The 60,948-nt window shown below is 42.4% G+C and overlaps 2 protein-coding genes and 1 long non-coding RNA gene across 4 annotated transcripts; 2 read left to right on the forward strand and 1 right to left on the reverse strand.

Moving 5' to 3' along the window:
* The first annotated feature begins 30,387 nt into the window (after positions 1–30,387).
* Positions 30,388–36,737, forward strand: LOC133392113 (uncharacterized). 2 transcript variants are annotated; one of them, XM_061650807.1, is made up of 2 exons: positions 30,388–35,957; positions 36,036–36,737. In XM_061650807.1, exon 1 carries the CDS (start codon positions 32,115–32,117, stop codon positions 33,492–33,494), a length of 1,380 nt encoding a protein of 459 aa, XP_061506791.1. In that variant the 5' UTR covers positions 30,388–32,114; the 3' UTR covers positions 33,495–35,957; positions 36,036–36,737. Both variants share the same exon structure in this region, with proteins under 2 accessions (XP_061506791.1, XP_061506798.1).
* A 7,564-nt stretch (positions 36,738–44,301) lies between these two features.
* LOC133392128 (uncharacterized) lies at positions 44,302–59,908 on the forward strand. Its single transcript, XR_009765468.1, has 3 exons — positions 44,302–44,595; positions 58,447–58,671; positions 58,730–59,908. It is a non-coding gene; the product is annotated as an uncharacterized LOC133392128 (long non-coding RNA).
* Positions 45,900–52,488, reverse strand: LOC133392119 (uncharacterized). Its single transcript, XM_061650873.1, has 2 exons — positions 49,721–52,488; positions 45,900–46,740 (listed from the first exon to the last, which is right to left on the reverse strand). Exons 1-2 carry the CDS (start codon positions 51,617–51,619, stop codon positions 46,720–46,722), a joined length of 1,920 nt encoding a protein of 639 aa, XP_061506857.1. The 5' UTR covers positions 51,620–52,488; the 3' UTR covers positions 45,900–46,719.
* Positions 59,909–60,948: the final 1,040 nt, after the last annotated feature.

Raw genomic sequence — 60,948 nt, forward strand, 5'->3', positions numbered from 1 at the left:
AAACCCAATCCCGACAAAATTCAAAAAATTATTGAATGGAAGCTGCCATCTAATCCGAAAGAAATCAAATAGTTTCTTGGGCTTGCAGGCTATTACCGTAGATTTGTGAGGGATTATGCCAAAATAACAAGGCCTATTTCGAAATATTTAAAACAAGGAGCTATTTTCTCAAATGAAGATATCGAATTTAGAAAATCCTTCACAGAACTGAAACAAATTATTGCTTCAGATCAAGTACTAGCGTACCCTATTTTTGAGCTGCCCTTTATTTTAACAACAGATGCTAGTAATCATGCTTTAGGAGCGGTTCTATCTCAAATTCAGGATAGTTGTGAAAGGCCGATAGCGTTTGCAAGTAGGACTCTGAATAAAACAGAGATGAATTATCCTGCTACTGAAAAAGAAGCATTAGCAATCATCTGGGCAGTAAAAAAGTTTAAACCCTACTTGTACGGGCAAAAATTTACCTTGATTACTGATCATAAGCCGCTTACTTTTATAAAAACTTCATTTAAGAATTCAAAAATACTCAATTGGCGATTAGAATTGGAGAACTTTGAGTACGAAGTGAAATACAAAGAAGGAAAGACCAATGTGGTAGCGGATGCTTTAAGCAGGAGGCCTGAAACATTACCAGATATTAATATTTCTTCTATTTCAGATCCGGATACAAGTATAACGCATAACAATGACACAAGTGATTGTTCAAGTAATGGAACAACAATTCATTCGGCTGATAAATCGAACGATTATTATATTCATTACACGACGAGACCTGCAAATTTCTTCAGAAACCAACTCGTATTTAAAATGGGTTCCACAAACTCAATAATTCAAATATTACCGTTCAATAATTTTCGCAGAACAGAAATAACACGTAACAATTTTGACTCAGATAGTATTAGCCAATTCATAACCCAGTACCATAATGGAAAACAAACAGCGATTTTCGCACCAGAAGAAATTATGCACACTTTACAAGAGACTTTGAGTAATTATCAGTTTAGTAAAGGTCATTTTGTAATTACAACTAACATTGTAGAAGATGTTCTAGATCCAGACAGGCAACAATTTCTCGTAACATCCGAGCATGATAGGGCACATAGAGGTATAAGTGAAGTAGAACACCAATTACGAAGATCATATTTTTTTCCTTGCATGCTTAAAATGATTAGAAATTATATTAATAGCTGTGAAATTTGTAGTTGCCATAAATATGACAGGAAACCCTATAACATTAAAATTTCACCAAGACCAATTACGGAAAAGCCATTGGACCGCATTCATATGGATATTTATATAATTAATAAGTGTAGCTTTCTTTCCATAATCGATTCATTTACAAAACATTTACAAATGCTAAACTTAAAAAACAAAAACGTTGTACAAGTTCAAAGGAAAATTACAAAGTATTTCTCGTCATTTGGTTTACCCAAGGAAATCATAACAGATCATGAGACCACTTTTATGTCCATTCAACTAAAAAATTACCTATCGTCATTAGGAGTTTCGCTTAAATATGCCTCATGTTCCGAATCAAACGGACAAATCGAAAAGACACATTGCACATTAACTGAGATACTCAATACAAACAAGTATAAGTATGAGAGAGCAGACACAAGGACACTAGTAAGAATTGCTGTTACTCTTTATAATAATACTGTACATTCAGCGACAGGATATACACCAAATGAATTGCTATTTAACAATTCAGATAGCCGTAATTTGCAAGAGATATTAAGGAATGGGGAAACATTATTCTCTGCGGCACAAACAAATATGTTAAAAGCAGCCAAGCAGCAAACCAAACGAAATAATGTAAAATGTGACCCTCCTTCTCTTGAAGAAAATCAATTGGTGTATATCAAACCAAATATAAGAACGAAGATGCAACCAAGAGCATCAAAAGTGGTAGCGAAAAATGTTGCTGACAGAACTTTCGAAAATATCAGAGGTGTTAAAAGACATAAGCGCAAACTCAAAAGGTTGAAATAAGTGACATAATAGTTAGTAGAATGATTTGTTTTGGTTTTAAACAGTTATTTTTTCTTAAAATAGTACAGCATAGTAGTTCATATCTAATTTTGAATTTTCCCTTATTTAGTTTTTGTTAGCTAATGATTTTGAACTCTAAATATCATATGAATGCTTCTAAATGCTAAAGATAGGACTATTACTTAGTTAAGTTTCAAGATAGTTTTAAGTAACATAAATTTTACCGTGTTTGAATTTTTTTAATAATGTCAATCGGACGAGGACGCCCGAGTTTCACCCCCCGAAGAAGTTATGAGTGGTATAACTTAAACTGGTATACCAGTATAATATTATACAAGCACTGTATAAACCTTGCCCAACTGAATTGTCAAAAACGTCAGTTGGATAACACAGCCGAGCTCCTCACATGATCTCTTCTATTCCTCTATATATATATATATATATATATATATATATATATATATATATATATATATATATATGTATATATATATATATATATATATATATATATATATATATATATATATATATATATATATATATATATATATATATATATATATATATATATATATATATATATATATATATTTATATATATATATATGTATATATATATATATATATATATATATTATATACATATACATATATATATATATATATATATATATATATATATATATATATATATATATATATATATATATATATATATATATATATATATATATATATATATATATATATATATATATATATATATATATATATATATATATATATATATATATATATATATATATATATATATATATATATATATATATATATATATATATGTATATTTATGTATATTTTTATATATGTATGTATATATATACATATATATGTACATATATATGTATGTATATTTTTATTTCGATATATTTTATGTTTTTTATGTACATTTTCAAAACTGATGAAAATATATTTCATTGGAAATTGATCACAAAACATTTTCAAAATGTTACATACCTCTAAGTTCAATTCACTTCAATCATTTAAAGCAAAATTTAAAGCAAAACGTTACATTGAAAACAACATTCGTTCCAAATCCGCGGCGCAAAACGTCGCGGATTTCTCCCCATACAAACGGGAACGTTCGACCCCGGCAAGTAGAACTCATTCTTTCACGCGCTTCTTACAGGCTCTCAATGGTACGTTATTTTAAAATTGAGCGCCAATTGAGCGCCTTCTGACAACCGCGGCGAACGGATCTCGTCGTTCGAAGCCTATAGTCGCCCCGAATATATTTCAAAGAATTTTCGCACATTTTTTCTCTTGGTCAAACAATTTGGCTCCTTACGTGAAACTCTACGAATTATTTTTACAATTTGACTCTTCTAGTCGCAAAGTTTGCCAACCGCTGGTCTATACAATACCTATACAATTTTAAAGTACCAAATCGGCCACGCTCTGATTGACGGAAGGCACTTGTTTACACGATATCGACCACGTGTGGATTAGTCATACAAATAGCAAATCAAAACAGCAAACTGTCAAGGACTGCCCGAATAATTTTCAAAGGTAACCCCAGATGGTGCTGTCGAGAGAGAGAGATAAGGATAGAAAGATACGCCAAGATATGTGACAAGCAGCTGATCATAAATAGGGCAAATTAGGTAATAGTTAGGCTAAGTTCTCTAAGCGGGGTAAGGCAAGGCTGATCAGTTGATGAATCATAGGCGCTATCGAAAATCGCGGCAGGAGCAAAAGTTTAGCAAGAAAGACAGATTAATTTTTAAACTGAACGGCGATAAATAAATACTCGAGCGACAGTTATAGAAAAGTTTGTACAGTATCGGACAGAATGATAGGACCCTAGTGTTTTCAACGCAGCATGCACCCGTTGGGACAGGTTTATGTGTGGTTTGTGTGTTTGTGTTTGTGTGTGTGTGCATATGTGTATGTGTGTGTGTACATGTGTGTGTGTGTGTGTGTGTGTGTGTGTGTGTGTGTGTGTGTGTGTGTGTGCATGTGTGTGTGTGTGTATGTATGTTTGAATGTGTATTGGTGTGTGTGTTTGTTTCACAAGTAGGTCGTTTCGGATAGTTTTGTTAGTAGTTTTTTTGTGTTTTGGGTTAGGTTTTTGATGTAATAAGCAGGACCACTGCCCTCGCGATCAGTGTTTTTCGATATATTAACAATTTTACGGTCTTCTTTCGCCGTGGTCTTCTGAAGACGTCTGGTTGACTTGCGCGTTTCGGTTGTCCAAGCGCGTTTCGGTTGTCTAAGCACGTTTCGGTTGTCCGAAGCGCGTTTGCCACAAAAGTGCGCGATCGTTCCATTACGAACTCGATCGTTTTGCGCTTAATGCCAGCAGCCGCCATTCGCTTTATCATATGGCGCTGATAATCGGTACAACGTTTACCTCGACCCATTGTTACTAACATTGCTTCCTTAGACCGTCAAGAACGCGCTGGTTAAAAAGTTGGACACGGCTGATCCCGTGATCTGCCTGCGTTCTACTTCTATACGCGATGAATTACATCGTTGTCGAGCAGCGAAAACATCGCATGGATAAAAACTATCAACGAGTAAGCGAGTAAGCGTCTTCCCTTCAAAATCGAGAAAAGAATACGGCCGCGCTCATGAAACAAAACGCCCATTGAAAAGAATAACTGCGCGCCAGCTCAATGCACGCACAAAAGTTTCCCATGCGCACACAACGTGCAACGCAAAGATGCACGAAGGCCTTTCAATGGCGTGCACTGGAGAAACAATTGTGAGGGAATGCCGAGTTCATTGCTATTGTGCGCGTGTCCATTTTGCATCGCTGCGCATGCACATTCATCAATCAGCACACCTGCGTTGTCGTCCGAGGAACAAGAGCTACTGTCGATGCAAACTTTAGCTTTTATCCAAGTGTAAACGCACGATGTTTCACATGATAACACACATTATCAGAATACTTTCAACGCAATATGACATCATGGTAAGCTACGTTTTTTCAGACACAAACCCGAAAACTTGCAAATACACATTAAAAAGCATACACTCTTTCTAGTACACACACACACATACACACACACACACACACACACACACACACACACACACACACACACACACACACACACACACACACACACACACACACACACACACACACACACACACACACACACACACACACACACACACACACACACACACACACACACACACACACACACACACACACACACACACACACACACACACACACACACACACACACACACACACACACACACACACACACACACACACACACACACACACACACACACACACACACACACACACACACACACACACACACACACACACACACACACACACACACACACACACACACACACACACACACACACACACACACACACACACACACACACACACACACACACACACACACACACACACACACACACACACACACACACACACACACACACACACACACACACATACACACACACACCCAAACACAAGTAACGTGGCAAAACAAGTGCACGGTGCGTTGAAAAAACCAGGGTCCTATCTTAATGTCCGATACTGTACCTGTGTTTAGGATTTAAATGCGCCAAAATGTAGGCAATTTGTTGTATACGCGAAGTAAGCCGTAAAACCAAGATCAGCGCCATCTCGAGGCAATAACACAACTATTCCACACTTCACAGTAGCGCCATCTACATAGTTAATTATGCAAACTATGGGGTCAAAGGGTGGTGTATTGGCTAATAACTAGGAAACATTTGTATGTTAACGTAAAGAGGGGAAATTAAGCCAGCGTACAAACCCCAAAAAGTAAACATCGCTAACGGAACACAGCACTGTGTAATAAGTACCCGAAGAAATACATGCAGAATTCAGTTACCAGCACCAGCAGGAGTCAGAATTTATTGTTCTACATCTTCAAATCACCCAGCTGGCAAATCTTGTACAGAGTCCTTGGCGGGTAGCTCTTACATGACACTTGTCAGCGCTCTCAGGTGTATTTGGTATCGTGCTGATTTTTGCTCCCTATGAAACTCGAATCGCGAGTTTAAGGTTATCTAGTGTAGGGCGCAATCCTACACATTTTGGTCCGGTAAAGTAAGAGTGAACCAGTGAATTGAGGTGCGTTGTATTGGACAACGGCACACGGCGTGGCCAGCGACGGAATCTTCCACTGGACGCTAACTCATCCCAATAAGGTGCGTTGTATTGGACAACGGCACACGGCGTGGCCAGCGACGGAAACTTCCACTGGACGCCAACTCATCCCAATAAGGTGCGTTGTATTGGACAACGGCACACGGCGTGGCCAGCGACGGAAACTTCCACTGGACGCCAACTCATCCCAATAAGGTGCGTTGTATTGGACAACGGCACACGGCGTGGCCAGCGACGGAAACTTCCACTGGACGCCAACTCATCCCAATAAGGTGCGTTGTATTGGACAACGGCACACGGCGTGGTCAGCGACAGAAACTTCCACTGGACGCCATCTCATCCCTATAAACTGCGTTGTATTGGACAACGGCACACGGCGTGGCCCAGCGAGGTAGACATCCACTGGCGGCCATCTTATCCCTATAAACTGCGTTGAATTGGACAACGGCGTGGCCCAGCGAGGAAGACATCCACTGGCGGTCATCTCATCCCTATAAACTGCGTTGTATTGGACAACGGCATACGGCGTGGCCCAACGAGGAAGACATCCACTGTCGGCCAATTCATCCCTGAGAGTGCGTTGTATTGGACAACGGCACACGGCGTGGCCAGCGATGGAAACTTCCACTGGACGCCAACTCATCCCATTGAAGTGCGTTGTATTGGACAACGGCACACGGCGTGGCCAGCGACGGAAACTTCCACTGGACGCCAACTCATCCCAATAAGGTGCGTTGTATTGGACAACGGCACACGGCGTGGCCAGCGACGGAAACTTCCACTGGACTCCAACCCATCCCTTTGAGGTGCGTTGTATTGGACAACGGCACACGGCGTGGCCCAGCGAGGAAGACATCCACTGGCGGCCATCTCATCCCTATAAACTGCGTTGTATTGGACAACGGCATACGGCGTGGCCCAACAAGGAAGACATCCATTGTCGGCCAATTCATCCCTGAGAGTGCGTTGTATTGGACAACGGCACAAACCTTGGCCCAACGAGGGAGACATCCACTGTCGGCCAATTCATCCCTGAGAGTGCGTTGTATTGGACAACGGCACAAACCTTGGCCCAACGAGGAAGACATCCACAAACGAGCAACTCCTATCGTCAATTTTGCGGTGTATTAGACATCGCCTTGTGTGTTCATCACGACATCAGTAGGAAAAGCATCTACAAGTCATCATGTCGACAACTAGATCCACATCGCAGCGTATAGAAGACCCTGCATCACAAGAAGAAGCACAAGCTGCACCACCAGCGGCACCACAAGCTGCACCACTAGCTGCACCAACTGCACCACAAGCTGCATCACTAGCTTCACAACAATCTGCATCCCAAGCTGTCGTCGCTGAACAAATGTACCACTATGGGGACGATGAATCTTCGGCCACACAAAGATTGTTGGTACCAGCGATTTAATCATCACCCACATCTTGGCGTCGTGTTTCGATCCAGAAACAAGGAAGCTGTGGGAACGTATTATGATCCGAGGGCAGTTTCCCGAATTGAAGAGTACGTTCGAATTTTTGTGCAGGCAATGTGATGTACTAGACCAGTGTGCTCCAGACAAAGGCAAGGTGGCAGGTGCTAAAGCTTACACATCATCGGTACAAGTCTGTAAGCTTTGTCGTGGCGAACAACACACCATTGCACAGTGTCCAGATTTCCTGGCACTTTCCGTACGTGAGAAACAAACGAAGGCACAAACTCTTCATCTATGTTACAATTGCCTTGGTTCCGGACATTCATCATTGAGGTGTGAATCTAAGAGGAAATGTCGCCATTGCAACAGACGTCATCACACGTGTGATATCTCAGCGGATTTTCCTAACGCAATGTACTGAACACGGAAATCCTGTACGCACAACTTTTATTGGTTGCGACTTAACTCCTTCGCGATTTTCATCAGACTGACCCACTCCACTCGGTCACAAAATAAATTTCATAATTCCTCTCTTCTCTCACTCTCTCTTTATCTCTTCATTCCCTCTCTGTTCCCCCTTAACGTGGTCCGGCAAACAGCAGCAACTCGCTTGCCTCGCTTCTCTGGTCCGTCCGACCACACAAGCCGCCCGCTTGCATTCTACGGTGGGTTTCGCGGAATTCTGGCCGGTGTCGATGATCGAACAACAATTGCGGGTGCCGCCGTTCCAGACAATTGTCGCCAAACCAGATGCCACTCGAACAGCCTTCCGCTCGCTCCTCACCCCGCACCTCTCTCTCCTTCCTCAGCCCACCCTTCTCGCCCGTTCCTTAGACCGCGCACCTCGCTCGTTCCATCGAAATGGAACATCCTCCCGGCCAGGTTGATGCTACGGATCTATACCTGGAAGAAGAGCCAATTTATGAACAGGACGTTTAAACTCACCACTCCTTGTCTTCACATCCGCTACCCGGATCAATCCGTCCTCGCCCGGGTACACCCTTGTAATGCGTCCCAGCTTCCACAATTGCGGGGGCGTGTTATCCTCCTTTATTAGAACCAATGCTCCCTCCTTTACGTTGTCCTTTATTTTGGTCCACTTGTATCTAGTTTGCAGTTTGCACAAATACTCCCTTTGCCATCTATTCCAGAATTGTTGCCGTAGTTGTTGGATTCTCTGCTATTTATTCAAGCGACCTTCAGGCATATCTAAATATGATGGTTCTGCAACTCCAATCAAGGGACGATCAATTGTAAAGTGAGCTGGAGTAAGGCATTCCAAATCGTTAGGATCATTTGAGTGAGCATACAATGGCCTTGAGTTTACGATGGCTTCAATTTGGCATAGAAGCGTGCTAAAATCAGTTATTGTTAGAGATGCAGATTTATATATCTTCTTCAGTACACTCTTAACACTCTTGACCCCTGCCTCCCAGATTCCTCCAAAGTGAGGGGCACCAGGTGGTATCGTTTTCCATACGATCTCCTTTTCTTGGCAAAACTGGAAAATGCCTTGGCCTGTCGCCTCCTTCCTAAACATCTCATACAGCTCTCGTAGTTCATTTTTTGCTCCGACAAAATTTGTCGCATTATCACTGAAGATTTCTTCAGGTATTCCTCTTCTTGATACAAATCGTCTCAAAGCTGAGAGAAAGGCACCAGTTGATAAGTCCTCCACTGCTTCCAAATGGATCGCCTTTGTCACCATACTCACGAATACACATATGTATCCCTTTATTGCCGTAACACGACGTATACCGGATTTCAGCATAATTGGCCCAGCAAAGTCAAGCCCAACTCGTTGAAAAGTAGGAGCAGCTGTTACACGGTAGCTAGGAAGATCACCCATCTGTTGTTCCAAAGTAGTTGGCTTGCTTCGGAAACAAGTAATGCATTTATGCAGAACCATTCGAACCGTTGATCGCGCATTGACAACCCAAAATTGCTGACGAAGAATCGCAATCACTCCAGATGGCCCGACGTGCAAATTTTCACGATGAATTGTTGCAATTAAACGATGTGTAATCACATCTCGATTTGGAAGAAGAAGTTGATGCTTGTTTCCAAAAGCCAGATTTGCATTTCTTATACGACCTCCTACCCGCAGTAAATCATCATCCAAAAAAAGGTTAAGGTCTTGATAACGTTGCAACGGTTTGCTATTTTTTACGGCCGAAACTACTTCCGGTAGATCCTGATGCTGAATTGCTCTAATTATCCAACGCATCGATTCTCGCAATTCGGGAATAGTAGGGTTTGGATCATTAATGCGTTCGCCCTTGCGACGCTTTTTGTTTTGTTTGAACCGCACGATGTAAGCAAGTATTCTTTGTGTCTTTCTAAAGGATTCATATTTCTCCAAAATTGGAAGAACTTTCAGCGGTACGATAACATTGCAGATAACCTCGTTGCGCAATTCCGGAATTTCATCATCATTTAGTTCATCGATGCAAACATTTGGTATCTCACAAGTACGTAAAAACTCCGGACCATTCCACCACATCTCATTTGAAACCAGTAGCGACGCCGATTGACCCCTTGATATAACATCCGCAGGGTTTTGATGTGTCCGAACATAACGCCAAATGAATGCTCGGTTCTCGTTGATCTCGGCTACACGATTTCGTACAAATTATTCAGACGCTCCATCGGCCTTTTCAACCATGCCAGAACTATTTGGCTATCCGACCACAAGTCAATCGTTTCGAAATTAAAATCCTTTAATGCTTCCAGTACCTTTTTCACAAGACGACAAAGCAATAACGCTGCAAGCAGTTCCATTCTAGGAATTGTCACGTTCGATAAAGGGGCAACCCGAGATTTGCTGATCACTAATCTCAATTGCGCTTCACCATTCCTCTCTATTGATCTTATATAGACGCAGGCTCCATATGCCTTCAAAGAAGCATCCGCAAATCCATGGATCTCTAAGGAAACTGCATTTGTACTCACTACATGTCGAGGAATTCGAACTTGATTTTCTGTTGGCAATGCTTCCAAAAAATTATCCCATTCTTCTATCAACGGCTCAGAAATTTGATCATCCCAGTCCAACTTTGCTAACCATAGCTTTCAAAATCTTTGCCAACACAACCACTGGAGAAATAAGCCCCAATGGGTCAAATATTTTTGCAATGGCAGACAGAACCTCTCGTTTGGTAGGTGTTCTGCCCTTAGACGGTACCTTTGTCAAAAATATAAATTCATCATTCATCGGATTCCACATCAAACCTAACGTTTTGATGATTTCGTTAGCTTCACAATCGCTGATTTTTGTTAGAGCATCCCGATCTTCAAATGGTATCGATTCCAAAAGCCTTTCATCATTCGCTGACCATTTATGAAGTGTCATACCCGCCTTTCTAAACACCTCAATGAGTTGCACTTGTGCAGCATGGACAGTCTCGATATCATTTGCCCCAAACAATCCATCGTCGACATAAAAATTCTCTTCAATAATGCGACTGGCTAAGGGAAAACCTTCTCGTTCATCTCTCGCTAGCTGCAACAACGTTCGCGTTGCTAGAAAAGGTGCTGCTGCTGTTCCATAGGTCACCGTGGTAAGCTCAAGCACACGCAGGTGTTCATTCGGTGAAGCTCTCCAGAATACTCGTTGTAGCGGGCTGTCGCAGGGCACTTATCGAGGCAACTTATCGAAAACTTACCACATATCGAGGCATTCTAAAACGCAGCTTGATGGAAAGTAAGTCGTGTTGTACCTTAGGGCCGGTCATCATAACGTCGTTCAAAGACAAGCCGTTTACTTTCGCCGAAGCATCGAACACCACACGGCACTTGGTAGTGTTCTTGGCCGGGTTCAATACAGCATGATGCGGCAGATACCACCTTTTCACGGAACCATCGTCCTCACTTTCATCAACCACTCTACAATGCCCTAACTCCTCGTATTCACTCATAAATGCTTGATATTGTTCACGTAAGGATGGATTTTTCAACAGTTTTGTTTCCAACAAATAAAACCTACGCAGCGCTACACTTCGCGAACAACACAATTGGCTTATCGATTCCCTTAAAGGCAACTGCACAACGTACCTGCCACTGGAATCACGATAATGTGTCTTCACAAAATGTTCTTCACATATCTCGTCTTCCACCTTCACGGAACGCTCACTTGTCACATCTTCAACTTCCCAAAACCTTTGCACTATTGTGTCCAAATTTTCTTTTGTCACCACATTTTGTACACCTCACGCTCTTTGTGTATTTCCGCAACACGTCCACCTATCACCCATCCGAAATGAGTGTCCGTCATCATGGGAAGTGTTTTTGCCAATTTCACTGAACCAGATACCATTATTTCCGAAAGACAATCCATTCCCAATAAAATGTCCACACAACTTGGATTGTTGAAATATGGATTGGCCAACATCGATTTATCCGGAAAATTTCACTTCGACGTATCGAAATACACAGAGGGTATTCTACCTGTTATTTCACGATACACAAAACATGTCACGTCCATAGCAAAATCACTACACCGAGATTTCACTGTAAAAGTACACTTTTTCTTCACCGAAGATTCAACGTTGCCAATCTCCTTAACCGGTACGTTCACGTTTACCAAATTTACGCCTAATTTCGTTGCAAGCGCTTCAGTCACACAACTGATTTGCGATCCACTGTCCAACATCGCACGACAGAACAACACCTCTTTGTTCGGTAATTCCGCGTAAAGCAAGACGGTTTGCAAGAGAACTTCCCGCCGCATCGGTATTGTTCACATGCTGGCTCGCGCTCACTTGTTCGGGTTCCCTTGAAACCGGTTCCAAACCGTTGTCCCAATGCAATACCGTGTTGTGTGGTCCGTGGCACCTATTACATTTCAAATGCGATTTGCAACGATTTCGCCAATGTCCCGGTTTTAGGCAAATTAAGCAAAGACGCTTCGATCTAATAAAACTTTCCCGATCCTTTCCATGCAGTCGCATCAGCTCAGAGCACTTGAACGTTTCATGGGCACCCTTACACAATTCACACACAACTACACTGCACACAGTTGTAGCTGCATTCGATCTCATAGGCGTAACACCACTTGAGCTGGGCCCTTTCGAAACAAAACGTCCCCTTTGCCCCGCTGCAACATTTCCTTGGCACCTTTCTAGAACCGACACTCTTTCTTTTAGGAAGCACAAGGTTTTTTCATAACACGGAAGTTCGTTTCTAGGGACACTCGCTTCCCATAGTTTCTTTGTTTCAATATCTAACGCATTCGCTATCAAATGTATCACCATCGCACACGACAGACCGGTAAAGTTTTCACCTAAATACTTTAGATTTTCCACGTGACTTTCAACCGATTCAACCAAACCGCGCAAACCTACATAACTTTCCTCATTCACTTTTTTCAAATTCAAAAGTCCACTAATATGTAAGTCTACCATACGCCGTTTGTTATCATAACGTTCGGATAACAGTTGCCACGCACGCTCATAATTACCGTCGTTTATCGTTTTCTCATCTATTACCTTGGCAGCCTCACCACTCAAGGCCTTTTCAAGATGATACAACTTGATACGCGATTCTTCACTACTTTTGTCAACAATATCTTTGAATATTGTTTTAAACCGCGCCCACTCCTCATACTTGCCACTAAACGAAGGTATTGGCCGAGGAAGCGGAGCATTCACAATCACTGACGAAACGCTAGGAGCAGGTATCAATGCCTTTGGTGAAATGGACTGTGCCGCAAGGGCTTCAGATGCACTTTCTATTTCCATCATCACCTCCTCATGCAATTTCACTGTCTCCTTAAACTTGTCGTCATGCACTTCACTTTCGTCATGTTTTATGATCTCACCATAATGTTTGTTGTGTTCTTCTAAAGCACTATCTGCCTTCTTCCCGAACACTTTGCACTGTACCGCGGTCAGCGTCTTTCCCTCTTCCTTCGCCTGCACAATGTTGTCCCTTATGCGAATCAATTCGCCATTGGCAAGGTCACGCATGTGTACATGCGGCCTTACAGCAACAATTACATCCACCCAACCGAGTTGTGGCGCCGGCTTTACGGTTGGAGTGCGAGACGTCCGAGGCGTTCGAGTCATGATGACGCGATTTTTACCGATATCCAGAGCACAAAGGGTCAATATCCGAAGTTCGAAGGACCAATGTGATATCTCAGCGGATTTTCCTAACGCAATGTACTGAACACGGAAGTCCTGTACGCACAACTTTTATTGGTTGCGACTTAACTCCTTCGCGATTTTCATCAGACTGACCCACTCCACTCGGTCACAAAATAAATTTCATAATTCCTCTCTTCTCTCACTCTCTCTTTATCTCTTCATTCCCTCTCTGTTCCCCCTTAACGTGGTCCGGCAAACAGCAGCAACTCGCTTGCCTGGCTTCTCTGGTCCGTCCGACCACACAAGCCGCCCGCTTGCATTCTACGGTGGGTTTCGCGGAATTCTGGCCGGTGTCGATGAGATCGAACAACAATTGCGGGTGCCGCCGTTCCAGACAATTGTCGCCAAACCAGATGCCACTCGAACAGCCTTCCGCTCGCTCCTCACCCCGCACCTCTCTCTCCTTCCTCAGCCCACCCTTCTCGCCCGTTCCTTAGACCGCGCACCTCGCTTGTTCCATCGAAATGGAACAACACGCTTCTTCACATTGAGCTGAGCAACGATACGGCAGAGACGGAAAATGTGCCATCTACCTCCACGCAGTCATCTCAAGCTGGTTCAACTACATCACAACCGACCGGAAGCCAGTTTTCACCTCAGGTTGCCTTGAGTGTGAATGGAGAGGCTACCTCCACTGTCCTGTTATCTACAGTGATCATCAACATCATGGACGACCAAGGGATTGAGCATCATGCGCGAGCACTACTGGATAGTGGCTCGCAATCGAACTTCGTGTCTGGTTGATTGGCCCAACTACTACGGTTGCCAAGGAAACTTGTCAACATTCCTCTATCGGGCATCGGTGGCAGCTCAAACATCAACGTCCGACATGCTGTACGAGCCACAATTCGATCCCGCTGCTCCGACGATACGTTTTTCGTCGATTTACTGATTTTGCCCAATCCTACGGCAAATTTACCAACTCGGCCGGTAAACATCAGCAACTGGAACATCCCGGCTGAATACATTTTGGCAGATCCGACGTTTAATCAGCCTGGAAGTGTGGACATCATTCTTGGTGCCGAGATGTTCTACAAGTTCTTGAAGGAGCGTCGTGTATCTTTTGGTCAGCATCGTCCGATTCTTCAAGAATCGAAATTCGGCTGGATAGTGAGTGGAAATGCACCCGTTGAAACATTTGCCGATCCAGCAGTGTGCATGACGGCGATTGAAGACACGACTGATGAACCGAATTTGAGGTTGGAGGAACGTGAAACTACTACGAGTAAAGACATCGAGTCCCGATCCAATACGATGCAGTGGTTCCCAACTATTGAGCATCGTGTGCAGCAGAAACCAGAAACTCGACAGGTGAGCATCGAGTGTAACAACGCGTGTCAACATCTGAGGCCTACCAGCAAGGTGGCAGCAGTAAACCTGACGAAGGCGGATCTAGATCGAGTCTTCGGATCATCTACCGTGCCGACAACCTTGATGGCGACAAATGTGTGTCGTCTCAAACCTCGTTTCGTAGCTGCTATCACCGATGAACCTCCTGATGATGATGTGCTGAAGGGTGTTTCAGAACACAACCCAGCAGGATTTCCAAGAAACCGTCTCAACCCTTGGCGGCAAATCCAGCAACGAAAGATTTGGCATCGTTCTAACAGTGAGTTTGGCAAAGTATATCGTAATCGTAAAATGGGACATACAAAATCGACAGGGAATTTGAATTAGGCAAGAAATAATTTATCTTGTAAGTGTCCATTGGCAAGAGATTTCAATTTGTATCCCACGAGAGTATCTTCAATAGGATGTTTATTCAAGAGTAATTACAGTGAGTAACAGTTAGGGCACAACAATAACAAGACCAATAGATCATACGTGTTTCCTAAACTAGGTTAAATTGGTTCCAATTTAAGGTGGCAGAATTTTTAGGATTTAAATGCGCCAAAATGTAGGCAATTTGGTGTATACGCGAAGTAAGCCGTAAAACCAAGAGCAGCGCCATCTCGAGGCAATAACACAACTATTCCACACTTCACAGTAGCGCCATCTACATAGTTAATTATGCAAACTATGGGGTCAAAGGGTGGTGTATTGGCTAATAACTAGGAAACATTTGTATGTTAGCGGAAACAGGGGAAATTAAGCCTTAAGTACAAACCCCAAAAAGTAAACATCGCTAACGGAACACAGCACTGTGTAATAAGTACCCGAAGAAATACATGCAGAATTCAGTTACCAGCACCAGCAGGAGTCAGAATTTATTGTTCTACATCTTCCAATCACCCAGCTGGCAAATCTTGTACAGAGTCCTTGGCGGGTAGCTCTTACTTGACACTTGTCAGCGCTCTCAGGTGTATTTGGTATCGTGCTGATTTTTGCTCCCTATGAAACTCGAATCGCGAGTTTAAGGTTATCTAGTGTAGGGTGTAATCCTACACAACCTGTTTGTAAGCTACTCAAAATAAACAGAAAGTTACGTCCGTAGCAACATTTCAAAAATCGTGCGAAACTTTCTAACGCAAGTTATTTTCCGTAAAAAGTGTTCGCGATGACCAAGCATGGGTTTGATTGTGGTGGTTGCGAGCGGTATAACACCGTGGAAGATATGGTGCCTTGCGAAAAGTGCAGAATGTGGTACCATTACGGGTGTGTCGACGTCATTATGATGTCAAAATCATAGTGCAATTTATGTGCGATGAAGGTCGCAAACTGCAAAGCTAAGGAGATGGGCCATTTAAAATCCCCTTAGAAAGCCATCGCGATGACGGGAATGCCTGCTGAAAGCCAAAAAGGGAGACAAAAGAGCCAAAAGGGTAAAGCCTCGCTGAATAATCTGGCTACAGAGGAAAAGGAGTCCACTACATTCCATGCTGCATAAAGGCCTCCTACCACCAATGCAGTGACCACAGAGCTACGAAAAAGGTATAAGCAAGAGGCACTGCTTATGGAAAACCAACCTTTGGTGCTTATGGGTACCAAAAAGCTTATGGAAGTGCAACAGCAAGAACGGGAAATAAATATGAAAAAGTACGAGATCAAAATGGCTAACCTCAAGCTCGAACACGAAACGATTCGGCTTCAGCTCGAGGACAAAAAGGCATCAATTCGATCTGTGACCGATGCACGGATCAAGCAGCAGCTGTAGTAAAGATAACCTGCAAAAAAATATTTCCAAACAATTTTATATTTTCGTTTAACACTAAACACAGAAAAAAATCGAAAGCTCCATAGCTTCAAAGCTATGCTCAAGCTCAATAGATCAGGCAACGTCAACGCAGTGCAGTCGTGTTTTGATTTATTTTTGCAAGCCCCCGTAATGGCGAATAAGCGATCACATTTTGCGGACGAAACGTTTAGCATCGATTTCTCGCTGGTGCCAAAGCGACCGTCTCCTTTGGAGACCGTTGATTTCATGTGCGAGCGGCTGGGAATCGGCGGAAAAAAGTGCAAGTCGCCCAGCTGAATAGTGCGAAGAGCTGTGTGTTTGTGACGATGGAAAGGGTGGAGGATGCGGAGGCCATCGTCAAGGAACACAGAGGAAAGCACTCCATCACGCACAAGGGAAAGCACTTTCCCATCAATATTGAGACGGTAGATGGGGCGGTAGACGTGTCCGTGCGCGATCTGCCTCATCTAATCCCGGACGAGGAAATTGTTGCCGAGATGGCACAATACGGTGAAGTCCTATCGATCACCAAGGGCGTATGGGCCCCCGATTCACCGTTGGCTGGTGCGCTGGTGCGTGTGTTGAGGATGAAGCTGTTAAAGCCCATCCTCTCCTACGTAACACTCTGTGGGGAAGTTACAGGAAGTGTGTCCTATCGTGGTCAGGCACAAACTTGCCGCAACTGTGCTGCACCGGTGCACCACGGTCTGAATTGTGTGCAGAACCGGCAAAATCGGTTTGCGAACGTTGCACAAGTAAAGGCCACGTACGCCAGTACCGTTAGTGCAAAAACAGTTGCACCCACTGTTACGGCAAGCGTAATGGTAACGCGTCACCCTTAGTACGCCTAGCGTAAGATAGAGAGCGCTTTCCAGAAAATTGACTACGTGTAAAAAGAACTTAATCATAAATCTATTACGCAGTGCAAACTGCTGTAGATTGGTATCGTGCAGCTCGAATTCCCGCAAGTGCAGCTCGAATTCTCGAATTCTGCAGTATATAAGCGAGTGTTTTTCCTGAATAAATTTAGTCAAGTTCCAGACATTTTAACGTTCAAACCAGTTAACAGCACACATTCGTGATCGTCGTCATTTCTTCCATCAGTCATTTCGAATTGTGACAGCTGAAGTGTGCGGACGTATTTCTTATACCTCCTGCTCTGTAGTCTGTGATTTGTTACCCGGTATTTTTTCTCTTTGTTTCGTGTGCGACCTTGCTGTGAAGTGTTACTTTTAGCCGTTCAATGCAGTCCTTTTCAGGACTGGTTTTACGTGGTTAGGGATAATATCCGTATCACAGTGAAGTGTTTGTTGGTGTGGTGATTCTGTGATTTAAACAGTGATTTGAAATTGAAATAAACAGTTGTTTTAATAGAGATATTTTTACATTGGGCCGACACCATGTCTGTCGCGCACACGAAAGTGTCTTTCGGAGCAGCAGCTTAAGACAGGCACAGTACACGCCGACTTAAGCACAATAATGAACGCACCAACTGGTTCTTGGCAAGTAATGGCTTCATTAATTTATTCAATTGATTTTATACTCTAAAAATGCTGACCGTCGTCGATCAGCATATTCTTCTTAATCTATTCTTCTTAGCCTATTTTTCCATTTAATCGTTAAACCAGCGCGCATCGCTGGCGCGTTGCATAACATAGCTAGTCAGCATTTATTGACCTAGCAACGCTTTGTTTTTTTAAGCCTAAATTGTCGTCAGCGACATCCCTCCCCCCGTAAATCCTCGTAGGGGAGTTACAATTCTAGGTTTAAAGTGGGTGGCCTGCATGGAGGAGGACCAATATTTTGTTTTAGATATTTCTTGATTAACATCGCGGAAACCAAGATGACCGTAATAGAAACACTTAGTATGGTTATCGAGAAGAGTACATAGTTACTGGTTACTGATTCTACTTCGTTACACTTATCTTCTTTTGATATGCTTAAATTTAACATGGGTTTAAAATATGCTCTAACTTGCTCAGATTTTATTAGCATCGTCGGTTGTATTTCGAACTTGCTCGTCAAAAAGCTACAGTCTAGTGACAAGGTTATGATTCCGATTGAGCAGCTTGGTGTAGTGAGTGTTTTATTACATTTTAGTAATATCTTATCAGGGTTGGTAGAGAAGAACAGAATACTGTTTGGATTTGTAAGTTGTATAAATTCAGTGACTTCTGGCCCTATTTCCTTTGAACTACATCTGGTACCACTTTCTGTGTGTAGTAATGCTGATGCTATGCAGTCTGGTTCTCGTTGTATTATTTTCTCAGAAGATATGTAATGCGATTCGTTCAGTTTAACAACTTCCTTCGGGTATAAGTAACTAGTTTCGTTGATGGCTATTGTATTTTCGTGTATGTCTAAAATCGTATAATTAGCAAAGTTTGGAATGGCTATGACTTTAAACATCTCGTAATTTTCTATCGATACAATTACGTTTTTGATAGAAAAGACTATTTCACCATTTTCTATCCTCCTATTGGTTATTTCCGAGTATTCTAAAACGTTATAATGACTTGCCATCTTTCTTCGTATAGGGTAAGTGTACCAATTATGGACATAGTTTGTCATTAATACGCACTTTTCGCGGCTGTATTAATTCGTCTTTTACCCAATCTCACGTTCCTCAATGCATTTTGGATGTCTGAAATGTGTAAAACCTGCACATATTTTTTAATTTGATTGATTTTAATCATTAATTGCTGAAAAATTCAAATTACTTCTGCTTCTTAATGTACCAATTATGGCACTAGTGTTCCTAATATGGCTATAAGAGGGGTCCTATTATGGCCATATATATTAAACCATATATTTTACATTAAAAAAATCGCTTCATGTTATGAAACTATAACATATGAAAGAAAACTACGTGTAAACCAAAATCCGTAGTAAAAATTAGCATTTATATTAGTTTCATATAATGAGAAAGGCTCATTTGATAGTATAAATAATGTCGCTTAAACGCGGTGTCATTGTTCTAGTTTTTTTGTGATATTGTGATACATTTTACACCAGTTATTTGTTTCATTCAGTTCATGTATTGCATTTCATTCACTTATAAATTAGTTCATAATATGATTCATAACTTTTACATTTTAATATAAGGAACTATTGATGATTTTGGTAGCTTATAAATGAGTTGGATCAAATTGTTTAGCCCTACAAGCCATTTTAATTGCGCATTCTGGCGTTTTTGTCCCCTAATTTAGCCTTTGGTGTAGATGTCTTTGATTTTCCTTTAATTTTTTTACGCTCTTCCATCCTAGCACGTTTTTCATTTTCCCGTTTTTCTTTGGCCTCTTGGCGTTGTAGGGCTCTTATTTTCTTTTGTTGCAGTTCTTTTTCTTTTTGCTCTTTTACTTTAAGAAGTGCATCTCTTCGTTCCTTAGCTGTTAAGACAGGTTGAAATGATTTTTTATAATTTCTATGTCTACCACAACGGTGAGGTGTAGCGGGTAGATTCAACACCTCTGAAAGTCGGCGTGTACTAATAACCAATGATGCGTCTTTTCCATCTTCGCATTGAGTCTCAATGTCCTTTTCTTGGAGATCATGATTGTTTACGATTCTTGCATCAACTACAGACAAAGAAACAGTGAGAATTATAATTCGTTCATTTACTAATTCCAGACTAAACTTCATAAAATACAGCGATGTTTTAATGATTACTTACCATAATCCATCATTTCGGGTAGTTCTGAATCCGTACAAGTAGTTTGTGGTTCAGTGGAAGATGTCAAAGGCAATATATGACATAATATATTAGAGCCTCCAGCTTCAACTTTTTCGTAATCTGTCATATCTATTGATATATAAGTATCCAAAGGAGATACGATATCCATCTTTTTGGATGAAGAAGCCGATGTAAAATCGTCGTTAACGACGTCGTCGTTGTCGTAATTCCCTTCGAGTCCGTCTAAGCAGTTCAATCCATTGACTTCTACTGTAGATTTTAAGGCATGAAATCCAATATGCGGACGAACAAATTCACGATAAAAATAACGAATCACACGTTCTTCACGGGACAGCTTGTTGACGTCTCCTTCAATTTTAGCTATAGTTTCAGCTCCGATTATATCGTATGCTTCAACTATTCTATCCATACTAATGGTAACGCTTTGATCTACACTACCGTGTTGTGTGGTATCTGATTCCTTCTGGATTGATTCTTCAAAAGCTTCAGGTGTGACAAAAACATCGGTTGTTTCGTTCGTAATCAAGGAACCAGTTGCTGAAGTTGCGATGCACTTAGAATAGTCGATTGCATTCGAATCGAACGGATGCAGACCACATGCTCGAAACCCATTTTTGATCGTCGAACTTTTGATACCATTCTCGATAGCCATATTTAATACTGATGCAAAGTGCAAAGTGTTCAGAATACTACCGGGATTATTGAATTTCCAGCTTTCTACCGACTTTCTCCATTCAGTTTTTAAAGGTTTGAAAACCGCCACATCTGCTGGCTGTGTGATGTGCGTTGTATTTGGAAACAAACAGATCAGTATAATACCAAGTGATTGGCATAGATCTGCCACATTCAATCCAATATGCGATGCATGTCCATCAACGAACAAAATTACTGGAAATGTTGCGTTTTTCCTCACCAGAAAGGGATGAAATATTTTCTCAATATATCCCAAAAAGTTTGGAGTATCCATCCAACCACGCTCACTTTGACCGATACCCCATTCTTCCGGAAAGCTTTGCACCAAATCCTGCCGAAGACGTTTACCAGGGAGGATAACGTGTGGATTCACTATACTACCATTTGCCCCAAATGCAAACATTACAGTTATATTTTGCTTAGCAGCCGCTTGCTCTGCTTCATACACATTGCGAGATCCAATTCGGGCAATAACCTCCTTTGATTTGGGGTGTAGAAAGAAAGAGGTTTCGTCAGCGTTAAATACTCTAGAAGGATCGTCTAATATTTCGTGCAGTCCGTTTTTTGTTAGCCAGCTTGTTATCATTTGAAACCATCCACGGATATCATTTTCACTCACTCGGCTACTAGCCGAAGATAATATTTCTGGCGTACGAAAAGAAAATCCTGGATTACGTTTCATATAGTTGCGCAGCCATTTGCGTCCTAAAATAAGTAAAGACTAAAAATTATTAAAGATTTAAAGCACATACTAAATGGTACTTTCCTGGTTGATTGTTTCGGAATGGAGTTGATCGATCCGGATTTGCTTCAAAAAATTCTTTCATCTTCAACAACAAAGCTCTACGCGTAACAGGAAAGCCGCGATCTTGCATATTGCTTAACCAATCTGCAAGTTTCTGTTCTTCTTGAGAAGATAGCACAGATTCTGGACCCGGCTTTGCCTTTTTTTCCATTGACGACTTATCCTATAGCGGATAGTAGATATTGGAATTCCAAATCGTTTGGAGGCTGCGTATACAGTTGAACCTGCATCAATAAATTCAATGCATTGGGCGATTGCCTCGTTCGAATATTGTTTCCGCTCACTCGCGGGTCCCATTCTGGAAATGCTTATTTGTTATCGAATTAAAGACGTATTTTGCAATGTATTTGAAAGATAGCACGCACTTTATCTTCACTAGTGAATGTAGGAGACATTTATTGACAACAAATAGCATGACACATTGTTTATACTGAAAATGACAGAACATGGCGTACATGACAGTGCGAACATTTTTGACAGTTGAGTTGAACATTGTTTATACATTTTAAAATCGATTCGTTAAGTTTGTAGTGATAATTGGCAAAAGTTAAATATTCAAGTTGAAATTTGGATTAATAGTTTTAAAAGTCACTAAAAATCAACCGCAATGGTCTTCGAAAAAAGCTAACGAGTGTTGGCTCTTCTGAGGACTGATTTTAAACCCGGAATAATTAATAAATGATAGTGTCCTATACGTTGCTAATGAAAACCATGATCAGAATACGGTTTATAATTTATATTAAAATGCTTTCGAACGTTTTAAAAGGAAATAGATTGGTTTATACAACAGGAAGTATTCCTTATGGCCATAATTGGTACTATGGCCATAATTGGTACATTTGCCCTAGTGCGATAATTGGTACATCGTTGTTAAGTTGTACCAATTATGGACATATGGCAAAAAGGCACATTTTCGATGCAAAATTGATAAATTATGATGTGAAGCTGTTAAATAACAAGCGTTTTACATCATAATGGTGTTTTTTCATATAAAAATATGTTTAGATGCTTGTAAATCACTAATATCCTACAGTGGTGCTCTTAGCAAAATGGTAAGAGATGGCCAAAATCTTAGCGGAACATTTTAGAAGAGTGATATTTTATAAATGGATGTTTCTGACACGTAACTAATGAAGCATGAATATTTTAAAAGGTTCATATTTGATGCAAAAAATCCATCCGTGGGTGCATAATGTAAATTTACTCTTTTAGAGCAAAAATAGTGGTCGTTATGGCCATAATTGGTACTATGGCCATAATAGGTACACTTACCCTAGTTTGTTTTAACATCTCTTCATCCTCTAAATATAATTGGTTTGAATCTATTTCGTGATACTTATTTATCATGTCTTGTACTAGAGCGGTTGTAAGCATGATCGTTTCTTGTATGTACTTTGTTAGAACTTCATTTTTGTTATGCTTAAATTCTTTGCTGAGAACATCTATACCATCATAGAGTTTGTCTATTCGGTGACGTAAATTTTCTGTTAACTCATTGTGTTTTTTATTTGTTTGGGTCAAACGTTCGGACACATGTGTAATTTTTGTATCCTCTGCTGCTCTGAAGGCTGCTAATTGCTCGTCTATGTCGTCTCCCCCGAACATGAAATCTTTTAATATACCAAATATTCCCCGGGAGCGTTTTGTCCTTTTGTGACTTATTCCTTGAATTAGTTGAATTGCATGGTTGCATTCGCGCTGGATTGTAACTTTTAGATCTGAGAGTTCGGAGTCCGTACTATTAACGGAGTTCAATACTGTGGTTAAGTGTTTTTTCAACGTTTGTAACGTATCCGTATCATTTGCCGGACGTGTCCTCGTATGGAATGTCGTTTCCCATGCTCCTTTTTTCAATAGGAGTGTCCCAATATGATCAAAGTATATTCCTGGTTCAGGGATAGGTACGATCGATAAGCATTCGACTCTAAACACAGCTGCTATGTATATTGTTATTTTAAGGATGAGCTCCATGATACGGGCCTAATTTTGAGCTTTTTCCTTTTTGGTATTTGACTTGCTAGTTCTTCTGCTTTAGCTTTTATAACGTTAAGATTTGTTTCCTTCCTTTTTCCCCAATTTGGAAATGTTTGATCTCGTTTTACCTCGAGTACTGCTAGTTTTACAGTTGGCCTATTAACTACATTATTACCTACTTTGATTCGTGCTGAACGAGTTTGTCCGTCTACGCCAGTTACCAGCTCGCAGATTCGGCCTTTAAACCACTTTCCTTTCCTTTGTTCATCGGGAAACGTGACAATATCGCCTATTTGTAATGGTTTGGCCGGTTGAGTCCACTTTTCTCGTATAGAGAGCTTTGGGAGATACTCAGCTATCCACCGTCGCCAATATTGTTGTGTGATTGCCTGGGCCCTTTTCCAATCGGACCGTACCAATTCTGTTTTGGTGATATCTGAGATATTCGGCTCTGCCTCGCCGGAACAACCTAGCAAGAAATGAGCTGGAGTTAGGGGCTCGTCATCTTCTTGTTCTAGTGTTAAGTGAGTCAATGGTCGATTATTTGTTAGGAACTCTATCTCAGTTAGTATTGATCTGAGAACGTGTTCTTTATAACTCTCAGCCATGGGAAGCAGACTCTTGATTTCTCCAACCATTCGCTCCCACGCACCTCCAAAATGAGGGGCGCCTGGTGGGTTAAAGATCCATTCTATGCCTTCTGAGGCACATCGATATCTTATTTGTTTCATCTCATTGTCGGCTCCGACAAAGTTGGTCCCATTATCGCTGTATAGGAAAGATACCTTTCCTCTTCTGTATTGCAAATTTTTTAAGCAAACAATAAAGGTGCTTGCCGTTAGATCAATGGCTATTTCTATATGGATTGCTCTTGTGGTTAAACACGTAAATATAACACCCCACCTTTTTTCTGACCGTCTGCCTATCGTAACGAATAGGGGGCCGAAGTAATCTACTCCACAATGCGTAAATGGTTTTTTAAACACTGCTGTTCTACATGTTGGCAGTGGTGCCATTATTGGTGGGATTGGTTTAGCTCGTGCGTTTTTGTAGTATTGACATTTGTTTATTACGTGCTTAAGACTGCTTCTGAGATCTATCACCCAGAATTTTTGACGAACTGCAGCCATCACTGATTCGCTCTTCTGGTGGTAGTACCTCTCATGATAATGTTGCAGGATAAGGTTTGTAATGTGATGCCCTTTTGGTAGGACAATAGGGCTACGTGCGTTAAATTGAAGAAATTTAACGTGTTCAAGTCTTCCTCTAGAACGCATGATCCCATCTTGGTCCAACATAGGGCACAGGCACCTAATTTTACTGCTGCCATTAATCGGGTTCTTCAATGAGAGTTGTATCATCTTCGTTTGAAAGCTTTCCCATTGAGCCTTTTTTATTAAGTGGCACTCAGCTAAGTCAAGGGTAGCTTTATCGATTGCTGTCGAAAATGACAGGGATTTAGCCTTACTTTTTAACCAATCCAAGTACTTTAGTGCGTACGCTACCGATCGTTTTAGACGGTGCCAGTTGGAACACCATTCGACGGAAATGGCGTCATAATCTATTCTTTCCACTGTTCTCGAAGTGTTTACCCTTTTCCGGTCTTCAAATGTGTCCGGAATATCTGGTGTTAGTATTTTTATTTCTAAATTTTTGAGAAAGTCGGGACCATTTAACCATATTGACTTTTTCTTACAAGTTTTTGTAGCTTCGTCAGCAGGGTTTTCTGCAGATGCTACCCAGTTCCACTGCTTCGGAGAGTTGAACTCCAAAATTTCTCCGATTCTCAGGGCTACGAACTGATTATATGTTCTAGGTTCTGAGTTAAGCCAAGCTAGAACTGTTTTTGAATCGGTCCAAAAGAATTCTGTTTGAACCCTTAACCGCAATTCCCTCTTGATTGATTCGTTTAGGCGAGTGCCTAGCACTGCCCCTTGCAATTCAAGCCTAGGGATCGACAGTGGTTTGGTAGGAGCGACTCTTGATTTTGCGGCCACGATACTTATGTCGATGCCTAAGTCGTGGACTGTCCTAAGATACGTGACTGCGGCAAAGGCTTTTTCTGACGCGTCTACGAAAGTATGGAGCTCCCTGATCTTTACGTTATTTTCAATCGAAAAACATCTAGGTATGGATATGTTGATCGAGTTTTCGATTCGGCTTATCCAGTTTTCCCATTTTTCCTTTATGGACTGTGTGACTTCGTCATCCCAGTCTAGTTTAGTTTTCCAAAGATCTTGCATCAAAATCTTACCTTCAACAGTAATGTTGGCAAGATGGCCTAGAGGATCGTAGATTTTCATTATATATGAGAACATCTGACGTTTCGTTAGTGTTTTAATATCTGCCCTTTTAAACTTGTAGGCAAAGACGTCAGACTCTTTGTCCCAAACCAATCCCAACACTTTATCGAAGTTTTGATTTTTCTCCTCTATGCCAAGTACACTTTTCTCGGATAACCTGTTGGTTGGAATGCCTTTCTCCACTACTTTTGAGTTGGAAAAGAAGTTTCTCATAAAGAATTTAGCATCATCATGTATTTTACACACCTCCGAGATAGTATTCACGGCTGTATCAATATCTGGATAACTATCTAAGTAGTCATCTACGTAGTGGTTTTCAATAATCGCTTTTACTGCCTGGGGATAAATATTTTTGTAACGCAGTGCGTTCTCGTTCTTCACAAACTGAGCACAAGTTGGTGAGCAAGTTGCCCCAAATGTCATCACTTGCATAACGTAAACTTGAGGAACGTCAGAAGGCGATTCTCGAAATAGAAATCTTTGAGCGTCTTGATCTTCCCGTCTCACCTTTACCTGGTGATACATTTCCTTGATATCTCCTGAACAGCCTATTTTGTGTTCCCTGAAGCGGAGTAGCACTCCGAACAGGGACGCAGTAAGATCTGGACCGGAAAGAAGTTGAGAATTAAGGGATATATTTTGATCTTTTGCAGCCGCGTCGAATACTAAACGTGGTTTGGGAATGGGTTTATTATGGTTTATCACGGAAAAGTGGGGAATGTAGTTTATTTTTCCGTTTAATTGCAGCAGTTCCATTGGTGTCGCCTTACGTGCATATCCCTTTTCAACGTATGCGTTTATTTCTTTATGATACCATAATTTTAAGTTTGGATCCCTTTCCATTGCCTTCTCTTGACTTTTTAAGCGCGTAAGCGCTTGTCCGTAACTGTCTGGCAATTTAGGATTGTCGGTTTTCCATACTAAACCAATTTCGTATCCGTCGCCAGTATTTTTAAGCGTGTCTTTCATAATTTTTAACGCTCTTTTGTCTTCTTCAGAGGCACGGGTTGGAGTAGGTTTAACTCCAAATTCCTCTGTAGAAAAGAAACCACGCAAGATTTGCATCATGTTCTTGTTTTCTTCTTCGTACGTCTCTGTCATCACAAATGAGTTCTCTGTGACATTTGGCGTATTCGTTCCCCCAAAAATGACCCAACCAAGCCTCGTTTCATGGGCAATTGGTTCGTTTGGTCTACCTTCTCGATATTTTGCACCATGGCAAAGATACGAATGAGGAAGGCCTAGTAGCACGGTAGGCCTCGCATCTGCATAGCTAGAGATACTAATGCCTTTCAAATGTTTAAAATTTCTTTGCAAACACGGAGCATCTATGGTTTGAACGGGAAGGTTAAGTTCCCTTACACTTCTGAGACCTTTTACTTGAAATTTTCTTTTGTTAGCTCCCTCTACTGTTATGGGAACTATCCTACTTTCTGTCTCTTTTTGAATGCTTCCGTCCGTCCAGGAGAGAGTTAGCGGTCTTTTTGGTCCGTGAACGTTTAGTTCTTTTCGGACACTTTCCAAAATGAGGCTAGTTGAAGAGCCAGGATCCATGAATGCATAAGTTTCGAATTTTCTATCATTATGGTGCAAAGTGATGGGCACGATCTGATAGAACAGATTATTCTTTTCCTGATGGCAATTTATTTTGTTTGTAGGTTGCCCTTCTACCAGATTTCTTTTATGAAACATACTATGATGCCTTTTGCCGCACCCGTACACACTACATTGTGGTGGTAGACGACAGTTTTGGGCGTTATGGTTGCTGTACTTGCAGCAATTGGTGCAAATTCTATGCCGAATGAAAAGAGATAATTTTTCATCGGGCATCTTACCGTTCAATTGTCGGCAACGAGTGGTTTCATGAGGAAATCCACAAATTAGACATATCGTTTGCTTTTCTGGCCCTTTATGACGATGCTGCATGTTTTGACGGTTCGACCTTTCTTGTTTGGCTACTCCTTCGTTCGCGGCCAGTATAATGGCCAGTTCTTCAGAGGGTTTCAGCCATTCTGCTAGGTCTTTTAGCGTGAGATTCTTATTATCTTGCTTCCTACTTATTGTGTGTTTCAACCATTCGTTCCGAAGTTCGGTTGAAAATCTTGATGTCAAATCGTTTAGCAGCCTCTGGTCATTCATAAAACCTTCTTGCTTCAACAACACCATGTTGTCAATGAGATTGCGCAAAGCGTTGGAAAATTCTAAGAATGCTGAGGGATTATCTATCGTTATGTGCTTTACTACTAGTAATTCTAACAGTAAAGACTTGTAAATGCTTTCAGCATTTCCAAACATTTTGTCGAGCCTGTTTAATACAAGCGGAACGTTTTCTGGGTTAAGCATTAACCCACTAACCGCACGAAATGCTTCGCCCTTCAGATGCTTTTGCAGCCTATTCATGTTTTCTAAATTTGAAAAATTACAAGCTCGGGAAGTTTCTTCGTAGGCTTGTTTAAATTGAGGCCAGCATTTATAGCTTCCATCAAAATCTGGAAGCTTTGAAAGTGTTACTTTCAAGTCCTTAGAACACAACGATTGAACCATTTTGTCTAAACTCTGAGTTAACAGTTTTACGTCTAAACTTGTCATTGGTTTTTCATTGACATCTTCTGATTTTTTGTTTTGTATCTCTTCTTGTAGCCGTTTTAGCTCTTCTTCTATTCTTACTTTTTCTTTTTCTTTTTCTTCTTCAATTGTCATTTTTTCTTTCAGCAGTTTTTGCGTTTGCATTAGTGCTGACCTATATTCCTGCCGTTCAACTTCCTTATCTTTACATTTTTTGCATAAAAAATCTTTAACAGGTGATTTTATGTCTAAGCATGACAAGTGAAACCACCTGTCGCAATCAATACAAGTTATCAATTTTCCTATCTCATCTGGGTTCGTGCATAATTTGCAGTGCCCATTCGGATTCTTTTTAAAATCGTATTCCATCTTGAACTCACCGTGGTTCAGATCCGCTTCAGCAGGGTCAACTCCTATTCGGCTGGTCAGGGAAGGCTGGATCGGGAGTGATGTCTTCACTGCTGCTTGTTGGTCTTCTCAGGATTATAATACGACGTCTTCCGTATTACGTGCCGGTTGCCCTCAAACCGAGAACGATGGTTGCCTCAACCGGAACGATGTTTTCTTAGTGGTGGGTCGGCGGTCATACACACGACGGTCATACACACGATGGATACACTCGTCACAATTAATTTCTTCAATTTGCTCTTCCTACGTTGCACTGCGTCGGATGCCTTATGCAATATTTAGCTCGCGGCACACGTGTTTCGTTATACGTTTCGTCGGAGTTAACGTCCGATACTTGCGACGCACGCGTTTTACGATAACTGTTTGTTTTTTTTTTTTTTTTCAACTGGCGCTAAACTGACGGTTTCATGTTGCGTTGCGAGAACGGATGCACCTTTCGAAGCTCGCGACGTACACGTATTGGTCACCTATTTCACTAGTTCAGCATTTGCCTTATACGTTGGCAGTATCGAGTTCACTTTCGATTGCGTCACTTCACTAACGGTAATGACCGCGTTCTATTCACTGTTGTGTCGTTGCACTTACAGTTCTTTTGCACTCACTCACCGCCGAGGCGCTTCTCGGGTTTTGCTTCGTCGAGCTCGCGGCGTACGCGTATTGGTCACCTTTTCACTAGTTCAGCATTTGCCTTATACGTTGGCAGTATCGAGTTCACTTTCGATTGCGTCACTTCACTAGCGGTAATGACCGCGTTCTATTCACTGTTGTGTCGTTGCACTTACAGTTCTTTTTGCACTCACTCACCGCCGAGGCACTTCTCGGGTTTTGCTTCGTCGAGCAACTGGTGCGTGGCCCTTCTTCCTGGGCTGGCTGTCGTAGATCGGCTACGCCGGATCGTCGTCCGTCGCCGTTGTTTCACTATCACAACCCTGCTTGGGTTGCTGTGGGGTCTATTCACGCCTCTACGGGCTTGTTACTACTTCGGGTTTTTATTTCCCGATTTATTTGACTACTTGCCGAACCATTGGTTGATGCGTCCTCTCTGGAGCCACCATTTGTCGCGCACACGAAAGTGTCTTTCGGAGCAGCAGCTTAAGACAGGCACAGTACACGCCGACTTAAGCACAATAATGAACGCACCAACTGGTTCTTGGCAAGTAATGGCTTCATTAATTTATTCAATTGATTTTATACTCTAAAAATGCTGACCGTCGTTGATCAGCATATTCTTCTTAATCTATTCTTCTTAGCCTATTTTTCCATTTAATCGTTAAACCAGCGCGCATCGCTGGCGCGTTGCATAACATAGCTAGTCAGCATTTATTGACCTAGCAACGCTTTGTTTTTTTTAAGCCTAAATTGTCGTCAGCGACAATGTCAGACCCTCCCCCCTTAGGGGGGAATTTTCCCCCTCCCGGGACCACTCGTAGAGAGAGACCTATGCCCCCGTGGATGGACAAAGACAATGAGAATGGTGAACTTAAGTATTTGGTGCTTCAAATGGCAAATGATTCTGTCTTGCCCGTAAACCCGTTCATCGTAGGTAAAACCATCAAGGACGCCGTTGGCAGTGATCTTAGTGAGTTTGGCCGTAAAACCGACAGTAGAAAGAAGCTTTTACTGAAAACTAGGAACCAAAGCCACTTCGAGAAGCTACAAAAAATTACAAAGTTAATCGATGGAACCCTTGTGAAAGTTGCTCCTCATGTGACCCTCAATAGTGTTCAGTTTGTTATTTTTGCCCCGGATCTAAAAGGATTAAGTGATGAAGATATTCTGGAGAACTTGAGTGACCAAAAAGTAATGAATGTTCGGCGTTCTACGCGTAAAGCGAATGGTGAAATTGTGCCAACAAACATTTTCACTGTAAACTGTCGCCTACCTGCACTAACTGTGGTACCCCTGCGCATGGAGAGTGCACCGTAGATCCCGTGTGCATAAACTGCAAGGACAACCACAGCACCACATCTCGTACCTGTCCCCGCTACCTCCAAGAAGAACAAGTCATCAAGTACAAGATCGACAACTACTGTTCTTACGGTGAGGCACGTAAAGCTCTGCTTAATGTTACCCAATCCACAAATTCTAGTCCCATTCAAAATCGCATCACATACGCACAACAGACACACACAGTAGATGAAAAAGACACCCAAATTGAAGAACTCAAGAAAAAGAATGAATCTCTAGAAAAAATGATAATTTTGCTTACACAAACAGTAACTAATCTAACAACAAAAATCGAAGTTCAGGATAAAACTATGAAAAGAATGTGCAAGAATTTTGAAAAGAGTTTAGAAAAAAAGAAAATAGAATCTCAAATGGAAATTGAAGAGGATGAAAGTGAAGAAGAATTAGACGATTTTAGCACGGAAGAAAGCACGGAAGAAAGCACTGAAGAAGAAACTGAAGAAGATAATGAAGACAAAAAAGTAGAAAAAGTAAAACATGTAAAACAAAATGACGTAGACGAACAAAATAACAACACTAACAAACGGAAACGTTCCCACCAAAAGAAAACCCCCTCCTCGGAAGAGGAATCCCAACCCCGAAAAATCATCCCCATCTCTCTCTCATCCCAATCCCCCAACCCTCCCACATCCAATCCTTCTCCCTCTGTCGCCTCTAAAAAAACTCTTAGATCTAACACGAAATCTGTAGATTAATTTATAATTTCAATATTAACAATATCCTTCTGATTATAAGCACTAACTTTTATCCATTTTTCCTATACTACATAATTCAATTCATCATATCAATCTAATAACTATTCATCCATATTTGCATTATCCTGGAATATCAGAAGCATGAACCAAAATATAGAAGAACTAAAACTACTAATCAATAGACACGATCCAACAATAATCACCCTTCAAGAAGTAATGACAGTTCCCACTCTCCTTAGCTCTCTCCTAAATAGATACAATTGGTACACTAACATACACCCAACCATACCTCATCATAGTGTAGCTGTAGGCATTTTAAAACACATTCCATCAAATAGAATATCTATATCCACTAATCTTCCCGCAGTAGCTGTACAAATTTCTTCTCCCGAGCAATGCTCCATACTATGTTTATATCTTTCTCATTCAATCAACCCTTTTACAATAATTTCCGATCGCACTAGTACCTTTCAGCAAATTAATAATAATTTAATTGTTTTAGGGGATTTTAATGCCCAACATATCACCTGGGGATGCTCGACCTCTTATAACAGGGGGAACAGTATTGCAAATGTTTTTGAAACAATTGGTCTGGAAGTAATTTCAAATCAATCCGCTACACGTATTTCTCCCATAAACGGCAAAGGCTCCATACTTGACTACTGCGCTGTGTCATCTTCTATGGCACAACAGTTCACAGTTACAGTTTCTAATGACACTCATGGTAGTGATCATTTTCCACTTTTAATCCACAGTAATTTAAATCTCCAGCGGCCACTTCTCCGCCCCAGGTGGAAATATGAGGAGCCCAATTGGGCAGCATATCAAAGAGAAATAATGTTCAATCTTCCACTTGATGAAAATCCCCCTCTCTCTCGCTTTACTGCATGCGTTGAATACGCCGCTTCTCGGAGTATTCCCCGTACAACTGGAAAACCTGGAAAAAGATGTGAACCATGGTGGAACGCAACAGTTGCTACAGCTATTAAAGCTCGCAGAGCTGCTTTGCGTAAATTCCGCCGAGCTAGCAAAAATCCGGGTAACTTTTTCACACCCATTTTTGCTGAGGAATATCGTACAGCCAATCGACTTGCCAAGGAAGCAGTTCGTCTTGCCAAAAAGAATAACTGGGATAATTTCATTAATGAAATTAATCCTCAGTTATCTAGCAAGGAAGTGTGGAGGCGAGTCGGTTGTTTGAATGGTAAAAATCAACAAAGTTCCACAATAGTTCTCAAAACACAGGACACTATCATTGCCCCTGCTGAAGTACCTGAAGCCTTTGCCATTCACTTTTCTGATGTTTCTGCCAAACACAATTATCCGAGTAATTTTCAAACCCATAAACTTAACGCTGAATCTGTTCCAATTTCTTTCCCTGATGCCACTGAACATAGATACAATAGTCTTTTCACAATAACTGAACTCCATTGGGCACTAAGGAAATGTAAAGGTAGATCTGCTGGTCCCGATAACATAGGATATCCCTTACTGCAAAACCTTCCTGTGGAATATAAATGAACCCTTCTTAACATTTACAATAGTATTTGGTCTTCCGGTAATATTCCTAATGATTGGAAAAGTAGTTTAACTATTCCCATACCCAAACCTAACAAACCTAACCACAACGTTGATAGCTACCGTCCAATCTTCCTCCTTAACTGCATGGGTAAAGTGTTAGAACGCATGGTAAATCGCCGCCTCTCGCAAGAATTAGAAGACAGAAACCTGCTTAGCTCTGACCAACACGCTTTTCGGAGCGGGTTGGGCACGGAAACATATTTTGCCAAATTAGATGATACTATTCAAAAATCAATAGACCAGGATCATCACATAGACTTTGCCATCATAGATATTTCCAAAGCTTTTGATCGCACTTGGCGCCATTCCATTCTTTCTAAACTAGCTTTTTGGGGCTTTGGTGGCCGGCTCACTAATTTCATAGACAATTTTTTTATAGACAGATCATTTAGATTCCTAATCGGTAATAGTGTTTCTAATCCATATCCTCTAGAAAACGGTGTATCTCAGGGCGCCATCCTTTCTCCTACACTTTTCCTTATCAGTATAGAATCTCTGTTTTGCTCCATTCCATATGAAATCAAACCTTTTGTCTATGCCGATGATATCATTCTGGTCTGTTCATCGAGATCTGTTAACACATCTCGTCAGCTTCTCCAAAAAGGAGTTGACAAGATAAGGCAATGGTCTCGGTCATGAAATATCCCATTCCAAATCTCAAATCCTCCATATCTGCAAAATGGGCTTCCATCGCAAACTACCTATCAAACTTCACGACCACATCATACCAAATGTAAACTCAGCGAAAATATTAGGTGTTACATTTGACACAAAACTTACTTTCATTCCCCACTCCAACCGGATAAGAAAAGAAGCAAAAACCAGACTAAACCTCTTTAGGATGTTAGCAGCTGGACAATATCGTGCATCACGTCAAACTCTTCTGCAGATCCTCAATAGCTGGCTGCTTCCCAAAATTCTCTATGGTATTGAGATTGTCTCTCGCCAACGAGAAAACTTTGAGAAGCGTATTGCTCCCATATACCATAAAGCCATCCGCCTTTCAACTGGAGCCTTCTGTACCAGTCCAATCCACTCTCTACTTTGTGAGAGCGGACTTCTTCCTTTTGATTACATTATCACCAACAGATTAACAGCAGCAGCAGGACGCATCCTAGAGAAGGACATCAAAGCCGAATCATTTATCAACAGAGTCAATGCACAATTTCATACGCTTACCAACAACCAGTTTCCCCATATCAGCAAGCTTACCGGACGCGAAGGACGCCCTGGGTATCGTCAACATCCTACAATAGACTGGTCTTTAAAAGACAAACTACGTGCAGGAAATTGCAGCCATATCGCCGGCCATCATTTTACCAGTCTCATCCAAAGCAAATACCAGAATCACTATCATATCTTTACCGACGGCTCAGTCCTCAACGAATCCGCCGTTTTCGGTATTTTCTCCTCCAACAACAGTTGTGCCATCAAACTACCAGACCATACCTCTATATTCTCAGCAGAAGCAATAGCCATGATAGTCGCCGCGCAAGAAGGTATTTGCCTTAATAAACCAAATATTATTTTTACCGACAGTGCCAGTGTTCTAGCCGCCCTAGAACACGGTAACATCCGAGATCCGCACATCCAACTATTAGATCAACTAGATAACTCCCCGGTTATAACATTCTGCTGGATACCTGGTCACAAAAGTCCAGCCCACCGTTATGCAGCTTTTGTGGCGTAAACATTACTGTTCGTCATATTCTCACCGATTGCCATGGATACACCACCGAACGCGCCTTATGCCATCTTGATACCAGCATAGACATCATCCTATCACCCGACCCCAAATGTCAGCGAAAACTCCTTAAATTCCTCCGTATAATAAACCTCTATGAAGAAATTTAGTTTATCAGAATAATATGTATCGTAAATTCATATTGATCTTAAATTGATAATTTAATTAATTGATCTTCCTTTTAGCTTTAATCTTAGTTTTAAGGAAACCGAGCAAACCCGGATTAAGGTTTACACAGGGAGGAAATGCCAAGTTCCAGAGTTCAAAGCAAAAACATCGTGTCTTCATCCTTACCAAACTTCCTCTTCATTATTAAAACCCACACCACAAGCAGCGTCACACACTGCAGCAGGCAATAGTGGCCAGAAGAAAAAGAAGAAGAGCCGCTCAAGGTTCCTATCGGCGGCGACACCTACCCCTACACACGCAAGCGTGGAAGATCCCCAAGTAGCAACCGAAGCCTGTTTCTCCCAGTTTCAACCCCCTCATGTCCAAAAACTGCCTTCGCTTACTATTTCTATCCCATTTCTACATTCCACAACGTTTGTTGCGTTCTCGCTCATCAGGGTGTTAGTCAATTCTCTCTTGCCACACGAAGAGAATTCTGCTAATCGAAGAGTGCACAGGCGTAAATGTTCAATTGATCCTCAAGCACAAAGGTAAGTTTGTCACAACTTCAAATCAAGTGTAATCTTTTCAACAAAGTGTGTGTATTAATTGTGTATTTTCATCAACAGCCTTCATACAACACCGCGGTTGAGGCGCGCTAAATCTGATGACATCTTTCCTGAACCAAGCAGGCTGAACACGCGCACCACCACGGGCTCCAGCGCGGTGTGAAGAGGGAAGAAGAAAAGACAGAATTGGAAACAGCCCCGCCAGGCTTTCAACCACCGTGTGTGTGTGTATTTAAGTATGTGAGAACACATGTGTGAATCCTGTTGTGGGAACTGCAAAAAGAAGAGAATAAAGAGTGTGAAGCAGCTAGGCTGCCGCAACCAAATCAAGAGAGTGAATTCTCATTTCAATCCGAAAAACTGGGAGAGAGTGATGACATGCGAGAGAGAATAAAACTAGAAACACGAGAGAGGGCCACACGAAGCGCTTTCGGGTTTTTCGTCTTCGCGCACATTTTGCTTTATGCGCGCGACTAAGTGAGCCTTGATGAGCGCGATGGCTCCCATACAAAGGCCTTCGGCTTTGCTAGCTGGGAATGGTGAAGATAGAATCGTATGCAATCGGCTCTGCATTCGGGCGTGGGCAGGCCCGTGGACGTCGTTTGTACGCAGACATTGAGGTCAAGAGCGGGAAACAACAAAATATCAGCCATGTACTTTAAAATTCGAAATCTACCACGACGGTTCTGTAGAGTATTATGAACGTATTAGTGAATAAGTAGACAATAAGTTGGTATTAGTGTAGTAAGTTTGGAGATGGTTACGGTCGCCTTGTAATGTGATGAGCGTACATACGGTACAACTGATCAACGCGTACCATCGCGGTAGGTCAGTGTTTTGCTGACATGTATCGAGGTAGGATAACACTTTGTTCGAAGCGGACTTTTCGACACTTGATCGTCCAGGCGATCATAGAAACCTTTAGGAGGTTTCCCTTACTGGAAACGTTGGAGTTTAGAGGCCTTACCTTGGGTATGGGGACACTCTTTAAATGAGAAGTAGATAGATGTTGGATGGGCATAGTCCTATCCTGACAGTCCGAACGAATCTGACTTGCCACGGTCGGAATTGGTTTTATTTATACAAAATAAGTTTCGTACATTTGGTTTTGGAATGTGTTTTTGTCCCAATTAATGGTTATTGATATGAGGTGCAATTTATACGTTGTATTGGAGTGAGGTGTCTGTCATTATGTGTGTACGCTGTGTTTTTAGTGTTTTTACGAAGGTTCTGGAAAGTATAAACTGTTCTAGCTAAAGAACGGGTGCGTTCGTCGATCTTTGCCTACACGGCGCTTTTAGCAATAAGTTGCTATGCGTTCTCTGTTTGTCCACTTTGCTGCAGAAACGCTTGAATTGCTTATGTTGCGCGTTTCGGTTGTTTTCGATAAATGTGTCTCAATGATTTTTTCTATGGACGGTATAGTCTGGGAATGTTGCTATGGTGTGGATTGATTTGCTGATGTAATATAATGAATGTGTTGCAATAATATGATTTGGCTTTCCGAAGTGTGTTACAATGTGTCTATAGCTGATAGTGTGGTTTACAATAAGTTCTAATTGGCGGATATGCTACATTAGTACTAGTGCGTACTAGTAGCAGTATTAGTTTAGGATAGGTTATAATTAAATATACGTGTAAGGTCAGTCGCAATATAGGAGTTAAGTTGAACACACGTAATGTTACAACAAGTTGGCAACGAGGATAAAAGTTTTAAGATGGCAAGGCAAGTGATCGGCTCGGTTCAACCATACGTTTTGGGTGACAATATCGAATGCTATTTGGAAGGTGTGGAGTTGTATCTCGAAGTGAACGAAGTGGACGAGACGAGAAAAACGGGCTACCTGTTAACGATAGGAGGTGCGGAATTGTTCGATGTGGCCCGCAAGGTGTGCTCATCAGAAGACCCGAAGAAAATGAAAGCGGATGTGCTTATCAGTGTCCTGAAAAAGCACCTTAAGGCCAACGTGAATGAGGTTGCAGAAAGGTACAAGTTTCTTTTGGTGTACCAAAAGGATTTATCAATGAAGGAATACATCATCGAGTTAAAAGCGGCGGCACAATAGAGTAATTTTGAAGGATTCCTTCAAAAGGCACTGCGAAACCAGTAAGTAGCTGGGGTCGCTGACCAGGAGCTCAGAAGGAAGCTATTAGCGAAGAGAGCGCTAGATTATGAGACAGCGTGTAACATTGCATTATCATGGGACGCAGCGAAAAAGCAAAACGAAGAGATGAGAACGAATGAAGAGCAAACCGTAGAGATCGCAACAGTGACACAAGGGAGAGCCGTTAAGAGGAATCAAATGTGCTACGTATGTAAGCCGATCTTTTAACGGGAGAGAAAACGTACCGTGCCGTACCGGGAGAGAAAACGTGCCGTGCTTTCGTTGCGGACGATCACACATTCCTGTTACATGTCCAGTGAGAAATTGGGTGTGCTTCGAGTGCGGAAGCAGAGGTCATTTATCCATGAAATGTACACGAGGTCGAGGAATGCGTTGTGTCGCCGACAGCGGTAATTAGGCTGCGCCAAAAGGGTATGCAATCTGCATCACAACCAACAACAACAACAAATGTCAACAGCGTAGGACGTAGGATCAAGGGCCAAAGGCTTACCAACCAACAACAACAACAAATGTCAATAGCGTAGGGCGTAGGGCTAAAGGGCCAAGGGCTTAGCGATCGCTAGAGCAGCATGTACCAGCAGGATGCATACCTTTCTTGGAAAATTTGTAAAAAACAAGATTTTAAACCCCCAGGGGTAAAAATAAATGAATTATATTAACTGGAGAAAACACGTTGTATCGAGCTAACAGAAGAAATTGATGAGGCGTCCGTCAAAAGTGAAAACGGTGAGATAGAATATTTACACACGGTAACAAGTCAAAATGCAAATTTACCACAAAAACTGTTCTTGAATTGTAGCGGAATCAGATTAGAATTCGAGGTAGACAGCGGAGCGTCCACGAGTGTTATTCCGGAATACGTATAAGTAAAAAAAAAAATCGTACAAAAAGGTTACAAAGGTGCACCATGAGTTTTGTATCGGCATCAGGACAAAGAATTACACCACTTGGTAAAATGGCGCTCGAAGTAGAAACTGAGTCTGGCGTAAGTGGCAATTTGATAGCGGTCGTGATACCAACCACACAAGCAGTGAGCTGTTTTTTGGGCAGAGATGCTTTAGATTGGATTTTTCCACAGTGTAGAACAACGTTTGCGTTATATTCTATAGAAAGTGATAGTGTTAACGAGATAAAAGAAAAATTCAAGCGAATATTACAAGTGTCAGATACGGCCAACGCAATAGAGGGATTTACCGCAAATTTGGTACTTAAATCGGGAGTGCCGATGTTCCAAAAAGCATACACTGTTCCGTATTCCTTACAAAAGCCGGTGGTTGAGAATTTAGAAAAGTTAGTGAAAGATAGGATATTGATTCCCTGCAGGTCATCGCCAAGGGCAAGCCCAGTAGTGGTTGTTAAGAAGAAAGATGGATCGGTGCGCTGGTGTTTAGACGGTAAAGCGACTATTAATAAAATGATATTTTACCGATCATTACCCGTTACCGCGAATAGATGACATATTGACAAAAATTGCAAGATGGAAGTATTCCTGCAAGTTAGATTTATCGGGAGCATATTTGCAAGTGCAACTGTCAAAAGCGTCGCAAGAAGATTGTACAATTAACACTCATAAAGGATTATATAGATATACTCGAATGCCTTTTGGCATTAGTTCTGCACCGGCCATATTCTAGAGTATTATAGAGCAGATATTAATAAATACCCCAGGAATTGCTTATCTGGATGATATATTGGTTGGAGGGGAAACCGAAGAGAAATGTAAGGTAAACTTGTTTACAGTGTTGGAAAAATTGAATAAGCATAACGCCAAGTTTAACGTAAATAAGTCGGAATTCATGCAAAGAAAAATAGATTACTTAGGGTATACTCTATCAGCGGAAGGTATTACAGCAATCGATGGAGTAGGAGCTGTATTATCCCATACGGTAAATGGAATAGAAAGACCTGTCGCTTTCGCTTCGGCAACGTTAACAGAGGCGCAAAAAAATTATGAACAAGTGCATAAGGAAGCCCTTGCGATAATGTTTGGTATGGAAAAAATCCATAAATATGTTTTAGGTTATCATTTCAAATTGTTAACGGACAACAGCGGGGTTAATGAAATTATTAATCCGCACCGTGGTACATCATCCATAGCAATGGCAAGGTTGCAAAGATGGGCGTTAAAATTAATAATTTATGATTACGAAATAGAGCATAGGCCGGGAAAAATGATGGCACATGTGGATGCTTTCTCTAGATTACCATTAGCATTCGAGCATGCAAAAATAGATGGTGTGAGTTTAAAAGGTTTTGGAATGTGTTATCAATAGGTGGCAAGAAACGTGAAAGATGAACTTAAATACTATGATGGATTCCAGCTAAGGTAGTAAAAAAGCTATGTGCCTTGACATATTTGATTGAGTTAGGAGGAAATATACGGATGGTACATGTCAATCAAATTAGAAGGGGGAGAGTAACAGTAGTAGATTATGAATTAACAGAAAGGCTAGAAACAACGTCTGACAAAATAGCACGGGAAGCGCCAAATAGCAAGCGGCCTAGAAGCGAGTCTACCCCGCCTCCAGTTAGACGTTCCGATAGGTTAAAGGGACAGCCTCCTTTTAAATACCCAAAATGAGAAAGTATACATATATTATAGCGGATGAAAGTGTATTGTATTATGGACGTATAAGTGAATAAGTAGACAATAAGTTAGTATTAGTACTGTAGTGAACTTGTCATCACTTAGTGCCGTTTCTCTCTTAAGACGGATTGTATTTGCACTTTTATATAAACTCACTTTTATTTTGCCACTTTACTTATACTTAATAGCGTGGTTGGCTTCTACGGATTTGCGAACTTATTTTTGTGCGGCGGACTGGACTGCGTGATTTTACTGATACAACAACTCTCTTCTAGCTACGCGCGAGCTTCCTTTTATACGAAATAATTACATTGCGCTTATGGGCATATTTAGCTTATCCGCTCCGTTATGCATGATTACAATTTATTATCCTGCTCTATCTCCTGCATTATGCGTACGTGACTTTTTGCGTACATTAGGTAATATCGTCCTACCATGTGTATTACCCTACTGCGCAATTGGATGAACTCTATTAAATTTTCCCTATTTATCTAGTTGGTTCGGATTAGAACATATTGCACTTTTATGTCTAATATTTGTGTGCATCTAATTACAGTAATTTATGTTCTGATAATGTTTAATCTAAAATTTTTTACTTGTAAAAACTATTTCTTTTGAGTGTGTTGGTGAATACGATCACGCCACTTATCATGCTATTTCATTCTATCATTAGCTGTTTCATTCTAGCCTTAGTGCGGTTTGTGTCTAGGATGTAATGAATTTACTGCAGATTATTATAGCGGATGTTATATTAATAATTGTGTCTTTGCTATTCTAATCTAATTCTAATTTGCTAAGTCTAATAGTGTCGGGTGTCGAACCTATGCTACAGTACTAGTGCGTACTAATAGTAGTATTAGTTTAGGATAGGTTATAATTAAGTATACGTGTAAGGTCAGTCGCAATAAAGGAGTTAAGTTGAACACACGTAACGTTACAACAGGTTCAATGCATTAACAAAATCTGTATTTTCACTTATTTATGCAAAATCCATAGGCACCAAAAAACATGGCTACAACAAAATCTTTTTGCTCCTCGTTGAAGACCTTAAGAAATTTGATTTTTGATGGATTTTTGATTTATATAAACAATCAAAACATAACAATTCGTGGTGCAGTTATCGTCGTGGCTGGAGATATGTTAGCCATATACGAATCATTTGGATTGTTAAGGCTTTGCTACATGAATCGAAATTTCAAAATGTTTTTGGTCAAAAGGGGGGGCCAGGCGAAAACTTTACGTCAAATAGTCTCATCCGAAATCTTATTGACAGCAACCCGAAAACTCAAAATGACAGCATTATAGGTGTCAACAAGAAAAGGAAGAGCATTATCACAACAAAACAAAATAAAACAAAACACGCATAATGCCGGCATTGTAAAAGTTCGGTATTAATTATCACTTATTTTCCGTGTTAATATTAAATAAACATTCATGTGTATATTAGTGATGGGCGGGTCGACCCGAACCTATCGGGTCAGAGCCATCCGTAAGCGACCCGGAGTCGTTCGGGTCGACCCGAAAGGTACAAGTAGGTTCAGTGGGTGCAACGACTCCGGTAGGTGCGAGAAAGCATAAGCGACTCCGACTCGTTGGTGCAGCGAGTTCGGGTCAGGTCGGGTCGGATTGAATCTATCTTGACCCGACCCGACCCGAACTCGTCGCACCAACAGGTCGGAGTCGCTTATGCTTTCTCGCACCTACTGATCTATCGGGTCGACCCGAACTCGCTGCACCCTAGGGTCAAACTGAACCTACCGTGACCCGACCCGACCCGAACTCGCTGCACCAACGGGTCGGAGTCGCTTATGCTTTCTCGCACCTACTGATCTTTCGGGTCGACCCGAACTCATTGTACCCGCGGGTCGGATTTGATTCCGACTCCGACCTAGCGCACCCGCTGCACCCACGGGTCGGAATCGATTCCGACTGGCTTGCACCCGACTCCGGGTCGGGTCGTGAAATGAATCGTATGACCCAACACTAGTGTATATTATTTTAGCAGAACCAAACAAAACATTTAAAAAAAATGAATGTAAATCAGAACGTCTCAGGACCGGGAACGGCGTCAGGACAGCGATCGAAATCGGTACAGCAATCGGGACCTGGACTAGCAACGATATCAGTACTGGCACCAGTATCAGGACGGGTACCGGTATCAGTACTGGCACTAGTGATGGGTAAATTCAACAAAAATCCGGAATCGCTTCCGAATGACTCCGCCAAAATTGGAAGCGGTTCCGGAAGGTAGGTGCAAAACTCCAACCTCGGAGCCGTCCGGAGCCGTCCGGAGCCGTCGGAGCCGTCGGTGTCGTCCGGAGCCGTCGGAGCCGTCGGAGCCGTCGGAGCCGTCCGGAGCCGTCGGAGCCGTCGGAGCCGTTGGAGCCGTCGGAGCCGTTGGAGCCGTTGGAGCCGTTGGAGCCGTCGGAGCCGTCGGAGCCGTCGAAGCTGTCCGGAGCCGTTAGTCGGCAGCTGGAGCCAGTCGGAGCCGTCGTAGCAGTTGGAGCCGACGGAGCCGGTTGGAGCCGTTGGGGCCGTCGAAACCGACGGAGCCAGTTGGAGCCAGTTGGAGCCAGTTGGAGCCGTCGGAGTAGGTGTAATAGTCGGAAGCATTCTGAAGCGCATTAATTTCCCGATATTAGTGATAATTTTATTTTAAAAAACAGCTTACGAGTAAAAAAGAGTCTTCTTCATTTATTGATATGAAGTTTTTTTGTGTGTTTTTTTGTTTCAAAAATAAAGCCAAAAATAATTGTTTGCTCCGTATATATATAGGAAAAAAATGAATCAAATTAGGAGGTCAAGGAGCAATAGAACTATGACGGGAGGTGGGTTTGATAAAATACGAGACAACGAGGCAGACGAGTGTAATTATGGCAGTTTTGCACGGTTGTTTACTTCGACTAACGTGTATGGTTTAGGCCGCACTTGTTTTTTACCGAATAACATGATGGCACATGGACAAGACAAAGAATATAACTATGAATCATCCGTCCATCTTTTATGAAAATAAAGATCAATAATAGTTTGATTCATAGTTTTTCTCTATATATACGGAGCAAACAATTGTTTTTGACTTTATTGTTTAAAAAAATACAAAAAAAAACTTCAGAGCAATAAATGAAGAAGACTCTTTTTTTACTCGTAAGCTGTTTTTTTAAATGAAATCATCGCTGATATCGGGAAATTAAATCGCTTAAGAATACTTCCGACTATTACAACGACTCCGACGGCTCGAACAGGCTCCGTCGGCTTCGACGGCCCCGTCGGCCCCAACGTCTCCAACCGGTTCCGTTGGCTCCAACGACTACGACGGCTCCGTCGGCTCCAACGACTACTACGACGGCTCCGACCGGCTCCAGACGGCTCTAACCGGCTCCGTCGGCTCCAACTGCTACGACGGCTCCGTCGGCTCCAACTGCTACGACGGCTCCGACCGGCTCCAGTTGCCGACTAGCGGCTCCGACGGCTCCAACGGCTCCGACGGCTCCGGACGGCTCCAACGGCCTCAACGATTCCGGACAGCTCCAACGGCTCCAACGGCTTCAACGGCTCCGACGACTCCGGACGGCTCCGACGGCTCCGACGGCTCCAGCTGCCGACTAGCGGCTCCGGACGGCTCCGGACGGCTCCGACTGCTCCGGACGGCTCCGTCGGCTCCGGACGGCTCCGGGCGGAATCGACGGTTTGAATTTTTCGGAATCGGAGCCGGAGTAGCAATGCTCGGAAGCGATTTCGAGCCGTGGGTGCGAGTCCGGTTACCCATCACTAACTGGCACCGGTATCAGGACGGGCTTCGGGAATAGGGCTGGCATCGGGATCAGGCATGACATCGGGATCAGACATGACATCGGGAGCAGGACTGGCTTCGGGATCAGGACGGAAACCGCGTAAATATATGCGAGAGGTGAGTATGGGTGTACTTAATTAACAACGGCTGAGTGACTATGTTGGATGAGGTTAAAACTAGATCGCTGCAACTGCCGTTGCTCGTAGTAGTGGTGCTTACATGGTTTAAGAATTTACCCCAGGGTAGCGCCACACTTATTGTTGCAAATGCAACTTCTTTCCTAATCGCATTGAATAGACTAGACACGTTTTAAAAAACTTTGTTTTAACGAACTATAAAGACCGTGTCTTTATTCGCGGTAGCAGGAAAAAAGGACGAGAGCGCATCTTTCGCCTCTATTTATAATCGGGGCGACTACCGGCTTCGAACGACGAAATCCGTTCGACGCTCATGAGAGAATGAGAATCATGAGATACAACTGTCAAGCATTTAAAGACGATTATATCTACGATTTAAGGATAGTTATGTTTTGAATTTTGATTTTTTTTGCCGTTGGTATTGGATTTCATTCGATACATCATTATTGGATGATTTGTTATCAATTTTAAAAAATTTTTTTTCATCAATTATAATTATAAGGCAGCTTAACTCACTTTCTTTATATATATATATATATATATATATATATATATATATATATATATATATATATATATATATATATATATATATATATATATATATATATATATATATATATATATATATATATATATATATATATATATATATATATATATATATATATATATATATATATATATATATATATATTGTATTTATATAACTATATTATTATAGATATTTGTATGTATATTTATATTCCGATATATTTTATGTTTTTTATATACATTTTCAAAACTGATGAAAATATATTTCATTGGAAATTGATCACAAAACATTTTCAAAATGTTACATACCTCTAAGTTCAATTCACTTCAATCATTTAAAGCAAAATTTAAAGCAAAACGTTACATTGAAACCAACATTCGTTCCAAATCCGCGGCGCAAAACCTCGTGGATTTCTCCCCATACAAACGGGAACGTTCGACCCCGGCAGGTAGAACTCATTCTTTCACGCGCTTCTTACAGGCTCTCAATGGTACGTTATTTTAAAACTGAGCGCCAAGTGAGCACCTTCTGACAACCGCGGCGAACGGATCTCGTCGTTCGAACCCCATAGTCGCCCCGAATATTACAATTCGCGATGGCCGCCGTCGTCTTCGATCGTTCCCTTTCGCGCGCCTCGTGGTTAACTTCGTAAACGTCAATTGGAGTCGACATAGGCCCATGCAGCAGACAGCGCTAAAGGGCCTGTTCAATAGCTCAATCAAAAGAAACCGATGTGTTCTCGACCGTGGTTCAACTTAGACTCTAACATTTATTTCATCAGATCGATACACGTTCTCACTAACACTAACTAACTCTAATCGTTATGGACTAAAATTATGGCTACTTGTATGCTATTACCTTTCTGCATACCTCTAGGCGCTAACATTTCCCGACCACCAAAATTGAAAATTTTACAATTCACGTCAACATAATTCAATCCCTTAAGTACTTCACTTCTATGATCAAAAAAACTGTGCTATTTATGAGCCACATTCGATTTCATGCAACATGCTTCAGAATTCATAATACTTCATATAATACAATAGATAATATTTTATAATAGATTATGCTCCTCACTTTCGTAGATTATAGGAAAAAAACCTTAACTCGACAAAAAACTAACCAAATGTTTAACTCGACAAAAACTAACCAAATGTTTAACTCGACAAAAAAAACTGTCACACGAGATTGTCGCCTCAGTTCATGTGTTTCCTTTCATCGTATAAAGTTCATTGTCTTCCAATGGTAGTACGCAAACTCTACTAACTGGCCTCTTTAGTTCTTTTGCTTGTGGTGTACGCAACGTGACTACTCTTACGGTGCCGTCTGGTCCTGGGTGTACATCGATTATTCTCGCTAATGGCCATTTTAGCGGTGGCACATTATCTTCTCGTACGATTACCATCATTCCAGGACCGATCAGTCGTACTGGGCCTCTCCATTTGGGTCTAGTCTGCAGCTGTTGAAGATATTCCACATGCCAACGCTTCCAAAAATGCTGTAGTCGATGTTGAACGTGTCTCCAATGGTTCAAGCGGTTCTCGGGGATGTTTTTTACGTCTACTTCCGCTAAATGTTGCATATTTGAACCTGTGAGAAAATGACCTGGCGTTAGTACTTCATAATCATTTGGACTGTCCGACAATGGTGAAATCGGACGGGAATTCAAACAAGACTCAATCTCGGCCAATAGTGTCACCATGTCTTCGTGTGACACCGATGATGTGCCCAACACACGCAGTAAATGACGCTTCATTGATTTCACTGCTGCTTCCCATAAGCCTCCAAAGTGTGGCGCGCGAGGCGGGATAAACTTCCATCTGATCTGCTGTTCAGCTGTCCAGGTCCAAATACTTTGCTGATGATCAGTAGAGTTGAAGAGCTCATACAACTTGTTCAACTCATTCGCTGCTCCCTTGAAGTTGGTACCATTGTCAGAATGAATTTCCGTTACCGTTCCTCTTCTAGCGATAAATCTCCGTAATGCTGCCAGAAACGCTGGTGTGCTTAGGTCGGACACCAATTCCAGGTGCACTGCGCGTGTAACAAAACACACAAACACTGCAATAAACGCCTTCACTGGAGCTGCTCGCCGATGGCTCCCCTTCAAGAAAACTGGACCACAATAGTCGACACCAGATACTGCAAACGGCTTTGCTTGGGAAACTCTACATTTCGGCAAATCTCCCATCGGTTGTTCAGTAGATTTCGGGTTGCACCTAAAACATCTAATGCACCGATTATAAATCGTCTTGACCACTGACCTTGCACCGATGATCCAAAATTCCTGACGCAATGTAGATAGCATCATTTGTGGGCCTGCATGATGATACTTTATGTGGCAATAGTATGCCAGCAATTTCGCCAACATATGTCCTTTCGGAATGATTATCGGGTACTTCATCGAATGGCTTGTTTCCGCATGCCGTAGTCTGCCATTCACGCGCATCAGACCTTCCTCATCAATCCATGGATCACATACTCGTACTGCTGAGGAACGGGCCACTCCCTTTCCAGCCTTCAACTCCTTCATCTCTTGGGCAAATCCATCCATTTGTGCCATTCTACACAGCATCTTTTCTGACCTTTGTATTTCCTCGCTAGTGAGACGTTCAATCACAAGCCCTCTCTTCTTCGTTTTGGAGCCTCCCCTTACGTTGTCTAAAAACCGTACGCAGTATCCAACAACTCGACGAAGTTTACTGTATGTAGAATATTTAGAAAAGAGTTCATCCCAACCACTCTGAACTTCGGTTGACACCAATGCAGCTGTTGTCTTCTCTTCTCCTGTCGCCTCTGCTGGTTTAGTAAATGCTGATCTTGGCCACTCATCCTCATTTTTTACTAACCACGATGGCCCCGACCACCATAGCTGGCACTCCACTAAGGCTGCTGGCTGACATCCTCTCGATACCAAGTCTGCGGGATTTTCAATGCCTGGGACATGCCTCCACTGGCATCCGTTAGTAAGAGATTGGATTTTGGCCGTCCTATTTGCCACAAACGTTTTCCAACCTTGATGAGGTGAGGTGATCCAATACCATGTGGTCATCGAATCCGTCCACAGATAGCATGGTGCTTCCGGCAATCTTGCTTTTCTAATAAAATTGTATAAGTTGCTCGCCAACAATGCTGCACAAAGTTCCAGTCTTGCAATTGTAAGTCGTTTCGCGAGAGGTGCCACCTTGGACTTAGATACAAGCAGATTAGCCACACATATTTCTTCTGTCTTGCACCTCAAATATGCACATGCCCCATATCCTTTCTCCGATGCATCACAGAAAATGTGGTATTGTAAATCGTCGCTCATCGTAGGATTGGTAAATCGTGGAACACTTACGTTATTCAACTCTCCCAAGTGGCTGCAAAACGTTGCCCATTGCTTTTGCAATACTTCTGGTAATTCCTTGTCCCATGGCCACATTGATCCGTGCGCCTCCTTCAACGTCCACAACCGTTGCATAAAAAGTTTTGCCACCATCTTTATAGGGTCCACAAAACCTAATGGATCGTATATCTTGGCAATACTTCCCATCACTTGACTTTTTGTCGGTGGCTTCGATACATCTACACAGGGAACTCGTACCCTCAATCGATCTGTCTTTGGGTCCCAAGTTAAGCCTAACGTGCTTATGGGTTTCGTATCGAGACTCCTCTCCTTCTGTTCAGGTTGAGCCAACTCTTCATTGGGTAATCCGTCTAAAGCTGATGCACGATTGGATGCCCACTTTCTCAACTTGAATCCTGCTCGATCCATCATTTCTATCACTTGATCACGAATGTGTATCGCTTCTGCCTCTGTTTCTGCTCCGGACAGCAAATCGTCGACATAAAAGTCATCATACCATGTCTTTGCCATTGGAAATTCATTCTCATGGTCTTCAAATATCTTCCTTAATGTGCGTATTGCCAAGTATGGAGCGCATGTAGTTCCATAGGTAACCGTGTTTAGTTGATAAACGGCAATTGGATGACTGCTATCTTCCCTCCATAAGATTCGCTGAAGATTTCTGTCACTCTCCGACACTAGGACTTGTCTATACATCTTCTCAATGTCTGCAACCATTGCGACTGCTTTCATTCTGAAACGCAGTAATATTGGCTCTATGTCCTCTTGCAACCTAGGTCCTGCTAACAGGAGATCATTTAAGCTGTGACCTGTCCTGCATTTACAAGATGCATCAAACACCACTCGGCATTTAGTTGTAGTACTATCTGCTTTCCACACAGCATGATGTGGAAGATAAAAACATGGTGTATTTTCCTTTAACTCGTCTTCGTCATACATGCAAACCTTGCTCATATGTCCTAACTCCAAATACTCAGACATGAACCTTTTATATGCTTCGCTCAAATTCGCATCATTCCTCATACGACGTTCCAACGCAGTAAACCGTTTCTTAGCTACTGGTCGTGAATCTCCCATCTTGTGCATAAAATCACTGACCTTTGGCAGCTGAACGATGTATCTTCCCTCTTCTGTTCGTTTGGTAGATTCTTGGTACCATCTCTCGCATTCCTGGTCATCGCTGGAAAGAATTCGATCTTCAGGTATAGCTTCCAAACTCACCAGTTTCTCCAACAAGCTGCTCAAGTCTTCTTCTTCATTGATGCAGGAACATGCCATCTGGTTGCTCATACTGGTATCATGCTGATTCTCTTCTTTACCGCTGACTATCCAACCAAAGCTCGTCTCCAGTAACTTAGGCAAATGTGGGGCAATACGTAACTGCCCTTGTTGTAACAGCTCAGCAAACAGCTCTCCTCCAATCAGCATATCAATCTTATCACTACGGAAAAATGCTGGATCTGCTAACGTTACTCCTACCGGCATATTCCACCTTTCCGTGTTTTTCGTGCGAAAAGGAAAATCCGATGTCACCTTTGGTAGTACCAAACAATCAAGCGTTGCGGCAAACTCAGCTACACGTGACTTGACGATTGCTGTCACAACGGATACAGCCCTTACTTCTACTGCTGCGATTCCCGATAATGGTCTTGCAAGTCGTCGTTTTCTCAGTCTCAACTGCTGCACTAATTGCTCACTGATAAAATTTGACTGGGAACCTTGATCTAATAATGCTCTAGCAATCATCTCCTCGCCATGTTCATTGCACACTAAAACTCGTGCTGTCGACAACCAGACCATCTGCTCCTTGGCAGCTTTTACATGCGTTGTAGCGTTTATAGTTTCTTCTCGACTTGGTGGGGTTGGAAAGGCAATACGATTACATAATAACATATGATGACGTCCCTTGCACTTCTCACATCTTGTTGATGAACGGCAGAAAATAGATCGATGATTTTTGGTCAAGCAATTGAAACATAGTGCATTCTTTTTGACTACTTCCTGGCGTTCTATTCCTGAGAGCCGCTCAAATGATGGACACCTTGCTACTGGATGATCACCCTGGCATACAATGCAACATTTTGTAACGGCTTTGTGTGCTTGGCTCGCACATACTAAAGTTGCGTTCGGTTTCGTTCCCTTCTTTCTCTGCCCGTTGTTCTCTGCACGACTTGAAATGGGTTCATTAGCTGCTTTTGTAGATATTCTGTTTGTCCCATCGGTAACGGTGTTGTTCAAAATCTTTATCCTCTTTTCACAGAATTCCATCAGGTCATCAAAATTGTCTTCCGTGTCAGCTGCAAAGATTTCGTATGCCATTAACGTATCCTGATGAATTTTGCATCTTACCAGACTTGTTAAAGGTGTAGCCCATTTTGATACTGGCTCCTTTAGTCGTTCCATTCCCCGCACCAACCGTCGAGATTCATTCACGATTCGAGTCAACTCTTCGGGTGTTGCTGCTGCCATTGGTTGAAGATCCATGAGCGCCTTAAAATACTCGCGCTTCAGCTTCTTTTCATCATCGAAACGCTTCAAAAGCGCCTTCCATGTACTCGAATAGTTCTCCCCCACAAGTTGAACATGTTCAAATTGTCGAGCTACATCTCCTCTCAGCGACGCCAGTAAATATTGCAGCTTCATAACTTCAGACAACTCCACTACCTCGTGCACCATCGATTCGAAACGATCCTTAAAACTCATCCATTGCGTAATATCACCACTAAACGTAGGAAGCTCTATTTTCGGTAAACGCACTTGTGAACTCGAAAATATTGTGTTCGTCATAGTACTGTTCGCGATCGGTCGTACACTTTCATCTCGTCCTTGTTTTTCTAACAGAAAACCTTTCACTTTGTGATACTTTCTTTGAAACTCCTTCCTCTCACTTCTTAACTGTACCTCATCACACTCATCATACTCCAATAACAACTTTTCCCGCACACTTTCAAAAGTCTTTTTTGCCTCTTCCAAGGACAAAAGCTGACTACTTAATTCACCACGTTGTGCATCCACATAATTATCCATAAATTCTTCAAATTGCTCTAGACCTGCCAATCGATCTTGGTAAATTCTTATCCACGGCACCATTTTTTCTGCTTCTTTCGATGCTTTCGGCATTTTAAAGTTCAATGACACTCCTCAAATTGCGATGGCGAACACTGACGCCAACTTGGTCACGATGGCCGAAACACAATAACCGCAAACTGATTGTCCTAGCAACGATCTTTCCGACGCTAAACTTGTTCTAATTTTCACACGATTTTACCACTCCTAGCATTCGGACCCGCGAATTGGCCGAAATACACTTCTCATCCCAACTCAGGAGCAGGTCCAACACAAATGTGTGTAGTTTTCTAGCAATCAACAAAAAAACAATTTTACGTCACCTATAGTTACGCGCACCTCTGTAAATCGGACCCACGCTATGGCCGAACTAACGCACACGCACAAATCGCTAGCACGATTGCTAAAGCTAAGAAAAAAACGGTACACGCACAAAATTACGCTTACGCACTGTTATCGTTCGCTTACTTCTGCACTCTAAGCCGCCGACTCCCGGAAAAGTGTAACAATAGTCACCAAACTCTATGCCCCTTCATGTGCACTCACGTAAAAAAAAAACACGCACATAAAGGCATGCACCGGCAAATCGTACGCCTACACTCTTCCACTCACAAACAATCTCGTGGATTCAGCACAAGCAAAAAAAACGATACAATCGCAGCGATCTTGTGATGAGAATCTAAGTGTCCCGAATTCTATTGCGATTTTTACAACTCGCTTACTCCCTTTTATTCGAAGGACCAAATGTTCAATAGCTCAATCAAAAGAAACCGATGTGTTCTCGACCGTGGTTCAACTTAGACTCTAACATTTATTTCATCAGATCGATACACGTTCTCACTAACACTAACTAACTCTAATCGTTATGGACTAAAATTATGGCTACTTGTATGCTATTACCTTTCTGCATACCTCTAGGCGCTAACAGGGCCATTACACGTTTGTAATATTCTCCCCATCAGTGAAAACCGCTCGTTATCACTTTAAAACCCGTATCGCTGTTTGGTGCCCCAGGGCTCCTATCCCTCGCAATCCTTAGTAACATCGGGAACCTTGCCACTTTCTTCGTCTTCCATGGGTTTCACGTCCAGCACTGCGAGTTTTGTAGCTGGTCGCTCTAAAATTCCGTTCACTGTTTGCACCGTGGCTCGTCTGACCTGTCCATCTCCAGATCGCACTACTGCTAGCACGCGCCCCTTTGGCCAGGTATTGCGGGGCAGGTTTGCGTCCACGATGATCACGACATCTCCTTCTTTGATGGGCCGTACCGACTGGAACCATTTCGAGCGGCGGGTGAGTGTGGGCAGGTAATCCGCGACCCACCTCTTCCAGAAGATGTCAGCGTTCCGCTGCGTTGTTCTCCACGTTGCTGATACCGCCGCTGGTGAATCATCAAACGGGACAGAGCGCTTGGTACCGTCGGAGCTGCCTAATAGAAGGTGATTAGGCGTTACAGGCATGTCCATCTCATCGTTTAGTGGTACATATGCTAGCGGCCGCGAGTTTATAATCATCTCCACTTCGGCTAAGGTAGACTGCAGCACTTCATCCGATGGGAGTCGTGGCAGGTTGGACTTGCACAAGATTTGCTTCACAGATCGTACCAGGCGCTCCCAGCATCCACCAAAGTGGGGTGCTGTAGGGGGGTTAAACGTCCATCTAAAAGTTGAAGTAGAGAACTCACAAATTAATTCATCTTCGTTTACCTCTGATACTGCCTCCTTCAGTTCCCTTGACGCTCCGATGAAGTTTGTCCCACGGTCGCTTATGATTTCTCTCGGAGGCCCGCGCCGTGCCACGAAGCGACGTATGGCCAAGATGCACGATGTCGTATTGAGAGAATGCGCCAGTTCCAAGTGGATTGCCCGGGTTGTGAGGCACGTAAAGATAACTCCCCATCGTTTTTCTGTTCTACGTCCCACGACCATTAACATCGGTCCGAAATAGTCCAGCCCAGTATAAGTAAATGCACATTGTCCAACCGCCGTTCGGCATCTCGGTATACTACCCATCATTGGTGGTTTCGGTGCTGCATTCGAATTTTTACAGTACTGACAAGAATGCCGTATTCGGTTATACTCGGCCAAGACTCGTGGTATGTAGTACCTCCCTCGAAGCTCGTTTACAGCGGTACGATGGTTGCAGTGACGATATTTCACGTGATATGCCAGAAGGATCAGCCCGGTAACGTGATGTCGGCGTGGCAGGATCACCAGCTTTCTCAACGGTTCACTAGCTATTGAGCAGATATCCAGACGTCCTCGCATCCTTATTAACCCACAATCGTCCAGCTCCGGCGACAATTTGTAAAGGGCGCTGCTTTTCTGTAGTGCTCTGTTCACTTCTCTTTCTTCCCTTGCTTGCTGCTTCAGCAACTTTACTTCTTTTGGGAACGCTTCCAGCTGAACTTGAGCAAATATAATGCGTTCGGATGCCAAGAGTTCCTCCTGTGTCAGCGGTGCTCGGGTTACTGGCGTTTCGGTCAGCCGATGTCGAGCATTGTTAACGAACCGGACCACGTAGCCTATCGATATTTCAAGCCTCGTCCATCTGGAAAATCTATCAAACGTGATTAGTGGATCAGTCACGGAATGATGGAGTACGTTACGGCGTAGTTCCTCCGGTGTATCGCTAGAGATATGGTTGTCAACGGGCCATTCATCCTCGAGACTCCATAAAAAACTGGGCCCTCGAAACCATCTGCTCGACGGATTCATATCAGGGATCCTCTGCCACTTGGTTCCTTCGTCTGCGACGTTTGCCTTAGTAGGAAGCCACCTCCACTCCTTTACCTCTGTCGACTCTAGGAGCTCGCTGACCCGGAACGCGACAAACGGACTATATCTGCGATGATCAGATTTCAGCCAGCTCATTACGTTTCTAGAATCTGTCCAGGAAATCCTCCGCGTGATCTTCATTCGATGATATTTTACAATGCTCGTCGCTAGTCGAACCCCGATCACTGTTGCTTGTAGCTCTAGTCGCGGTATCGACAAGAACTTCAACGGGCTCACGCGCGTTTTCGACCCTATTAGCAAGCATTCAATTGTGTTGTCCTCTTCGAAACGAAAGTATGCTACTGCTGCCATCCCATTTTCACTGGCATCACAGAAGATGTGCAACTGTACATTTCGCACCGCGGCGGATGTTTTTACACGGTAGCAACGTGGAATCCGGACGGACTGAAGTGATGGTAAAGCGCTAATCCATTTAAGCCATTTCTCCGCACAGTCCCGATCGATCTGTTGGTCCCAGCTGTAGCCTGCACGCCAGATTTCCTGAAGCAGAATCTTCATAAACATTAGAAAATTTCCAACAAGACCCAATGGATCGTATACAAGCATCAATGTGCGCAGTACTTCCCGCTTCGTTGGCATTCGCGTACCAGATAGAAGACCTTTATCGTGTTTTAAATTCAGGCGAAAAATAAAGGAATCCGTTGTAGTCTCCCACCACATACCTAATACTTTTTCCGCCGACGAGTCCATGACCACACCTTGACCATCCTCCTGGCTGACTCCCCATCGTAGCCGCTCCAACACTTCATTAGAATTTGACACCCAGTTGCGTATTTCAAGTCTTCCTTCCGCATGGATGTGCCGCACTGTCTCAGCAAGCTGCGCCGCTTCTTCGCTCGTTTCTGCGCTGGCGAGCATATCGTCCACATAGTGCTCGTATTTGATACAATGGACGGCACGCGGGAACTGTTCAGCAAACCTTTCGGCGTTATTATTCTTGACGAAGTGAGCTGTACCTGGTGAGCACGTTGCACCAAATGTCATAACAGTCACGGCGTACGTTGTCGGCTCAGCATTATGTGTCTCTTTTTCATCCCAGAAGATCAGCTGGCTGCGCTGATCTTCCTTCTTCATGTTGATTTGAAAAAACATTTCGCGGATGTCACCAGCCACGGCTACGCGAAACTCTCGAAATTTATGAAGAACGCTCATTAGTTCTGCTAGTTGATCCGGTCCTGAGAGAAGAAAGGTGTTAAGGCTCACCCCATGAACTTTTGCGTCCGCGTCAAAAACCATTCGAAGCTTTCCCGGCTTGTTTTGATTTATTACCGGAAAAACCAGATACCAATCGCGTGATTTTCGTTCAACCAACTCTTCCTTTTCTACGCGTCGAATGTATCCCTTCCTCTCGTAATCTCTCATTTTTTCTATGATAGCTTTGGCTAATGCAGGATCCCTTCGCATTTTCTTCCTTAAACATTCGTTGCGCCGCAATGCCATGTCTTTATTACAAGGTAATCGAACATCATCGTATTTCCATAACAACCCGGTTTCAAACCTACCGGACTTCAGGTGAGTCTCCCTTGTCAGTATCTGAATGGCCCTGGTATCATCTGTGGACATTAGCGTTGGAGATTGATTGAAAATCCCTAACGACTCGAGGGCGAAGTACCTTTTCACAGCATCAGTTAGGGCTTCGTTGCCAGTTTCTTCACATTCGCATATGTGGAAGCAGTGTGTATCACTATTAGCGGATGAAGAGGCAATCGGACATCGACCATAAATCGTCCAACCGAGTCGAGTTTTTAATGCGATCGGTCCATCATTGTTATGGAATTGTTATGGAACTTCAAACACTTCCGGCACAACTCTTGTCTCCTCACAAATGCTCGCCTATCGGTAGGAGTCAAATCAAGGAATCTAAAACACTCGCCTAGACTTCTTCAAGTACCGCGACATATTAGGCATGAGCGTTGACGGGGTGCTTCGTTAGTAGAGGTAGTTTCATGAACATTTAAATACGCCCGGGCCCTTCTAGGTGGTTGTGATCGATCGGTATTCCCACGGTTATATTGGTCGGTGTTAGTGTTGGGACTCACCTCTAGCTTTGCGCCCGCTCCTATCTCCGCGATCCACTTACCGAAATCCATAAGCGTTACCTCAGACAGGCGCAGTTTGTACCGCCCCCATTCCAAGCGCGTAGTCGGGGGAAGCTTCGCCGATAGTTCCTTCAGAAGCGCGACGTTGCATTGGTAGTCGCGTAGCCCGGAGATTCGAATCGCAGCGCACATTTTCCGTACAGCTGATCCAAACGCTGCCATCGTTTCCAGTTTTTCAATTTTGGGAGCAGGCATCGTCCTCACTTTCTCGATCAAGGTGTCTACGACCAGTTCTGGCCTTCCAAATTCCGCTTCCAGGACACCTAGCGTCTCGTTCAAGCTGTTAGGAAGTAGCAGCAGATCCTCAACAGCCTCCAAAGCAGGTCCACGAAGAGCCTTTCGCAGACGCAGAAGGTTCTCCTCCTCGGTGTAGCCACAAGCAGCAGATGAACGTTTAAAATGCGCATAAAATATTGGCCATTCTGAAATTGCAACGCTAAAGGAAGGCAGTTCACTTCCGATTGCATGCCGCGCATTCCCATGGCTTTGATTAAGCTCCGTGCTTCCGAGGCCGGCGCATGGCGATGATGACACGTGGTTTGTACCACCATTTTGTACATTTGTCGAGTTCAAATTGTACTGCCTAACGTGATGGCTTTCACGACCTTTCGTAAAGGAATTATCCACCGCGCAACGCCACGCCGCATACTCTTGCTCTTCAGCCGCTCGTTGATCATAGAACCATGTCGGATCGTAATGTGGGGGAAAGCTAGCACGGCTTCCCGTAGGTGTTAACGGGTGATGACTCAGGCGATGGTGCTCAGCGCTGCCGCCATCGCGTTGCACTCCGGTAGCCATACCGATACGGTCCGTCTCGGTAAGCCACGCTACGGTTTTCTCCACTTGACCCGACGAGCCTACTTGACCAAATTGCCGCAAAATTTCCAGTTCACGTTCCTCGAATTCAATCTCCTTACGAGCCTTCTCCGCTTCGAACTCAAACCGATCAAGCTCAAGTCTTCTCCTACGTACCACATGCTCACGAGCTGCTAACGCATCCGGGGTCGCCGATACTCTCACCTTTCCTGGCGTTGCGTCCTTCGCCTCGGTGTTTCGCACAATCGAGCTCGTCGACGGCGCCGCTTGTTGCTCGTGCTGCTGAACGACTATCCCAGACGTTGCCTCCTTCGCCCCGCCACTCCGTGCGCTCGATCTCATCGTGGGTCCAGCTTGCTGCTCGTGTTCAGCGAGCTGTTCGCAGGAGGCTTCTGTTTCAGGGCTGTTGCTTAACATTTTAACTTATCACTTCTAAATTCGCGTCACTTCTCGCACCGATTTACGTTACGCTCCGGATGAACACTTCGCGTTTTACTAGCGAACTCGCGGTTCACTCCCGAGACTTACACAACAATACACACCGGCGACCTAGTAGAATGATTTTCACGTGTGATAGTTTTTATTGTTAAGGACAACTAGAGTTCGAACGCGGTAGAAGTTCACCTAATACGCAGTATTACACGTTCTTTATAGAATGTTGCAAATGCAACTTCTTTCCTAATCGCATTGAATAGACTAGACACGTTTTATAAAAACTTTGTTTTAACGAACTATAAAGAACGTGTCTTTATTCGCGGTAGCAGGAAAAAAGGACGAGAGCGCATCTCTCGCCTCTATTTATAATATTACAATTCGCGATGGCCGCCGTCGTCTTCGATCGTTCCCTTTCGCACGCCTCGTGGTTAACTTCGTAAACGTCAATTGGAGTCGACATAGGCCCATGCAGCAGACAGCGCTAAAGGGCCATTACACGTTTGTAATACTTATCTTTCCTTTTGCCTCTTGCCAACTTGCCTCTCGTAAACTCATTACTAAACCGGTTTTTTTTTAATTTCTCCTTTGTTCCTGCACCTGTGTCTGTTGGATCGTGTTCCTCCAAAAATCCAACCATGTCATTTTCTATGCCAGTTTTCTTTAGTTCTTTTCTTTGTTATGTTTTACAATTAAAACACCGTACGTCTTATTAATTTTTTAACTACTATTCCAGGACGTGGAGCTCTGCTTGCGGATGGCTAATGCGGTAGAAAAACAGAACATCATCTACAATAAAAAATCTCCGCATTACAAAAACCGAGACCGTCAAAATGACGCATGGATGAGTCAGAAGAGGTCGGGTTGACCATGGCAGAGGCCAAAAAAATGTGGCACAACATGCTGGCCAAATATCGGTCATACCGATCCAAAGTGCGCCAGAGCATGCAGACCGGGTCAGGTAAATTGTTTTTTTTATTCAAGCTAAAAGGCTACAACTAACCTGTTGACTATTTTAGCCTACGCCGAAGTTTATCGCCCGCGATGGCCAGCCTGGGAGGCTTTGTCGTTTATGAACGATGCGTCGGAGGACGCTGAACATGCAGACACGGTAAGAATAATCTGTTTTTTTGTTTCTGTTAATCGATCTACCGCACACTTTGTTATTAAATGTATTAGTTGCACACTTTAAGATATGAAATGTATTAGCTCTTTCTTTTTTTTGAAAAGTGGTTTTATTATGTTACTTTATCGATAATAATGTAAAAAAACATTTAGCCATTGGCTAAATATTGTAAATAATAAATTATTTTCCTAACTACCACGTTTTGCGCAAATAATGCGCAAAACCGTCACAGCCTTGAAATTCTATAGTTTCATATTTCGAAATCGAAGGAAATTAGTCGGTAGCTTGATACCATTTTCATTAAACAGTACCAAACCGGCATAGTTTTTGCTGTGGTGCAATGATGAGCTATAATTTGGTCGTGTGAAACAAATGGCGAATGACCCTGCTTATGGTTTCAAGGTGACCATACAAAATAATAACTATAATGCAAACAGGGATTCAATAAGTTCATCCATTGATTTAATAACTATGTGATACAGGATAAAATGTTCACAAAATTATTTACCGTTGAAATTATCCCTAGAATTACATACTTTTAACGTGCTACTGTACCAACGCGTACCATTTCTGTTACTTCAATAACTTTTGCCCTATGTGTTATATTAAAAAAGTTAGCATTTTGCATGCGTTGCAAAATCAACTAAGTTTGTTACAATTCATGCGTGGTTATATGCATTGTTGTTGTTCTTATATGATATATCTTTGAAAGCTCTATGTTTTTTCGTGTTATCTTGTTACATGATATCACTTCAAAAAGTTTTCGGAAGCAGCGTTGTCACAAATGGTATATTTATAACATACTAATACCTTTTTACGTGCAACTTGCCCACTTTGGCCAAGACCATGGTTTGCTGCAGAAAAGCCCGGCATCATATCGAGATTTGTACCAGCATTCCAACTCTACAAATTTTGTTTTTATTAAATACTTTATTTTCACATCCGAACCCTAAGTTTACCAGAGTAATATTATCAATATATTACATCAATATTAAAATATTATATATGTTTTTACTAGTTAAGGAATATAATTATTTGTCTTCATTGATCAGTAAATCAACTGTTGCCAATAAACCGTTTATAATCGATTAATGTAGTTATATTTCATTTTATTTCATATTTCTGTTGATTTTTTTTATGTTAGTCTTCATGTTTTGAGAGTCCAACAATCACAATGAAACTCATTTCATCGTTAAAGTAGCTGTTTCAGCGTGTTGGTCAATTTGTATGGTTAATGTCAAATATATAGATAATATCACATCAATATCATAACATGTTATTAGTGAAGGTTAAGGACGATGTCGTTGATAAATCAATTCAAACAAATTCGTTGTATTTCAATGGCTTATTTTTATTTGACATGTTGTGCAACGACCTGACCATTATGGTTAATAGTTCAACCATAATGATTATAATTATGTTTAAAGTCTAGTGCCATATGCGTTCGAATATTCAACAATCGATCAGGTGCCCTTGACGAAACACCTTGCAGACCTGCTAACCCTTCATTGGCTCTCCAATCGCCAGGTACCAAGTTTCCGTTAACGACTCTGTCGAATGAAGATGGTGGCGAGTAGATATGCCTTGAAGCACTTTTACGCAAGAAATTGTGTAAATATAATGGCGTTAAAACAACGTGTTTTGCTACATCCGGTGGAGGACGTATTTGCCCACTTAATACTTCGAATTTGTTTGTCACAATTCCCAGCGCATTTTCAACGGGGATTCGAGCTCGGGAATGTCTATAGTTGAAAATGCGCTGATAACTTCCAGGTGAATGGATTCCACCAAATGGACGGATGCAGTAATCGGTATAGGCGAAAGCCTAGTCTCCTAGCAAGAAGTACGGTACTGGAACTCTATATGGTACTCGCAAAGGCTCTGGATCAGGTATATTCAACAACTTGTTTTCCAGTTTTTGAAACAATCGACTGTTTCGAAGTATTCCTCCATCCGAAATGCCTCCTTTTCCTCTCGCATCCGCGAACAGAAAATTGTAGTCAGCGTCCACTATTACTAGAAGCACAATACTAAAAAAGTTTTTGTAATTGTAGTAATCGGATCCACTGTGTACAGGAGCGCGGATTTTGACATGCTTTCCGTCCATCGCAC

The sequence above is a fragment of the Anopheles gambiae genome, chromosome X, assembly GCF_943734735.2.
Source record: "Anopheles gambiae chromosome X, idAnoGambNW_F1_1, whole genome shotgun sequence".
Lineage (NCBI taxonomy): Eukaryota > Metazoa > Arthropoda > Insecta > Diptera > Culicidae > Anopheles > Anopheles gambiae.

What these genes read in the sequence shown, in the direction of transcription:
- LOC133392119 (XM_061650873.1), bottom strand. Translation starts at nt 51,619, where the DNA reads ATGCCGAAAGCATCGAAAGAAGCAGAAAAAATGGTGCCGTGGATAAGA. An exon ending in GCAGCTTGTTGGAGAAACTG is followed by an intron (nt 46,741 to 49,720) that starts GTGAGTTTGGAA and finishes ATTTTCTCACAG; the next exon opens with GTTCAAATATGCAACATTTA.
- LOC133392113 (XM_061650807.1), top strand. Translation starts at nt 32,115, where the DNA reads ATGAACCAAAATATAGAAGAACTAAAACTACTAATCAATAGACACGAT.